The following is a 70923-nucleotide window of genomic DNA, read 5'->3' as shown; positions in this document are numbered from 1 at the left end:
ACAAAGTTAGTTGCTACAATAACAGGAAAAAGGCCCAAGATTACAATTCCCTAGCCAATCCTAGGCTTCGATTGGTGTCCACAGAGTAGGAAGCATTCCGGCAGCGAGGGTCGGAGGCCATGACACGACGATGACGACTTATCAATTGCGGAGGTTGACGACTTAGCTCCTGCTTGATCAGCTGCTATGAGGGTCTTCACCTTGCCTGGAGCAGCTCTCTGTAGCCGAAGTAGTCATGGTAGCACAAGCAGTCGTTCTAGCAGTTGTGGTCGCTGGACATAGATAAACGTGGGAGTTGCCACCAAAAGCCGGTCGATGATGATGCATCTGTCGAGGTGAACATGGATGGAGTAGTTGTTGTAGCTGGCGGGGGTTGCCTCCTCTAGCTCATGAGCAGCGGGCAAGACATGTCTTCTGGGTTGAATTGATCCCCCAATGCACCCCCTTAGCCCCTCTTGGTTGGTGCTTATGAGCAGGCGGGGGCTTCGTGCCTAGTTGTCGATGGTGTTGACAATGGACTTTGGGTGAGGTTCTTCACTTTGGTCGAGGGTGACAGCGGAGCAAAGCTGAAGTCATCGTTGAAAATAGTTGATGCTGATGATAATGGTGAACCCTTGGTCCAGAGGTAGCCTAGCGGAGCTGAAGTTGATGTCATAGCCGATGAACGAGGTGATGGTGATGTAGATGGTGCCGATGGTATCGGTGATGGGTGTGGATCTTCAACCCAAATGTGAGGCCGAGGCACTGATGAAGTGTTGGCGAGGGTGTGGTCGATATCATCGAGGTCGAAGGCAAGCCCCTTGCCGAAGTGTTGGTACCGCCGAGGTCAAATGACGAGCCCCTTGCCAAAGTGTTGGCGAGGGTGCGGTTGATGCCGCCGAGGTCGATGGTGAGCCCTTGTCGAAGTGCTAGCAAAGGTGCAGTAGATGTCGCCGAGGTCGGTAGCGAGCCCCTTGCTGAAGTATTGGCACTGCCGAGGTCGATGGCGAGCCCCTTGCTGGAGTGTTGGTGAGGGTGCGGTTGGTGCCGAGCCCGTTGTCGATGTATTGGTGAAGGTGCAGTAGATGTCACCGACGTCGATAGTGAGCCGCTTGCCAAAGTATTGGCACCACCGAGGTCGATGGCGAGCCCCTTTCAGAGTGTTGGCGCCGCCAAGGTCGATGGCGAGTCCCTTGCCAGAGTGTTGGCACTATTGAGGTCGATGGCGAAGGTACCTTCTCCAAAATGTTGGAGAAGGTATCATTTATTTTGCCCATGTTGATGACGAAGGTACCTTCTCCGAGATGTTGGAGGTGTCGTTGTTATTGCTGATGTTGATGGCAAAGCTACCTTCTCTAGGACGTTGGAGAAGGTATGTTGATGTTGAAGTCGCTAACATTGATGATGAAAGTATCTTCTCCAGAATGTTGGAGAAGGTACGTTAGTGTTGTCAGAGTCGATGATGGAGGTACCTTCTCCGGACTATTGGAGAAGGTATGTTGATGTCGATGACGAAGCTACCTTCTCCAGATTGATTGGAGAAGGTATCATTGATGTCGATGATGAAGGTACCTTCTCCAGAATGTTGGAGAAGGTGTGTTGATGTCGATGACGAAGGTACCTTCTCTAGACTATTGGAGAAGGTATGTTGATGTCCATGACGAAGGTACCTTCTCCAGACTATTGGAGAAGGTACGTTGATGTCATCAGAGTCGATGACGAAGGTACCTTCTCCAGACTGTTGGAGAAGGTTATGTTGATGTGGTTGAATCTCATGTTTTCTTTTCTTTTCATTTGGCCGAGGAGGAGTTTCCCTTGTAGGCATGGTGGAGACGTACAAGGGAATCCCATAAATATTGAGAAGTCAATAAGATTTTCGAAGAAACATTCGACTTGCTTTGCTACAGTTGAGCACAAACGAGCAGCTCTACAAAATAAAGTTATTTTGGAATATCGATTTCATCGAGGAATCTTAAGTTGTGGTGAGCCCGTCACGTGGTTGTTTGTGAGGGTACTGAATTTGTGACCTCCCTCTTCATCCTCCTTTGCCTTTTCTGAGGATGAAGTGAGGTTTGGTTGTGGTGAGCCCCTCGTGTGCTTGTTTGCGAGGGTGCTCGGTTTGTGACCTCCCTCATCATCCTCCATTGTCTTTCAGAGGGTGAAGTGAGGTTTGGTATGCAATATGCTCATGTAATGTGATGGTATGATGAATGAGTATGCTTGATGCGTTTATGACCAATACTTGCACAAAATAAGTGCAAAGGTAAGCCGAGTATTTTCGTAGCGAAAATGTGATATTTAAGGCACATATATGTGTTTGTGAGTCAAAACGGACAATTTGATCCCTGCAAAGTCAATTAAATATGAGAGGAGCTTCGCATATTAGAGGTTATCCTGTATAGATGTTTCAATAATTTGTAACCACATAAGAATTTTGAAGTATTGCCAAAAGTGCAATCCTGCAAGACAGTTTGTAATATGAGACCGTCGCACATGGGACATAAGAAGTCAAAGTCCTCGACAAATAAGATATAACGTCAAGTTTGCTAGTTCAAAGTGGTGGAAATTCATTACCTTAGGTGAGGCATAGAGACCTGCAATTTAGACGCATTGTCCTTCAAGGCAAGGATTAGCACAACTACTTGTTTGTTTTAAAATTTTCATGTGAAGGGATAGAGTGGCGGTCACTCGTGAAGGTGATCGAGATAAGTGCGAAGGTTTTGCGATATATGCGAGAGAATGTTACCTCATGAAAAGTGGAAACCTGCAATCAAGCACAGAGGTGGTTCTAGCAAGGGGTTAGTTTGAGTGGGGGAGAATATACTCACAGTGTTGATAACCTGCATGCATATTAGGACGATGCAATTTTTAATTTTATTGACACTCGAAAATTTGCTTCCCAGGCATATTATGAGTGATGTACAAAATTCCTAATAAGTGCGGAGGTGTCCCCTTTTGGTATACAATTGGTGCCAATGTGTCGAGGGTTAATTGTTTTGACAGTTTGGACTAATTTGCCAAACTTTAGAACAAGGTTGGAAGCTCATAGGAATTGGTTTTTTTTGGTGCACTTTTGGTGCAAATAAATGTGTCGACGTGTAATGTTTTGATAGTTTTGGAATTCTTTTGCTAGCGGTGTGTGGATGCATGAAACGTACCCTCGATGGACTGTGTTGTTGTTGTTGCACAAACTGAGGCGGCCTGCTTTTCTTAGTGCCTTTTTTTGCTTGGTGTTATCCTTGCTGAGTATTGCCGAGGATATGAAATCTGGGAGGCAACTTAGATTAAGAAAGGTTCGACACTTGTGACACGAGGAATCCAAGGCATAACACAAAAAAGGGTATGATCTTTTCAATAAGTAAGATATGATGTTGAGCCAGTGTAATAAGTTTTCCCGTGGTAGAAGAATCATTACCTTGAGTGAAGTGTAGAGGCCTGCAAAAAAGTAGGTACTACCCTTCAAGACGAAGGTCAGCGTGAGAACTAGATTTTCTTTTTAGACTTGCACTAGAGGGTTTTTAGACTTGCACGAGTGGTCGTTACTCGCGAATTTGACAATGATTGGTGTAAAGGTTTTGAGATGAAGTGTGTGTCCAAGAGAGATTTTACCTTATGAGGGATGAAAAACCTGCAATCGAACCCAGAGGCCATTCCGATAAAAGGGTTATTTTGGATGGGAAAGAATATACTCACAGTGCTGACGACCTGCATGTTAGCATGATATAGTTTTAATATTTATGACACTTGGAAATTTCCCTTTAGGGACTAAAAATTTGAACATGATGCGAGGGTATTGAAAAACCACATTTAGTGAACATTGGTCAAGTTACGAAGGTTAGGCACACGAGTGAAGGGTTATAAAAATGTGAGTGAATGAGAGAACTCCCTAGGGAGGGTAAGAGCCTGGAACAACATGATTACTATGGGCTCGCAAGCAATTCACGATCGATGCAAGCAAAGGTGTTGATGCATAAATCTAGCAATAATCTTTAGCAGGTGACTTGTGTGACACTGATAGGTTAGATATCAAGATAAGCCCGCGGCAAACATTTATTATAGGTTCGCAACCAAAAAAGGTTAGCACACACATTGCAAGATAAAGTATTTGGGCAGGCCACTAATGGTTTATGAATGTGTGAGATATTCCTGAAGTGAGGTGAGATCTTGTAAAAGATAACTGCTTGGCTGGGTCAAAACATTTTGTAGTTAGTGCAAGTGAGTTGTACATACGGGAGTACTTCAACTGTTCATCTCATCAAATCCCCATCAGTACATACTTTTGCACTAATTTAGAATAAGGGTGGACGGATCGCTTATCTGTTTGGGTTGCTGTGTTGTCTGGAGACAGGCCTGGCCGTTGTTGCAGATGGGGTTGCCTGATCGGGTACTCGGGAGTGGGCATTCGACGAAGGTCCCTAGGAGCCGAATGTAGATGAAGGTGCCCACGGGGCGGGTGACGACAATGACAGCTTGCTACTGAGGGAGCTTCGAGGGGACATCACCGAGGGTCCGGGCTTCAAGCAACGCGGAGCTTTGGCACCCGGGTGAAGCTTTGGCTTGGGGTACCTTTAGGACTTCAGGAGCGAGCCCCGACCGGACAATGCAAGAGAGGATCTTCTGGAGCTGAAGCTGCAGAGGATTATTTGGAGAGGCGCAGGTGACCCTCGCGGTCTTGGTGCAGAAGCTTATTAGGCGGCGTGTTCCTTAGTACCTGCCAAAATCTTTGAGCGCTTCGACTCATGGTCGAAGGTTAGTTGAAAAATGACGTGATCAATAGGAGTTAGCACAGAGTATTTGAATTTTGGTGATGACATGTTTTTGTGCGCAGGTGGTACAAACGTTCCAATGGTTAAAGTTTTGGCAGCTTTAGGAAATTGCGACCGTTTACTGCCTGGCGTTATTCTGCCAATATATTTGTGAAGCTTTAATATATATATATATATATATACTTTTCATGAAGCAGGTTGCACGTGGGGAAAAGACCTTGCCGCACTAGTAGAGAAACGACCTTTGATCCCACCTCGAAATTTGGCTTTAGTCCCGATATTTTTCGTGCCCGGGAGTAGACAGACCTTTAGTCCCGGTTTGTAGCTCCAACCGGGACTAAAGGTCCCTGCCCAACGGCTACTGCGGCAGGCTTTTGCTGCATGGGACCTTTAGTCCCGGTTGGAACTACCAACCGGGACTAAAGGTTAACTTTTACTCCCGGTTTGTACCTCCAACCGGGAGTAAAAGTCTACTCCCGGCTGGAGGCTCCGTCCGGGACTAGAAAGGGACATTTAGTCCCGGTTTCTGCATACAACCGGGACTACAGTTCCCCTCCTATATATCCCTTGTTCCTTCCCGAGCCCGAGCCACTTCGAGCTCAGTGTTCTTGCTTCATCGCCGGCCTCTCTTCTTCCTCATCACCGGTGATCACAAGATTTCTTCCATTCCTCCATCGATTCTTCGGTTCTAAAGGTTACCAACTTTATATTCTCATGTTTCATCAGTAGCTTATTTCATTTTGTGAACTAGATATATGTGGGGTTTTTTATGGTAGATTTTTTTTATTTGTAAGCCATTTAAGCTCAAAATGACTTTAAAGTTTGCATATTTGGATGAAGGAAGGTTAAAGTAGTTATTCAAAACTAGTATTGAGCTTTTATTTCTAGCATGCATAGCCCACTTCATGCTTTAGAGATATAGAGAATTTTAGAATTTTTTTAATTTTATTTGTTTATAAAATGAGAAATTTATATTATATTAAAAATGAGTATAGAGAATAGATGGCAACTGCTTCGGGTCCTCGGCCTCTCATCGGGTTACAAAGCGACTGAGGCCGGACCTCCCTCTCATTGCAAGCGGCAAGTGTGAGGAGAAGATTGTGATGGAGTATCGGGTGAGGAAGGAGTGTTCCAACAAGGGCCGTATCTTCTACAAGTGTTCGGATCGCAATGTGAGTTATTTTATCGCATTTGATGATTATGGTTAATTTATACTTATTTTCATGATGATTGTTATTAAAGTTCTAATTTTTTGTTTTAATTTCAGTGGAATGGCACTGGATGTTCAGGCTGGTACTAGGAGGAAGAGTATGTTGAACACGTGCAAAACTCTCTTGCACAGGTGGTTACGGCGGCTGATGAGGCAGTGATCCTATGGAAGAAACACATAGATGTTGAACAAACGCATGATCTATCTGTTTTAGTTGGGATTGGTCGCGAAATCCTTATGTTGCTGAAGTACATTTTAGCTTTAGTTTTTTTAGTGATAGTTGGGATTGTCTACATTGTAGCGAGACTTTCATAAATTAATACCTTGTGTGGTGGCATGCATGTCGTATAATTAACTAATTATGTTCTAGATTTTAATATGGTATGTATGTCATGTAATGCAGATGAGACGGTATTGGATGTACAATGCTGATCGCCGCTCCCAAGAGTTCATTGAGGGCGTGCATTCTTTCTTATGTGTGGCCGAGGCAAACAAACACGATGGTTTCATGTGCTGCCCATGTGTCATATGTAAGAATTTGAAGAAATATGCTAGCTAAAGGAGTCTTCATTCACACTTGTTGAAGTCAGGTTTCACGTCAAACTATATTTGTTGGATGAAGCACGGAGAAACCAGAGTTGTAATGGAAGAAGGTGAAGAAGAACAATGGGACGATGATGACATTATTGCTGAATATGGGGCCTTCAATGATACTGCAATGGGGGAAGCTGAAGAAGAGGTAGGGGCAGAAGATGAGCCCGCTGATGATCTTGGTCAGGCCATTCGTGACGCACAAAGAGAATGCGAAAGTGAAAAAGAGAAGATCAAGTTCGAGCGCATGCTAGAGGATCACAAGAAATTGCTATACCCAACTTGTGATGCGGGACATAAAAAGTTGGATACCACACTGGAATTGCTGCAATGGAAGGACCATCTGCTCCGAAAGTGGATCCTTGGAAGAAATTTGAACATGGAAAGAGTCTATGCAACCCTGAGGCCTTAGGTGATCTGGGTACGCAAATGTACCTGCTAAACAAGTGGTACATGGCGGCGTGTGAACGGAGAGAGGCATTTGTTCCTGTCAGAGTTAGAAACCAACATTACTTCCGTGGCGATGACATTATATATGCCGAGTTTATAGAATTACACCAACTATGCCACCTAGACTCTCTCGACAAAAGTCTCATTAGCTGCTATTGTCTATAAGTGTGATTATTTTCTACTATTAAAGTGTATATATATAAAGCTACATGTATATATAAATTATATATCCTCACACTATATTTTTATATACGAAGATATGAGATGACAGAACTCAGAAAGAGAAAGGATAATGATGTTGGTTTCATTGATCCAAATATCGTATTCAAACACCATAACCCCATGCCTCAATGGAAAGCTGAACTCGAGAAAAATCTCATGAGGTTTTTAGTGAGCCAACAAAACAAGAACATACTCTTCCCCTACAACTTCAAGTGAGTGTTAAATAATTAATGTCGATCATATGGACATTTGTTCAATTATTTGTTTACTAGCTAAGCTATCTCCCATATATATATATATATATATATATATATATATATATATATATATATATATATATATATATATATATATATATATATATGTTGACTCTAGTTAATGTCGATCATATTTTTGTATAAAAACATATGCAACAATCACTGGATATTGATGGTCATCAATATGGCCAATAGTCGCTTGAGCATCTTAGACTCGTTAAGAAAAGAGCAAACAGAGTACCAAGACATGATAGATATTATCCAAGGGTAATTTGATCTCTCTAACAACTATATATACCCCGATCTCTTAACTGCAACAATTATTAAAGGCCAAATTATTTTTTTATTTTATTGGGCACAGTGTTTGGAAAAGTTTCATTGAGGAACACCACATGAAACATTGCAAAGCGCCACTGGATATAATTGCACACAAAGTAAGTACTAGCTTTTAATCCACCATGTATGCTTTTAATCCACCGGATCTTTTTTCTCGTAAAAGTGGGTTCTAAGGCAAGAACAGAAGAACAACTACTGCGGATACTATGTTTGCGAGTTCATCATGGCGTACGCAAAAAGAACTCTTGAAGAGATCCTCAAAGTACGTTATATAAATATATTCATATATTCACAATTTCTTTTGTTGCTCATATATATAAGTAATCACATGACCAACATATATATATATATATATATATACTTTTCCTTTAACTTTTATTGAAGACTCTATGGTTGAAGGAAAAAGTCATACGACGTGACCAACTGAAAGCAATTCAAGAGACCATAGCAGGATTTCTTAATGACCAGGTCCTCAACCCCGCCGGCGAGTTCTACAATGACGTCAACAAAACATGGAAGCCAAACCAGATGGATATATATATATATATATATATATATATATATATATATATATATATATATATATATATATATATATATATAATGTACATAAAATAACGTACAATATGTGTATATGCATGTAATATATACGTTAGTTTCATACTTTAGTTTGTACAAAATGTTCGAACATTATAAACGTGTACAATACGTATATTACTAGCAGCGTAGAATGCGTATTCGAAAACCAAAATGAATCATCAATTGAAAATAGAAACAAAAAGAAAAAAAAACCTTTAATTTTGGTTGGTATTGCCGCTCCACGTGGCCAGGCCGAGAGACCTCTTTAGTCCCGGTTGGTCTTACCAACCGGGACTAAAGGTGCACCTTTAGTACCTTTAGTCCCGGGCGAGAAGCCGGGACTAAAGGATTGGCCCTTTAGTCCCGGATTCATGTTCCCAGTTGGGAAACCAAGACTAAAGAGGTTTTCCAACTGGGAGTAAAGCCCATTTCTGTACTAGTGCTGTCTACCATGCGCACCGCAAGCGAAGGTGTTAAAACACATGTAACATCGAGAAGGTGAAGCTAGCCTGTTGTGTGCTACACACAGGCTATGAAACCGAGTGGCCGAGGGTAAGCCTTTGGCCGCAGGTATTTGCAGGCTGTAGGTGATAGATGTTGTCATAGGCTCGGTGTTCGAGACAGAGGTAGTTCTGCGGACAGGTGGTCCTTTGGATGTTTCGCCTTTGCAACGACAGCCTTCTCGCGGGGGTCGGGAGCTTCGCTTGAAGTCTTCGTGGTGCATAGTTTGTGCCTGAGAGAAGGATGGCAGCTTGACCTGCGGCACACAAGATCGAGGTTGTCCGCAAGCTTGGTACCAAGGGGCCGGATCATATGATAAGTTCATAAGTATGCACCCACACAAATCATCTAAGCCATAGTCAGTCCAAAGTAATAGACATGCATAGACTTACAAGCTGACTTGCGACAGCGGCGTTATTATAGATTCACAAGCAAGAGTGTTAGAGCAACTCCAGCAGTAGCACCCAAATCAGGGTCTCTATTTCTGATTTGGGTGCTGCCCCTACTTTTGTTGGCCTAAAATTTTGCTTCTACTCCAGCAGCACCACCGAAACAAAGGCCCCCAAACCCATATCAGCAGGCAATGACAAGAGGGACCCACTCGTCATTGGGTCAATCCTTCCTTCCCGTCTCCTTCACACACAGGCACGCGCGGGGAGGAGCGCACGGAGAAGCGCATGGCCTGGCTGAGCACTGGGAGGAGCGCGTGGCCAAGGCATCAAGGCTGCGACCACCGGACGAGAGAGGGAGTGCGCGGCAGCCGGCGGGAAACCACCGCCGCGAACGCTGGGGTTGATGCCGCGGGCGACAGGGTGGAGGCCGCACGCGGAGGAGCTCCGGGACGACGAGGTGGAGCAAGATCTCGTGGAGGAGCTCGGACGGGAGGAGGAGCAGCGGGCCTAAGGCCGTGGCGACTGAGCTTGCCGACAAAGGTGGTGCTCGCCAACCGGAGGGAGGGAGGGAGGAACCGGATCTCGCGACCTTGAGGACCAGATCTCGACGACGAGAGGGAGGGAGGGAGGAAAGAGCAGGCCCAGGGCCATGGCGGCTGAGTTCGCTGGTGAAGGGTGGTGCTCACCGGCTAGAGGGAGAGAGGGAGGAGCCGGAGGGAGCGGCCTCGATGAGTCGGATCTCGCCCGCGCGGTTCCGTACGGCCACGGGGAGGAAACGGACGGATGGGGGCCGGAGGGATGAGCCAACGAGAATGGGGTTTGGAGGGGGAATTTGGGTGCCCAACCAAATTTCGGGGTCTGAGTAGGGGCCCTGCTAGAGCACTTTTTTTGACCTGAGCCCCCATATTTAGCTATGGGGGCTCAAGTAGGGGCCCTGTTGGAGTTGCTCTTAGTGAATGGATGAATATATCAAAATGAATTTTTCTTGGGCGGAGGTACCCAAGCTGGTATTGTGTGGGTCGACGAGGGTGGTTTGAGCCCGGATGACGGTGCTGATCGGGCTGGAGGCTCCTCTAGGCCAAAGGTAATCGACATTGGCGACAGTGTTTCGGCCCTTACGAAGGCGCTGCTCCAAGTCGAGGCTGATTTCCGCGAAGGTAGTTGCATGTTGTACTGTTGTTTACCTTTGGCGAGGAAGGCTGGGAGTTGGGTCGACTGAAGGTGAAGATTGTTGGCGGATGGAGACGAAGGTGTGTCGGCCCAACATAGCTAATGTGGGTGTTACTGCTTAAATAACTTGCTAAACTATGTCATGGGCATCATGTTTTTGTGATAATGCATGTGATAAAGTGTGTAGATCAATTTCCGTAACTCAAAATGATCAATAAAATGCTAAACGAAAGTTGATTCGATAGTTCATGCATATCAAGTAGGGTTTGAAACTAATTTTTATTGAACAAAAATACTATAGAACATGTATGTGACACTTAAATAAAGTTTGAAGTGCAAACTTTGTAGAATACAATGAAATACTTGCTGTAGAAAAATAATGTTACTAGCTGGTATTTCTAATAGTCTAGAAACGGAACTTGAAAACAAATCCAGCTCAAAAACAAAGAAATTTTCAAGTCTGCCAACAGCTAGATATTGCTATGTTTAGCAAATTATTGTGAGAGATTGGGTTAAAGGGTGGTGTAGTGTTATAGCTCGATTTGGTAGTCTCATATGCCATCTTGAGCATGGTGAAGCTGGTTTGGCTCCTGGAGCAACTGTTTGGTCATGTTGAGCGCTTTAAAATTCGTGTGCGTCACATGTCTTGGGCTGGTTGGCCGCGTGGCCACGATCACCGTGCTCGGGCGTTCGGCGTCGCCGCGTTCGTCGCAAGTGTGTGCGCTACCGCGCGTGGCCGACCGTGGCTACCTCTGGCCTGGCTATGGCTCGGCTGCCACTGGATCCCGCCGCGCCTTGACAAAGCCACTACCAACGCTATCACCTCGCCGTCGTGTCTATCACTGCTGCCTCGTCGCACTGCCGACCCGCCTCGCGATGCAACGCTGCCACTGCCGTCGCATCCATGCCTGTCCGCTGCATCTCTGCGCTGTTGCCGACCCAGTGTGTGTCGCCTCTGTCGCGCGCACGTGGTCGGGCTCATCGTTGTCTTGTCATTAATGACACTACAGCCGCGCGGGCCACGCCGGTCAAGCGCGCGTGCGCTTGTCGGCTAGCGTTGGCGCGTGGGTCTCCCGATCTCGCCGCTCGCATCCTGCCAAGGTGAGGACGAGCCAAGACCACCTACCGCGCCCCATCTCTCTCTTTCTTTCTTCCTCTGCTTTTCGCCGCCGTCGGGTCGCAGTCACGGCGAGTCAGAGAACGAGCACCTCTCATCAATTCCTCGTGCCCGCGTCTCTGCCTTTACGTTCTCTTGTCGACCGCCCCCACCCCGCCTTGATTACGGTCAGACCAAGCTCCAATTTTGGAGCTTTGCTCCTACCGCCACGATATTAAGGCCCAGCCCGCCTCATCGTGGCCAGCTCCAACCTTGCCATCTCACGTCGAATTGACCGCACCACTAGCCTCGCCTAGAACCCCTCTTGGTCGTGCACGCGCTAGTCATAGCCCTAGTGCCGCCTCCACACCGCTGTCATGGTCGTGTCGTTGAGGTTCGCTGTCGAGCTCACCGCGCGCACGCGACCAGACTTGCTCGGGCCATCTCCGGCCAGGACACCGCCACGAGTAGGATCGTGGTGCTTCACTGATGCTTACCCGTCACCTCTATTATCTGTTGTACATTGTGGCTCACGAGAACACGGTTGCCGCCACTACAGGTCACCATCGCCGGGGAGAGCCCACTCTGTTTCACCCCGTTCATGCAACCACCGCCCATCATCGCGTGTAGGCCCATAGGTGAGCATCGGCCCCCTAGCTAGGTCTACAAGGGTCTCGGGTGGCCAGCATACTGCCTAGTGCCACCGCCCACCGCACCGGCGAGCGCGGGGCGTCTCGGGGACCTCTCCGGTGCCAAAGGTGAAAAGATACGAGGGCTCCGTTGCAAAGTCGTTGTCTATAGAAGTAGTACGTGTAGTGTTCGCGCTATTGTCTGATAATGCGAGGGCATTTTACAAGAGTGCCAGTGCGCGCGCGGGCTCCCTGCCATGGGCCGCCTCCGCGCGTGGGCCGCGCCCCGCATGGGCCGCGTTGTGCCGAAATCGGTTTATCTTTTTTTATGGAAAATAGAAATAGCTTTTTATTTTAAATCCGAGCTGAACTTTGGTAATTAATATAAAGTAATATAGATATCCAAAAATTATGAAACAAATTTTGTTAAGTTTCTAAAATTATGCTCTATCTGTTAGTGTATTTAGTTCATATATGTGCTAGTTGATACTAGAAGCTATTAAATCACTTGAGAGTGCTCAATATTATTAAGTTAATTATTGTAGAAATTTTTGTGGTAGATTGGTAATAGCAAAAAACTCAAAATTTTTATAGTAGCTTCATTGTATTATTATGTGCTCACTGTAATTTTTGTAGCCCTAAAATAGACTATTTAATATGGTAGCTAAATACCCATTAAGGCTAAATGAATAATGGCAAGATATTGGTTTATAAAAATTAAGCACTTGTAGGGTGAGCTTGGAATCTATTTGGTAGAGATAATGATTAGCTTAGTATCTTAGTCATTAGAGCTAGCTTAGTAGCTTAGCAAGTGTATTCTTATTTTAAGAGTTGTTGTTGCCAAAATACTAAGTGTTGCATCATCGTTGCATGCATGTAGAGAACGAGTTGGTGTAGTTCGTGACTGCCAGAGAGCAGGAGTACAAGGAGGTGATCTAGGAGTACGAGGAGGAGGTCCTTATACAGGAGGAGATCCTGGAGCCATCACTGACTAATTTAGCTGACAATCCGTCTGTCCCAGACAAGCCCCGGTGCATAACCCTTATTTTGAATAATCACTAGATATATATGTGTGAAGTGCATTTACGTTATAGGATTTATATTGAAACTACATGCATAGATAAACCTACCTATAAGTCCTACTAGCATAGGTCGAGTAGCTGCTATGCTTGGACTATCGGTAGCATGAGTAACCTGTCATTACTCACAATAGGTGGTTATTATTATTACTTTCATGATAAAATAGTGAAAGGAAATGAAGATCGGATAGGGATATGGTATGGGTATTGGTGGGTGTAATAGGTTGTGTCCCGTGGCCAACGGGACATAGCTTGGTTACACTGTTTTCCCTGTCCGTGTTAGTTAAGGACCGTCCATTGCTGTGGATTCTAGTCAGGTCACAGGCTTATTATCCTGAGCACATACTTGCTTATGGGAGCGGGAAGACTCGTTGCTCTCTTATTGTAGGTTCCGGCTCTTTTTGGACCGACTGATTGGAGGCGAGGATGGTGGAGGTCTAAGCACCACACTGAGTCCGGGACTCAGGTGTGGGGGCTTGGAGTCCAAGTTTGGACGGGGACCTAGACCCCTTGATAGGAGAGTGATGGGTTGGTCTTGCTTGTGCCTGGGGTACAAGCGGGGCATGTGTTTCGGGATACCCAGCTGGGATACATTGGTTCACGAATCGTCGTGTGATACAGTATGGCTTGGCTATGATCTAGCACCGTAGTAAGAACTGGAAGATGAAAGGGAGTGAATGGATCTGATTGTTCAACTCTTACTTAAAAGTAGAACATGTGCTTACATAGAATGGTTAGCTAATGAACTAATTATGACTGCTAATAAAACACATACATAAGGATTCACTACTAGTAATGCTTTTCGCAAACAAAAAGGAAACCCAACAAACCATAAAGCTTATCATATCCTTTGGAGTCAGAAAATTATTCCCACTAGTCTGGTAAGTCTTGCGAGTACATTGTGTACTCATGGTTTATTTACCCCTGTTGCAAGTGTAGCTTGAGTAGTGGCTGTTGTGTGGAGGATTCTTCTGATGGGCACAAACGGATCCTTGTATCTTATCGTTAGATGTTTATTTCAATTCCGCTGTTTAAATTCCACACTCTGAACTTAATATTGTAATAATGTATTTTTGAGAACTCTTGTTGTATGAAATAGACTAAGTATTGTAAACTCATTCTCATTATTAGATCCTGGATAAAAAACGTGGATTGTTTGAGTTCTTCCTTGGAGTGTGCTCGACAGGACCGTTCGATGTAGCTTACTTTTGGGGTGCTTAGCGTCTAGTGGAAGACGAGCGCCTCCGGAAGCGTGCTATTTCGGGCGATTCTGCCATAGCTAAGGTCACGCGTGCAAACACATGGCTTCGGCAAACCGACGATGGTAGCTATGCATGGCCGTCATAAGGGTTACTTAGTCTGGCCACGATGAGGGTTACTCAGTCTAGCCACGATGAGGGTTGCTCAGCCTGGCCATGACAAGGGTTGCTCAGCTTGGCCATGATGAGGGTTCCTCTGCCTGGCCACGACGAGGGTTCCTCAGTCTGGCTATGACGAGGGTTGCTCCGCCTGGCCACTGTAGTGCGATGAGGGTAGCCTTTTTTGGTTTTTTAATGGTGTGGTGCGACGATGTCCCCACGGATGGGTCCATTGTGGGGCTATTGCTCTTCGCTCGTACCCTCACCAACCAGGACAAAGGTTCCTTCGTCTGGGGCGAGGGTGAAGCTCGGGAACTAGTCTCGCACATGAAAGAGAGTAAGTGCTCCAATAATAGGATTTGGGGAAAGTCATGAGCCCCTTTGCCCTTGCCCCTTGGGTTCTATTTATAAGGGAGGTGGGAGGAGGAGGCAATCTTCCTCCTGACCCCCTTTGGTTCATAAATTTACATACAGGTCCTCAAACTAAATAGGCGTTGGCCCTTTTTATATGGAGGGGGGATAAGCATAGTTGTCCCTACCCCCAACAATCGTGTCACTGCTTCATATCCTTATATCACCGCCACATGGTCCCCAGCCACTAATTAACCCGATGACACGCTCCTCGCGTCGCCACACGGGCGCTTCATCTTCTCGTGGTCATCACGCCCCGTGGATGGCCATCGACCCATCGTCCTCTCCCCTCCGTTGGATCGGAGTGAGTGAGGTAGGCGACAAGGTGAGCATAGTGAACCCCTATGATTGCGACCACCTGATCTTGCCAGGGTGCACACATGGAGGCGGCGGTGCTTGGCGTAGCAGGTGATGAGAGTAGGCACTACTACAAAAAGGATTTGTAGCAACACCCCCAGTTTTTTAAGGGCGGCTCTATATGGAGCCACCCTACAAATGGTGCCCAAATAAGCCGTGATTTGTAGGATCAGCCACCCCTATAAATGGCTCTAATTGTAGAGGCGGCTCTATATCCAGTCGCTCCTACAAATCGGATTTGTAGGGCTACAAATAGATGCCGAATAGTAAAAATTAAGCACTAAAATTCGAATTTTTTCAAACAACCTCAGATGGAGAAATGACTACAATAAAAGTTGTAGATTTCAAAAAGTTATCAAACTTTGTTGTTTACAACTTTTTCATTTGAAATCATTTAGTGCTTCAAACTGCTATTTGAAATTCAATTTTGAAATTGTCGAACAACTCTTACTTCTATTTTTAATCTCTGGCTAAAAATTATAACCCGTCTTTCTCCCTCATACTAACTACAAATTTGATGATTTTTTTCTAAAATTTTCTAAAATCATGCTCTATCAGTTTATTGTGTTGTTACAGCTATTATTTGGTCCATCTTTTCATATGACTGTGTTTTATCTATTTGAATTTTGAATTTCAAAAAATGACAAATTCAAACATCATTTTTAAATATTAAATGATTTCAGCTGAAAAGTCATGAATATAAAAATTGTATAACTCATCAAGATTTACAACTTTTATTTTGGTCATTTCCTCATCTGATGAAGTGGTAGTAATATTGTTCACAAAATTGATATATTTCTCTTATAGTTTCATAAACTATAAGAGAGATATGTGAAATTTGTGAACAATGTTACTACCACTCTATCGGATGAATAAATGATTAAATGACCAAAATAAAAGTTGTAGATCTCAAAAAGTTATGAAACTTTATAGTTGACAATTTTTTTTATTTGAAATCATCTTGTCAAGAAAAACTACGTTTTAATTTCTCAAATTTGAAATTTAGATTTTTCAAATGACCTCGAATGGAGAGACAACCAAAACAAAAGTTGTGGATATCAAAAAGTTATGAAACTTTGTTGTTGACAACTTTTTCATTTGAAATCATCTCGTCAATAGAAACTACGTTTGAATTTCCAAAAATTTAAAATTAGAATTTTTTAAACAACCTCGGATGGATAAACAACAAAAACGAAAGTTGTAGATCTCGTAAAGTTATGAAACTTTGTAGTTGACAACTTTTTAATTTGAAATCATCTTGTCAAGAAAAACTATGTTTGAATTTTTTAAATTTGGAATTCAAATTTTATAAACGACGTCGGATGGATAAACTATCAAAATGAATGTTGTAGATCTCGAAAAGTTATGAAACTTTGTAGTTTACAGCTTTTTTATTTGAATTCGTTTAGGGCCACAAACAATCAATTTAAACTCGATTTAGGATAATATGTGGGGAATCAAAATTCAATATAGACACAAGTGAGTGTGAGGTGCAGTGATAGAGGATGCTACACGCGAGGGGGAGGTCGCGGGTTCGAAGCGCGTGATTTTCGCATGAAAAATGCCGCGACTTGTGACTTCGACAGAGCGGGCGAGTGGCTGACCAGTGGGGGCCTCTCAGGTTTAAAAAAATTGTTATTTTTTGGGACCGATTTTGTGAACTTTCAGAAATTGATTTAGTCATCTCTACAAATTATCAGCCATCCCTAAAAAACCGTTTTGTAAGGACGGTTGACCAACCACCCTACAGATTAGCGATTTATAGCCACCCCTTCCAGGAGCGGCCGGTAAAAAAGGTCACCAGCCGCACCTAAAGATCATGGCTGGCGTAGTGAGGAAGGCGCTAGAGGTCACGTACATGCATGCATGTTCTTGGCTGCATCAACTTGATTACTCGAACTCAGCGAGTTCAGGCTGTCCAGCAACATAGCTGACACGATTTTTTCGTCAAGAGAGAAGAAAAGCCGCCGTAGATGTCGTGTGTCTTCATGGTCACCGGTCACTGTCATCGGCGCTGGATGCCATGAAGCAGGCATGCAGTCATGACGAGACTGTTGGCGGGGGGACGACGTCCGTTGCAAAAATACCGTGCGTGTGCGTGCAGTTGCAGCTCGCACAACACTCCTAACGAGATTGCAAGGACGACGTGACGAACCAAGCCAACGAGATTGCAAGAGAGATTCATCTAAAACCACTATAATCGGACTATTCAAGAAATACTTAGGCCTCGTTTGGCGTCACGTGGGTTGTATCCTCGTGAAACCTCACCCACAAGTGTATTTGGTCGATCCACGCTGATCACCCAAACCACTTTGGATTTTCTGTTACATGTGGGGGGAAATCACGTTTCTAATTTGTTCGTTTGGAATGAGTGAGTTTACCAAGTGATTTCCCTTCTTCAGAATAGCGTATAGGAAACCAAGTCAAAACGAAGTGCAATATATGACAAAAATAGTAAACTAGAAAAAATCCAAAAAAACTTTAAAAAATTCAATAAAATATATATAACTCAAAAACCCTAATACCTAGAGAAATAAAAATCATTAATAACCTAGAACATGCATGTGCATACATGAATACATAACAGCAAGTGACGCATTTTGACTGTCTTCAATTTGACAAACTACTATGCATGATCTGGACCTGACGACAGAGAATGCTATAGATAAAGAATAAGGACTTGTCTTTGTCTCCAATTTAACAAATCATTTACACAAAGTTGCGGAGTTACATCCTCATGCAAAATAAACATCTATGTTGTTTGTGGGGCTTGACATCAACACAACCAGATTGCAGATAAAAAGAATTGATTCGGAGAAAGTGTGGAGAAAGAAAACACAACCAGTCTATGGTTGTAGATAAAAAGAAGTGCATTACACTTAAATTTCATACACAAACATTTTAAATTTTGACAAACCAAATCAATACAACAACAACAACAACATAGCCTTTCAGTCCCAAACAAGTTAGGGTAGGCTAGAGTTGAAACCCACCAAGAGCCCCAAGTCACGGTTCAGGCACTTCAATAGCTGCTTTTACAAGCACTCCTATTCAAACATAGAACAATAGGTATATCCTAAGCTTTCAAATCTCTTTATATTGTCTCCCCCATGTCAATTTCGATCTTCCTATATCTCTCCTCATATTATTAGCTTGGCTTAGGACTCCACAATGCACCGGTGCCTCTGGAGGTCTCCTTTTAGCTTTTGTGGTACCCTCTTGTCACAGAGAATGCCAAAGCTTGTCGCCACTTGATCCACCCTGCTTTGATTCTATAGCTAACGTCCGCATCAATATCCCCATCCCTCTGTAGCATCGATTCTAGATACCAAAAGGTATTCTTCTTAGGCACTACTTGACCTTCTAAACTCACATCTCCCTCCTCCTGTATAACTCCACTAAAGTCGCATCTCATGTATTCGATTTTAGTTTTGCTCAATCTAAAACCTTTAGACTCAAAGGGTCTGCCGTCATAACTCTAGTTTTCTATTTACTCCCGCCTGGCTTTCGTCCACTAACACTACATCCTCAGCGAACAACATACACCAAGGGATATCCCCTTGTATGTTCCTGGTAACCTCATCCATTATCAAGGCAAAGAGATACAGGCTTAAGGCTGACCCTTGATGAAGTCCAATTTTAATCGGGAAATAATTTATATTACCATCGTTTGTTCGAACACTAGTCATAACATTGTTGTATATGTCCTTGATGAGGGTCACGTACTTTGATGAGACTTTATGTTTGTCCAAAGACCACCATATAACATTCCTTGGTATCTTGTCATAAGCCTTCTCCAAGTCAATGAAAACCAAGTGGACGTCCTTCTTCTGCTCTCTAAACCGCTCCATAACATGTCTTATTAAGAAGATTGCTTCTGTGGTTGACCTTTCGGGCATGAAACTAAATTGGTTTGTTGATATCTTGTCGTTCCTCGCAGGCGCTGCTCGATGACTCTCCCATAACTTCATAGTGTGGCTCATCAACTTAATTCTCTGATAATTAGTACAACTTTGGATATCTCCCATGTTCTTGTAGATTGGTACCAATATGCTTCTTCTCCACACCTCAGGCATCTTGTTCGATCGAAAGATATTTTTGAACATCTTGGTTCGCCATACTATAGCTATATCCCCAAGATATCTCCACACCTTGATTGGGATACCATCAGAGCCCATCGCTTTGCCCCCTTTCATCCTTTTCAAGGCCTCTTTGACCTCCAATTCTTGAATCATCCGCACAAAGCGCCTGTTAGTGTCATCAAACGAGTCGTCCAACTAAACGGTGGTGTTCTCGTTCTCACCATTGAACAATTTATCAAAATACTCTTGCCATCTATGTCTGATCTCATCCTCCTTCACCAAGAGCTGCTCCCTCTCATCCTTTATGCGCTTGACTTGGTTGAAGTCCCTTGTCTTCCTATCATGAGCCCTAGCCATCCTATAAATGTCCTTCTCTTCTTCCTTCATACTCAAATGTCGGTAAAGGACCTCATAGGCCCGCCCCTTTGCCTCACTCACCGCTCGTTTTGCAGTCTTCTTTGTCACCTTATACTTCTCAATGTTGTTTGCACACCTGTCATGATACAAGCACTTATAGCACTCCTTCTTTTCCATAATAACCTTTTGCACATCTTCATTCCACCACAAAGTGTCTTTTGAGTCACATCCACTCCCTTTGGTCACTCCAAGCACCTTTGAAGTAATCTTTCGAACGCATGTTGCCATCTTCTCCCATATGTTGTTTGCATCGCCTTCATCATTCCAAGGGCCCTCTTCAATGACCTTTTCCTTAAAGACCTTTGATGCCCCCTTCTAATTTCCACCACTTCGTTCTAGCAACCCTAGCTTGTTTGTTCCCACGAGCTTGCACCAGAAAGCGGAAGTCAACCACCACCAGCTTGTGTTGAGCGACCACACATTCTCCAGGTATCACCTTACAGTCCACGCACGTTCGTTTATCCCTCCTTCTTGTAAGGACAAAGTTGATTTGACTAGAGTACTGGTCGCTACTAGAGGTCACTAAATGGGACTGTCTCTTATGGAAGAAAGTGTTAGCTATCATCTGATCAAAATCTATGGCGAAGTCTAAGACTTTCTCTCCCTTCTGGTTCCTACTACCATATCCGAAACCCCCATGAACCGCCTCGAAACCTACACTTGATGTACGTACATGGCCATTAAGATCACCTCCTATAAAGAGCTTCTCGCTACTAGGGACAGCTCTAACCAAGCGATCTAAGTCTTTTCAGAAAAGCCGCTTAGCACTCTCATCATGGCCTACTTGGGGGCATACGCACTAATTACGTTTAAGACCATATTACTAATGACAAGTTTAACTAAGATGATCTTATCCTCTTGCCTTCTCACCTCCACCACACCATCCTTGAAGCTCTTATCAATCAAAACTCCTACTCCATTTTTATTTGAAGTTGTCTTTGGGTACTAGAGCTTGAAGCCGGTATTGTCCACATCCTTCGCCTTCTGCCCCTTCTATTTAGTCTCTTCGACGCATAAGATATTTACACGTCTTCTAACCGCTGTGTCCACTAACTCTCTTAACTTACCTGTAAGGGACCCTACATTCCAGCTACCTAAACGGATCCTAGTTGGCTCGACTAGCTTCCTTACCCTTTACACCCGCCGAGGTAGGTGTGAAGACCCTTACTCATTTTGCACCACACCCAGGCACCGATGTGGCGCGCCATTAAGGATGCGACGACCCGATCCTTGCTCACTTGACACCGTGTCCAAATCGCGACACGGTGCGTTACGGGGGTGACGACGCGGCCCTTGCTCATTTAACACCATACCCGGGTTCCGACATGGCGTGTCACTAAGAGAGTTACGCCCCAACGGGATTCTTTTGGTTTTCATCTCCATTAAAGTGGCTAAGTTTTTTACATTGGCTCGCCGCGCCTAACACAACCCTCCTCCTTTACCAGGGCTTGGGACCTGCTATGCTAGGACACCAAAGGCACCCCACCATAGGCGGAGTTGACAAACCAAATCAATAATAATCTCAAAGCCTGATGAATCATCCAATCCAACAGTTGCTCCATCCAACAGCTCAAACCTTCCAGTGTAGTTCTCAAGCAAGATCCATCAAACAGGTTCATAATGATACAATTTAATTTAAGAACCTGAGCTCCTCTACTTAAAGAAAGGATAGTTTATAGTGAAGCTGAACAACTAGAGACATACCACCAGCGTAGGACCATTTGTGCTAATTATAATTAAAGTACTCTCTTTCCTTCTCCTTAGCCACAAACTCATTCTCCCACAAGCATGAAAACAAGAAAACAACACAAGCTTTCGGCGCTTTCAAAGCATCCTCCTCCTGGATCACCAGTAAAGTTCAAGAATAGAGGTTTAATGAAAGCTAGAAGTCTAACCTGAATGCTAGACATGTAAATGGACCAAACAAAATGCAAACCAATCTGCAACAAGTCACTGGTATGTGTTGTGAAATAATGATGATATAGATGCTCTAGAAATTGGGTTCCATACTATGCACAAGCACTTCATTGTTCTCATTCCATTCAGAGTCAAGGTCACAACTATGCAATAGAATATTGAAACAAGGCAGCAAGACTCAGTTTCAGATAAATATGGACTGGTCTGGACAGAGGCATCCATCCATCTAGCAGCCTCCAGGGAGGTGAAAAAGAAACTACTACACCACACACACTCCCATGCATGCTGCTCTCATGAATAGAAGATTCTCCTCTCCCACAACAGTGCAGTGCCGGGAAAGATGGATAGATAAATATAGTAGGTAATAGATATGTTTGGACTTCCAACAGTTTAGAAACACAGGACCTGATTGAGGTTCACATGAAAATAGATATCTCAGCTACTGAATTCAGTAGACTATGTCTTTAAAATGTGCAGGATCCAGATGACACGGTTTAAAAGCACATTGCTCAATTCCTGCAGGCCCAACAGCATACTGCAGCCACCTAAGACCGAAGCATCAACAACAGCTTTGCTTCATCTATGAGCTATTCATCAATTTCATAGAACTAATTAACGTATTCAATAGTTTTTTCAGAGCAGTAATAACACGAAAAAGGAGCAATACTCCTACCAAACAGCAAAAATTTAGTCCACACCATCCATCAGTCACTAATAAAAAAGGAAAATATACAAATTCGAACCTGATACTTGGTCAGGCGGCACAATCCAGTTTTCTTGGGGTAGAGGTCGACGAGCAGCTTCTCCTTCTTGCACCTTCTTTCTTCTAACCTGGAAAGTTCAAAAACAGAGTTTTTATCAAAGCTGGGCATATATACATCAAGTACTTTAGGGAAAAAAATTGAGTTGCAGCCTGTCTATCTTAGAAATAGGGTAATTATTCAAAAAATTGAGAAATACTAAGTTGTGCTCCACCAGTCAACTTTGCCCAATGAATTAGACTCATGTATACTCCCTCCAGTCAACTTTGAATGACGTTTCTGACAGCCATTTTGGTTTGGTTGCAGTTCTACTACTCTGCTGTCCAAAACGTCATATAAAGATGACCGGAGGTCGGAGCAGTTTTTTTTTTTTTTTTTTTTTTGATGACGCTTGTTTTCTCTGTCATATGAGTTATCAACACTGAAACTCAAACTTGTTGGGAAATTCGGAAAGTGTAGCTAGTAATTGGCTAAAGCGTTAAAGCAGTTTAAAGACACTCTGCAAGTCTTCACTGCAAACTCTAGCGCCATCCAAGATCTTCCAGTGCTAAGGTCGATTGGGGGAAAGATATATTGAAGTGAAAACGAGGTCGGTAGTGTATCATGCATGTAGCAGGCAGAAACTATGACTATGAGCTATATTATATGCTGCTCAAACAAAATTCAAGACAAAACTCACACAATCCTTCGTAATACTGAGTCACAAAACTTTTTTTTTTTAGAAAGCGTGCCTAGCACGTGCTTCATTAAGGGAAGTTAGAGAAATAGATACACGACCCGAAGGCCACGACGGCGAGTTGCCGTTGGCGTACAACGGGTTGAACACAGACACAAATCACCGGCTCCAACCGTGCCCTGAGTCGCAAAACTCGCAACCACAAATGAGTGAATGACCTCGGCTCGCTGTAATTGCGAGCTTACCAATTAACATGTTGGCATTCAGTAAGACTAAACTGACTAGAACATATGTACACCAAAATGTTTCGATAGGAGAACACATCAAGATCGAAACATTTAGGGGTGGAAGGTGGAGGAGGAGAGATGCACCTGGAAGAAGGCGACTGAGGCCGGCGTGGGAGCAGCAGCCGCCGCCGGCGTGGAACACTAGCAACAAAAAATGGATGAGGAGAAGGGGAAGGGAAATGAGATGACGTCGAGGAGGAGATGGAGGAGGGGACTTGCCAGCTGGATCGACCGAGGAGCTGCACGACGGCGAGAGGCGGCGGTGCGAGGAGGACCACTCGAGGCGAGGTCCGGGTGGAGATTTTTCTCTCACCCGGCGTGGATCGGGCTGTGTTGTTACTGCTCTGGAAAAACTAATGAATACGTACGTTAATTAGTTCTATGAAATTTTTTCTCTGTTGAGTTTTTTCTTTGATGATGAAGTGCTGGGCCTCGCTGTCGGAGTTACAGGCGTAGTGGAGCTGGAGGTAGGCGATTCAAACGACGTTGCTGATGCAGTTGTAGAGTCAGGCTTGCTTGAGAACTGTACCAATGTATTAATCCATTGTCTCTGTGAAACTGATAAATAATAGTATATTAATCCATTGTCTTCTTGTAGCAAGTGTTTTGTCTATTTAATCCCTTGTCTTCTTGTAGCAATGTGCTTTTAAACTGTGTCTTGACCCTGCACATTTTAAAGACAGTCTACTGAATTCAGTAGCTGAGATATCTTTTTTTTTCTTTTTTCTTTTTTCTTTTTTTTTTGACAAGTTCACCTGCATTTCCATTGCTTAGTGCCAAACTGGCATGAATATTTAAGATTACATCATTTGTTCACGGCGTGATCATAATAGGAGGAAGGAAGGGAAGAAACTTTCTCAGAGCGTTTACAGAGCAATTACATAGCATTCGTAAAAACACCAACCCATAGGTCTGCAATATCCCTATCTTTCTTTGGGGGCAATCTCAGCTAGTCAGTTTCCAGAGCACTGCGTCGGAAACACAGGATGCTAACATTTGGCGATGTCCAGCCATTTCTGATCTGAAAACCACCCCATTTCTGCGTTTCCGAAGCTGCCGACAACAGAGAGCTATGAATATCGCGAAATGTTTTCGAGGAATGTTGTGCGGACATTGGACTCCATGGATGTTAGCCCTTGTTTAGTTGGACCTCAAAATCCAAAAAGTTGCTACAGTACCTATCACATCGAATGTTTGCGGCCCGTGCATGGAGCATTAAATATAGACGAAAAGAAAAACTAATTGCACAGTTTGGTGGAAAATTACGAGACGAACGTTTTAAGCCTAATTAGTCAATGTTTGGACACTATTTACCAAATAAAAACGAATGTGTTACAGTAGCCCCAAAATCCAAATTTCGTAAACTAAACAAGGGCTTACTTATCGCCCCGGAACTGAGAGAAGGCAAGGGCAGGCCGATTTTATCCCAGAATTCACATGCAAACGGGCACCCAAGGATCACATGATCTGCTGTCTCCTCAGCTTACTGACATACTTCACAGATCGCAACATGCTTTTTCAGGAGATTGGACCTGCTCGGGATCCTGCCTTGGACCCAACAGCCAACACATGAAGAACTGAACACGTCTTGGGGCATGAGTTTCCCGGACGAATTTTGCAGCCGGCAAGGGCGTGCCATCCCACGATTTCAAAAGCCTATAGAGAGAGAGAGAGAGAGATGATGCTCGGTACGAGCAAGAAAAGCGGAGCATAAGGTACATTCGTATTTGCGGGGCGTAAAAATCAGCAATCCTAGGATTAAGGATACAGAACCATAACAATTTAGAAAAGTATCCAGGCGCTAATTGAGATAAACATCATTGCTTAAGCACTAACCAAACTGGCACGCTGAAACCATGCATTTTACCAACACGGTTCTATTCCCCAAAGACAGCCGGCATCAGACAACCAATAATTTACTGCTATCACTGCTATATATAAGCACTGACCAAACCAGTTTTAGACCGCCTCAGATGGTTTCCAAATAGCTAGTCTAGGAAAAAAATTTATTGGCTATCAAGGAGAGAAATCAAACCAAATAGCTAGTGTAGCACGATCTTCTAGAAACAATTCTCTCACAGCTCATATAACCCTGCATTAAAGTGTTCATTTTTTATTATTTCTAAGTCTCATCTAGCTAGCTATTTATAAATTATCATTGAGAACGCCCTCGTGGAACAGTGAGAGTCTTCCTCGATACGATGGCAGCACCCGTCAGGAAAGCCAATAAGTGGAAGGCAACACAAAAAAAAACTAATTAACTCAATGGGTGCTGCCTAAACCATCTTTCCTTTTTTGATGATCTCACTGCAGTTAAGGTATGCAGACTAAAATGCAGATGAAACTGAGCATGATGATTAATTGAATGGGTAGCCTGCATAAACTCTCTCTCTCTTTTGATGATCTATCTCGCTGCAGCGCTAAGGGATACAAATTAAAATGTAGATTAAAAAACTATTGGACGGAGCCTGATGGCATGGGAGGGAGGACGCTGCAGCATATAGCAGCTCGGTGTGGTTCTGTCAATTGCAGCTGGAATCAAATAGATCGTCCTGCTTGTGTGGAAGCAGCAAAAACATTTGGTTGTAAAAAAGTTAGAAAAATATCACAATGTACTGGCACACACAGAATGATGAAGGAGGAGCCTTGCCCAAATCGTCATGCGCATCTTATCAGCGCGCCTTTGTCCCTGTCGTCACATTAAAAACTTTAACACGTCCATCAGCCGTCCAGGCGAGCTAGCTGAGGACGACGAGTGCAAGCGGAGTCCAAATTTAGTTTAACCGACGTACGCCTCATGCATGGGTCTATAAATAACACACAGAGGAACCGAGCACGCCGGGGACGGCGACGGGGAGGGAGAGAGAGGAGAGGATGGAGAGGAGAGGATGGCGGCGGCGGAGCCAGCAGCGATTCAAATGCAACACACGCTCCCACCACAGTCGCACTGTAGACATTGTGATTATCATTGCTGCAGGATTCGCCGCTGTCGCCTTCGCAGCAGCTGCCTTGGTGTGCGTTTCCTGACGCCGCCGCGTCATCATCCCCAGTCGACAACTCCCGCAAGCAGTACTCTATCTAGTTAAATAAAGGGAAAATTGGTTCTGTAGCATCGAAAGATCGCGACTTCCATAAAATACCATTGAAAGACATCGGTCCCGTAAAATACCACTGAAAGGTGCACACGTGAACTGAAAGTACCATTCTGTTAGATTTGAGCATTAGGTCTGTTAACTGAGACCAAAATACCCCCAAACCGGTAAGCTCTAAAAACATACGAATCAAGGCCCAAACTGGTACAGGAGCTCTAAAAACATAAGAATAAAGTACATGGCATGAACTCACAGCATTTTAACACATACAAGTCACCATATGCACTAAATATTAACCAAGCACATGAAAAATATTCTGGTTCAACACATGGACTAATATTGACCAACACATCTTGCAAGCACATGGCCAAATAGGTTCACAGTACAGGAACCATATTGGTCTGATCCAACACATGCAGAACAATACATGCCCAAAATAGGTTCAGTACATGACTTTTTCATACAGCAACAGTTCAATAAAATGATTCAGGATCACACTAGCCTAGTTTATGATGACCCTCCTAGCAATGCCTCCTGGTGATGTATCCAGTTGTGCTGCCATTCGTCTTGTTATTGGCCCTGGACTCACTGGTGTGCTTGGTGGTCTTGTTGGTGTAGAAACAGAAGTTGCCATCCTTCTTGTTGTTGGTCCTAGACTAACTGGTGCTTGGATGGCTAAGGAAGTAGAGGGGCTAGCTGTAGTTGTACCAGGTGATTGAGTGACTAAAGAAGTAGAGGTTATTCCTGTATCATTCTTTGAAGTACCACCTCCTCCCTTTCTTTTCCTACATAACAGCAATGTAATCAAGTCATTTTGCATGTAGGGTAATTCAGCTAGAACATGAAACTTGAAGTTCAACTTACCTAGGTTCAACAGCAAGTTTAGTAGGGGGCTCAGAAGAAGTAGAGGTTCCTGTAGCATTCTTCTTGGACTTTTTGGAAGCATTCTTGCATTTTGAAGTACCACATCCTCCCTTTCTTTTACTACAGAACAGTAATGTAATCAAATCATTTTGCATGTGGGAAAAAAAAGAAATCGATTCTGTGGTACATCTTCTATCATGGGCAGTCAGCTAGGCTTATGGTCCCAGACGCCACTATGTCAGATCAGATCCGACCTGCCATACTGCTGCCTTGGCTGACCGGCCCGTAACCAACAGACTGCCCATGACATCTTCCAGTGATAGTCTAGTTTATAACCAACTATATATATATATATATATATATATTCTGGAAATATGGACTGAACACATTTTTAACAGGTTAGCATTCTCCTATCTATTTTTTAGTTAGCATTGAATACCTTGACTTATAATCACAGAGACAAGTTCCTTAAACTTGATGCAACTGCTCATGAAGCACTACAGATTTTTCAAGTAGATAAACACCCTAGTTACATGGGAATTGGAAGGGCTAAAGAAGGGTAAGAAACTGCAGGTTCTCAGTTTTTGGCATGCTCAACAAGGTAAAAAACCTCTTTCTTTATTTACTTCTTTTCTGAAAAGCACTGACTGCGTGCACTTGAACAAAGTTGGCACTCTAGAATGCTAGTGCTTTGTGGAACTGTTACTACTAGTCACAAATAATTGTGGTCTGGACACTAACAGGAATCTAGTTGGCTTCAACCTGCAGAACATACAGTGATATACTCTGCAGTATGGCAGATTTTCCTAAGCAACCACATGAACTAAAACTTGTATCCTACTGCAAGTTTGAAGAAGTAGAGGTTCAACTTACCTAGGTGCAACAGCAAGTTCAGTAGGGACCTCAGAAGAAGTAGAGGTTCCTGTAGCATTCTTCTTGGACTTTTTGGAAGCATTCTTGCAGTTTGAAGTACTTGGTTTTTCTTTCCTTTTCCTACATAATAGCAAGGTAATCAACAATTATACTCAAAAGGAATTGGTATTGTACTAAGTGATAGGAGCATAAAATTAATTTACCTAGATTTAGTAGGTATGGGTTGTGGTAATTCAACACCAAGTTCAGTAGGGGGCTCACGACAACCCTTCTCTATGTGCCCAAAGTTGAAGCATCTTTTGCATTGGTAAGGACCCCTTTTTCCTGGCTCACCCTTACTCTTCAGCCTTTTCACTCTTGGCCTACCCGCGGACCTTTCTAGCTTTGGAGGCAACATTTGAAACCCGGGATCAACAATAGGCCACTGTGACTTGCCAACCATTGGGTTCACCTCAAACTGATAAGTAGCCTTGAAACGATGAACTGAGTAGTAGTCATGCACATAGTCATCAAGTTTTATTTGTCTCAAGGAACCTATAAAGGCAATAACATGTGTGCAAGGTTTACCGGAAATATGCCACTGCCCACATGAACATGTCTTGCTTTCAAGATCCACAGCATGCCTCCAAGGATAGTTGTCCTTAGTCAATCCAGATACCTCAGCCTTGAGACCACCACTCCCCTTAATTGTGTACTTCAAGTTTCTACTCTTCATTTTTAGCTCATTTATAATACTAGGGAGAATGGACCCTTCAAGTTTGTTAGCTATATGCTGCCTCATAGCTATCTTTTCCATGATCATACCCCTAATTGTGTCCACGAGGACATCCACAGGGAACCCTTTGGTCTCTTTAATCCAGTTGTTGAAGGACTCTGATATGTTGTTATTCACATAATCAACCTTGCATTCCCCTGAGAACTTAGCTCGAGACCAAATTTGTTTGTGCTCTGCTTGCAAGTAAGGAATTGCTGCTGGACAATTCTCTCCAATTTTGTCCCAAAGCCAGTGATGCCTCCTAGGAGTACATGCCCAAGCACAAGGCCACATGTACTTTAGCACATCTCCATCGAAGTGCTTTCTAAAATTCTGCATGAGGTGCCTAAAACACTCTCTATGCTCAACGTCACCTTGGAAGACGTCGTGGACTGCTATCTCTAAGCCTTTGCAAGCATCTGTGTGTATTGTGAGTCCATGTGGAGTTCCAATTGCTCTCTTCAATTGCTTCAGAAACCATGTCCAATTAGCTTTTGTCTCCTTGTAAAAAATTCCATATGCCACCGGGTACATCCAATTATGTCCATCAATTGCTGTTGCTGCAGCTAGCTGTCCATTATATTTACCTGTGAGGTGAGTAGAATCAACCCCTAGGTATGGCCTGCAACCAGCGAGAAATCCATTCACACATGCTTTGATGGCCACAAACATCCTACAGAAATAGACTTGACCATCCTTTTTGTTCTTCCTGCAATCAATCTCTACTATGCTTCCAGGACATGTACCTTCTAACTCGGCTTTGAAACTCCACAGCATTCTAAAACTTTCGTCCCAAGTGCCATGTAGGCCTTTTAGTGCAAGTTGCCTTCCTTCCCACACCTTATTATATGACATTTTGATCGGGAACTGTCTTTCAAGCTCAACTTGCAATTTCTTTGCTCCTAGGTCTGGAGTAGACTTGAGTATATCTGTTGCTCTGTCAGCAATCCAGGCTTTGCTAGCCTCCTTACCCCTCACTTGGCTGGTGCTAGCACAGGTATGGCTAGAACCTATTGACACAACCTGAAAATAATAGAAGATATGGGATCTGAATTTAGTGTTTAAATATGTAGAGAACATAAAAAATAAAACATTCTGTACATTCTAAAAATTATGGGTAGAACATGAAAACAACAATTAGTATACCATGAAAGTGGGGCAACCAAGAAACAAAGCATGGTCACTGATCAGGAATAGCTAGTGAAATCAGATACTTCTATTCTGCTACAAAGATTTTTGGGGCTGCAAATGCCCCTCTCATGGCAAACAAGTAAGGAGAATAAAACCAAGGCATAAGGAAAAGCGCTGCAAATGCCCCTCTCATGGCCCCAAATGTTGCGAAGTATTTTTGGGGCTCCCATGCACAGACACCCCCTCTGGGCACCTGTTCGGGCCTTCAATAACAGCAGAAGAGCCCCGGTGAAACAGCACACCGAATGTTACAGATCATTATACATCAAACTTAGTTTTGGAATGCACTACATTTTCAGATTCTCATACTACGTTTCAGCTACATGTTGGTCCATCCAATGTCCTTAAATCATCTAGGACCACCCCGTGTTGTTGTTAAGTCTCACTGTATAGCATCATGATCATCAATAATGGAGAAAATAGTGTGATGAAATCTTAAATAAATTGCTACAAATACGGTTCTTCAGTGTAACAACCAAATTGTTATCATAATATCATCATTACCATGATGCAGGCATCTTGCTTTAAATATGTAGAGAACATGAAAAATAAAACATTCTGTACATTCTAAAAATTATGGGTAGAACATGAAAACAACAATTAGTATACCATGAAAGTGGGGCAACCAAGAAGTTTCTTTGCATGAACTTTCCATTCACACTCTGAATCTGCACATCTTGCCCTATATCTTGATTTATCACTATGCTCTACAAATGTTTGAAACTCCCTTTTTATGGCATATTGCTTAATCATCAGTATGAAGGCCTTTTTGTCAGTAAATGTCGAACCTTCCTTTATATCAGGGTTGTCTCTGTCATATGTAGTGAGTGCAACATATGGAGTATCTTGCATCATGGTGGCTTCATCACTTGGCACTGCCTCAGGATCTGTAGCTTCAGTTACATCCTTGCTGCTCTCTATTTTCTTCTTTTCTTGCTGCACTTTCTCATTGCTTCCTACTTCAGGTACCTTCCTAAAATACCTCCACTCTTCATCAACTCCAACTGGATCATCTCCCTCATGGTCAACACCCGGCTCCATATATTGGTCACCTTCCTCCTCCTCTTCTATTCTAGAAGGACCAGCAGCTGTAACACCAAGTTGAGGTTCCATGGCCCATTCTAGACCATCCAATTCTGCACTCACATGCATCTCCTTGAATTTTTCTGTGACCTCAAGTTGTAAGTCATTCTCTTCATCGGTCACTTGTCTTTCAATCTCAATTAAAGCCATATCAACATGCTCACATCTATCTACGGTCATGATAAACTCCACCATTTTTGAGGCTCGCAGCAAAGTTAGAAGCTCTTGGTCCGTACCAAGGCGAATTGTTAGATTACTCTCACCCACAAACCAAAAGTTTGCCTCCTGATAACTAGCCCAACTAAAGTGCTTGAACACATCATTTTCCATATCAATGATGGAGTACTCTTCTGCATCCACCCACCAGTCCAAGCATCTACCCTTTTTGTACACAGATCGACCATCCTCAACAGTTGAGTAGGAAGAAACATCAATCACTACTCGACATGCATTGTTTGGATCGATCCTGAAATAGTAGCAGTGCAAAAAAAATTAACATTGCTTCCAGATGCCCTTTCTCATCGGTGACCATCCTCACACCACGTGAAATCGTACACACAAATCGGACTTCGTAACTAATTTCAGTTGTACTATGAACCATGAAGTAGATAGCTAGGGTTTCATTCTTACCCGTCGAGGATCTCAGATCGATGCATTGTTCCACCGCATGCGCACTGGAGGAGGATGAGTCACGACCGGCGCAACACGCAGTCGAGGAGGAGGAGGTGGTGGACGGTGCAGGCGGCGCGGCCTCCGCGTGACGGGCGGCCCGCGACGGACGGCGTGGCCTCCACACGGGGAGCGGCCTGCGTGCGAAGAGGAAGCCGCGGCAGCCGGCGTAGGAGGCCCTCGGAGCTCCCAGGCGGACGGCGGACGGACGGAGGCGGCGCGGCCTCCGCACGACGAGCGGCCCGCGGCGGACAACGCAGGCGGCGCGGCCTCTGCGCGAGTACCAGCCCGCGGCGGACGGCACGGCCTCCACACGGGGAGCGACCTGCGCGGGAGAGGAAGCCGCGGCGGCTGGCGCAGGAGGCCCTCGGAGCTCCCAGCGGCCTGCGGACGCGCGGAGGCGGCGCTCCCAGGCGGAACCGAGCGCGGCGCGGCTCTCCCAGCCGTTTCGGCGCAGCTCACTTTCCCGTATGTGGACAGGGATGAGGATAAGGCAAGGGCAAAAATGTCACTTAATTTTTGGAGTTTAGGTCAAATGAACGCACCTGAGCGTAAAACCTGACGGAGTGCTAATTTTAGTTCACGGTGACAACTTTCAGTGCTATTTTATGGGGCCAAACTTTTTCAGTGGTATTTTACGGAGGTCGCAACCTTTCGATGCTACAGAACCAATTTTCCCTTAAATAAATAATAAAGTTAAATATAGTCGGCAACAACAGCAGTACGGCTAAAGGCGGACCCAGTACAAGGAGCGGGGCACGTGCCCCCACTCAAATTCTAGGTGTGATACATAATTTTTCTAGAAATATTTAAGGATGGCAGAGTGATACATAATTTATGTGACACAAAATTGGTGTTAATAGGCTCGTATTAAGGGGGTGTTTAGTTACCCAAAATCCAAACTTTGGCAATATGCAAAAAGAAGATTATCCGTCACATCAAACTTACAGTACATGCATGAAGTACTAAATGTTGACGAAATCAAAAACTAATTGCATAGTTTGGTTGTACTTTGCGAGACGAACGTTTTGAGCCTAATTAGTCAACGATTGGACAATTATTATCAAATACAAACGAAATGCTACAGTGCACTACAGTCACTACAGTGAATTTGCCACTGCCGCAACTAAACGAGGGCTAAGAAAATACTTGCATATGACTATACTTTTGGATCACATATCATGTAAATGAAATGTTAATAGACGAATCATATATATTTGCCCTAACTAAATAAAATACGGTCAGAAAAGAAAAATGGATGCAGTATTTACTACTCATATTAACAAGCTAGGAACACTATATTCTAATTAGCACTAATCAAATTTTTCATTCCAATTTGCCTCTATTCATAAGTTTGGTATCCCACAACCATGATTTTCTCGAGCACTAAGAGATCTAGCTGGCTAGGGTGATAAATATAGTTGTCAATATAGCGAGTGATCACGTGTAGTACAGTGCATGCTCCTCTATAATAGCACACTGCTTTCTCAGAGCTAAGCTAGGAGGCGAGCACGAGCACACGCCGAGGAGAGGGAGAGGATGAGGGAGATTGATGCACCGGCTCCGGCGGCATCTATGCATATGCAAGATCAAGATAGTACCAGCGCAGCATTCACGAAGGAAGATAAAGTCGTCACCATAGTCGGAGCTGCAGTCGCCGTCGTCGCAGTGCTCGTCGTCGTCGGTACCAGCTGGAGGTGGAGCTCGGTGGCCTCCGCGCCCATAGTCGGAGCTGCAGTCGCCGTCGTCGCAGTGCTCGTCGTCGTCGGTACCAGCTGGAGGTGGAGCTCGGTGGCCTCCGCGCTGCTAGCAACAGCGGCGACAGCCCCGCCCACAGCGATGACAGTATGCGCACGTTCATCATGCACTAGCCGAGCGCGGAGTCGTCGCCGTCGTCGTCGTCAGCAGGAGCGGGGGCATGTGCCCCCACTCAAATTCTAGTTTTTTAAAGAAAGAATATGCCCTCATTCGTGTAGATGTAGAGGTCCATAAGTAAAACACCTCCTTCCTATGATCCATCCCTCTCACCTCCTATAGTCCTCCATCCCCGTCCGGCGATGGTGTCCCTCAAATCTCCCTGGCTGTCCGGCCTCTGATCCGCCGCACAGCAGATGAACGGTATAGCCACCAAGAACCAGGTGGCGGTGTTGCTCCCCTGTTTCATCTTCCTGACTATACGTGATCGTCTCCGCCGAGGTGTGTATGTTGCATTGGTGATCCCTCTCCAATCTCCATCAAGTACTGATTGGCTTGTGGTTCCGTCCGTCCGTCTCTTACATGCATTTTACATGCTAGTCTCTCTCTACTTGCATTGCTCTGCTCTACACTGCATGCACCGATCTTAATAACTCTGAAGATCATCGCCGGGAATAGGGTCTACTTTTCATTATAACCTAGTTGTTTGTGTCAAATGCCCATATGTCGGCCCGTTTATATTTGAGTTCTTGCTCATTTAGAGCGAGGCTCAATTTTGGTTGGTTGTGCTTAGCCACGGTTTAGGCGCCACTGTGATTCTTCCTCTCGACGGCCTTTTAGCCCAAATCTAATTAGCTACGCTTAGCCTATATGGTTTGACCATGGTGTCTTCATCTACAAACCTATTTTCAAGGCCAATAGTGACATACAGCGATAAAAAAAAACATAGTTGTGGCTTGTCCTCATGGATTTGTAGTTTCAAACTCCAAGTAATAAATATCTATTCAGGCTAGCAACTGTCACAACAAAATCGAATGTTAATTACAAGTATGTCAGGATATGTTTACTTATATTGTATCTTGTCAGTTATTCGTTATAGTGCTTACTACAAAATCGACATCTTTATTGCAAAATGATCCGAGAGTTTAAAGCAAAATTGCATAATGTCCTAATAAGAAGCAACTAGTTTCTTGAATTTGTACACATCAAGCTGTTATAGGAGCTTGGACATGAAGTAAGAAAGAATTTGGGAGAAAACTATGTTAAAATTCAGAAGAAAACACGGGCATGGTTGCCTAAATTTCATTGAAATTGGATAAATATAAATACTCTAGGATCACAAATTTTAGTAAAAGTTACTAAGAATTATCGTGAACGAAAAAAAACACAAATCCCAAATGTAATACATTTAGATTCTGATATGCTAGTCGACCATCAATGTAGATCTAGTTCTGGTGTCGTCATATCACCAGTTCCAGGTTGTTATAACAGAGCTCACTCTAGTGCCATGCGCGCCACTTCGCCACTCCTACACGCACACAAACACTGTCCTCTGTATATTAAAAAGGTAGTGTAAAAAACTCTAGTCATAAATATTTTGTGCCCTTAAGTCGTTTGAAGTTAGTGGTTTTAAAAACCTTGCTGCTACTTTGACTCTAATATACGTCTATGTATCTATAAAATATAACATAGTCATATTTTTCATAAACTACATTGTCCAAAAACAAATTGGAACTTAAACACATAAAAACACAACTTATAGGGCATGTTTGTTTGACTTCCAGTTCTTGCCCAACTAAAAAAATAATAATGGCAAGCCCAACTAAAAACAAATGATTTTGGTAGTCAATGCTAGCTTTCGAGCTGTTGGCTTCGCACAATTTCAAACGAAGAAATTACATCCGATATCTATGCATAGCCAGTGCACCCTAGCGTCCAGGTCGTTGTAGTATAGTGGTGAGTATTCCCGCCTGTCACGCGGGTGACCCGGGTTCGATCCCCGGCAACGGCGTTTACTTTTTAAATTTTATTTTTTGTCGCCGTCTGTAGCTTCTCAGCCCAGGCCCAAGCTTTATTATTAGTTAGTGAGCAGGCAGGCCATACCTTCATCTTGGCCCATTCAATCAATCAAAGAAAGAAAAACGCATTGTGGTGCTGCTTCGCTTCTAGACACTTCCACAGCGGCCGAGGCTGCTAAACCCTGGCGCGGTGTGTTATTTAACACCTCATCCCTTCCGCCTCTACCCCGCCCCTCGCAACACGCAGCTGCGACCCCAGCCCCAACCCGAGACCCTCCCGAGGCCGCCAGCCTTATCCTCTCCTCCGCCTCCGCAATCCCCCGGCTCCAATCCATCCGCAAGCGCGGCCGGCAAGGTGAGTCCCCAGCCCGAGCTACCGTGCTCCTTCCCCGCCCCCTCTAATTCGAGGCCCCTCCGCGCTCTCGGCGGGGTTTAGCTGCCGTGGTCTGATGATTCGGTGGAGCTGGAACTGGATTCCCGCGCAGCTCCAGTTCGGTGGGTCATGGGTTTCGTCGCGAGGTGGTTCGTGTTCGTCCGTGTAGATAGATAGATTGGATTGGTGGCGAGTAGGTTTGGGATGGGGATGGAGGTGTTGCTGTCTAGAGCTAGTTTCACCCGAATGCTGTGGGCAGTTGGGGGCTTGGGGCTCGTGAATCTCGCGGGGTCTGTACTCGTGCGACGTGCTGCTGTTGTTAGCTTGATGGAATTGGCACATTGGTTTCAATTCTAAAACATGGCGTTTTAGAGGTTTCTACGGTTCATGCTCAATCAGTGGATTGACTGTTGGTGGGGTGGATTGGGATTCACCTGTTCCATTTGTCTGACACTGTATATGTACATGCTTTGTGCATTGCCACTTGGGTAGCATAAAAACGAAAATTCCAGCAATTGTATGTATGTATGTTAGGCTACCATTAAATTGTTACACAAGTTGGGCAAAATTGCTGGAGTGTGTGAATAGCATCTGAATTTGAAGTTCTGTGGTCATGTGCGTCAGTGTGTATGTGTGTGTGTCCTTTCCATTTGCATCAGAGGTAGCGTCTGTCCGCAGCAGTGTGTAATCCGCCATGCAATTTGGTTAGGTATTGATACCTCATTACATGCAGTGAAGGCAAAGGATGCTGCGTTCTATTGTTCAGTAAATAAAAAAAAAATGTGCTTCTGTTAGTTCATGCTTGCGACATGGTCAGGTTATGGATTATATGTTTGCTTCAATTGTTTTCTCATGCTAATGTGACTCCTGCTGCACATGTAGACATGGCTTCGACATTCGGTGCCACTTCTACAGTTGGCCTTATGGCTGCTCCAACAGGGAAGAATGTGCGCCTTCAGAGGAGGACTAACTTCAGAGTAAAAGCAGCCAAGGAGCTGTACTTCAACAAGGATGGCTCAGCTATCAAGAAGCTCCAGGTGAGCTTCACATTTATCATCTGCCGCTCTTTTTATTTATGATATGACAATGTGCTGTTGACCCTTAACCAGGCGCTAATCGGTTTTCTCTATATTTCAGACTGGAGTCAATAAGCTTGCAGACCTAGTTGGAGTTACACTCGGACCAAAGGGAAGGAATGTCGTTTTGGAGAGCAAGTATGGCTCTCCTAGGATTGTTAACGATGGTGTTACAGTTGCAAGAGAGGTACAGTGCAATGTTATCATGGTTGCACCTAGAATTTTCTTGCTAGCTGGTAAATTACATAACGCTGTCAATTTTTTTCATTCTTGTCATATGTGTTTTGCAGGTCATATTCTTATGACCCATTTAATGCATAAACTTTAGAAGATCAACAGAAACATATACTTGTTAAATGTTGTATATACAATATTGATGATGCACCATTTAATTTTTACCATAATGTCATAATGATTGTTGCAAAAATATTGATTTTTGTTAATGAATTGAGTCTGTTCTGAAGGTTTATGGGTCATCATGCTAGTAGTATCATTTTTTTTAAGTTCATGTTGCACTTAAGTAATAATTGTTATTCTGTAGGTTGAGCTGGAGGACCCTGTGGAAAACATTGGAGCTAAATTGGTCAGGCAAGCTGCAGCTAAGACCAATGATCTAGCTGGAGATGGGACAACCACCTCCGTGGTCCTTGCTCAGGGACTGATTGCTGAGGGTGTTAAGGTGTGCCACTAGCTGAAATTTGTTGCTACTTGTATTGAATGTTGAATTATTGTTTTCGAAGCTAAATACTCTCTTTTCCAGGTTGTGGCAGCTGGTGCTAATCCTGTCCAGATTACTCGTGGTATCGAGAAAACAGCGAAAGCACTAGTTGAAGAACTACGTAAGTTGTCTAAGGATGTTGAAGGTAGCGAGCTTGCAGATGTTGCTGCAGTTAGTGCTGGCAACAACTATGAAATCGGTAACATGATAGCAGAGGCCATGAGCAAGGTTGGTCGGAAGGGTGTGGTTACCCTTGAAGAGGGGAGGAGTTCTGAGAACTTTCTCTATGTTGTGGAGGGAATGCAGTTTGACCGTGGTTATATCTCTCCGTACTTTGTAACAGACAGTGAGAAAATGTCTGCCGAGTACGAGAACTGCAAGGTAACATGGGAAATCTGAGATATCAATTTGATTTTTTTGCCGTTTATTGCTTTCCTGTTTCAGACTATTAATGCTACTGTCTTTCATCTTCATTGTTCAGCTGCTTTTGGTTGACAAGAAGATCACCAACGCAAGGGATCTTATCAACGTTTTGGAAGAAGCCATCAGAGGTGCATACCCAATCCTGATAATTGCTGAGGATATTGAGCAGGAGGCTCTTGCTACCCTTGTTGTCAACAAGCTTAGAGGATCTTTGAAGATTGCTGCCATCAAAGCTCCTGGTTTTGGAGAGCGCAAGACTCAGTACTTGGATGATATTGCCATCCTTACTGGAGGTAAGCTAAACTTCTGTTCTAGAGCATCCTTATGATCATCTATGCTCCTTATTTATAAGCATTCTTCGTGTCTGCAGCAACTGTAATCAGAGATGAAGTTGGGCTGTCACTTGACAAGGCTGACAAATCAGTCCTTGGAACAGCTGCAAAGGTTGTTCTTACCAAAGAGTCGACAACAATTGTTGGTGACGGCAGCACCCAGGAAGAAGTGACTAAAAGGGTTGCGCAGATTAAAAATCTGATTGAGGTCTGACCTTTTCCTGTTCTCTTTGCTCATTTGACTTACTGCTCAGGTGAAAGTCTGAAACTCTGTTTTTATCAACCTAATTTGCAGGCAGCAGAACAAGAATACGAAAAGGAAAAACTCAATGAGAGGATAGCAAAGCTTGCTGGTGGTGTTGCTGTCATTCAGGTATTATCAAGTACATGGATCGCAAAGTTTGTGTTATTTGTTCAACGTTATTATCATCGATTCAGTGTTGTAAGTATGGTGGATAGCTGTAATTCATGTCTGGTGTTGCCTGACAGGTGGGAGCACAAACAGAAACTGAACTAAAAGAGAAGAAGTTGAGAGTTGAGGATGCGCTAAATGCAACTAAGGTAAGTTGTCAGAGTTATTAACCATTTTGTGCTGCCAGATTTGTATTTGTTTCATGAGGAATACTTCCTCTGATCTAGGTTTGTTCTAAGTCCAACCTTTGTAACTTTGACAGGCAAAATGTATAATAATATATAATCTTGAATTGAAAAAAAAAACATACATTGAAAAAGTAGTTTTCACAATAGACGAATTTTGTTGTCAATCTATGTAAATTTTTTTATATTATATGGACCATGGTTAATGTTTAGATAGTTTACTTACAAAAGACCTAGATGGGCTTATATTTGTGATTGGAGGAAGTAAGAATTAGTCCATATTCTTTCCTGAAGCATTCTGCATTTTCTGCCGATTTTTCTTTTGGTTACATATCACTAAAATTGCTTCTTTCTCTTCACAGGCTGCCGTCGAGGAAGGTATTGTTGTTGGTGGAGGGTGCACTCTTTTGCGGCTTGCAGCTAAAGTCGATGCCATCAAGGATACACTGGAGAACGATGAGCAGAAGGTGAAAACATAATCAGTAATCCCTTAATTCATTTGAAGGAGGAGGCTACAGAGCACAGCCTTGCTATACTTGAACCATTGGGCATTCCGAACTGACATGCTGAACTGTCATTAGGTTGGAGCTGAAATAGTAAGGAGGGCCCTGAGCTACCCACTTAAATTGATTGCTAAAAACGCTGGTGTCAATGGCAGTGTTGTCACTGAGAAGGTACAGTTTGTTTGCCGAAAATCTCACGCATGAGTTCACGGCATGGATCTGAATCTTATGTAAAATGTTTGCTGCACCAGGTCCTTTCTAACGATAACTTCAAGTATGGTTACAATGCTGCTACTGGACAGTACGAGGACTTGATGGCTGCTGGTATCATTGACCCCACCAAGGTTTGTGGCCCTAGCCCTATGGCTTTCCTATCTGTCTGCTGGAATACTAGTAGTTGGTTGATCTTGCAACTTCAGTCATCAATGCTTGTTCCCTACCATTGTGCTTCATTGTCATAACCAATTTGTCGAGTTCATTACCTTTAGCTCATAGCACAATTCTTTAATGTAACCTAACCTCAAATGGATCTAAAAGAACTTGAGAACTGCCAAAGGTAAAGTAGCAGCAATAGCCGGTAAAACTGAAAACAGCAGTCCTTGCACGATGTTGGCGCTATGATTGTTACATCTCTTTTCCCAACCGGTCTTTGGTAACTTCTTTTAGAGGAATAAAACCTCAAACCGCCATGAACTGTCGCAGGTGGTGAGATGCTGCTTGGAGCACGCCGCGTCGGTAGCCAAGACCTTCCTGACATCAGATGTCGTGGTCGTCGACATCAAGGAGCCGGAGGCCGCGCCCCTCGCTAACCCAATGGACAACTCTGGTAACTGACACTGCCATTGATGCTAGTTCTTTCCACATCCGTTGCATGTTCTAACCGTTTGCTGTGTCTGCCATGCCCAGGCTATGGATACTGATGAGATGATATGTCCAAGCCGCAGTTGCCCCATGGGACGAAGGTGATCACCATTATTTTTTGGTAGGCGAGAAGTCGGGTCGAGGTAGTTTTCAGATAAAAAAAATAGTGAGTTGTACGAACCAAAAGGCGAAAATAAGTGGAGGATCTGTAGCCCAAATTTGTGATGTAGACTGGAGACAAACTGCAGCCAGATCAAGCAGAAATTGCTGAGAGATTTTGTAACTGATTGCTGTTATGTTGAATGCAGTTTGCACACGACTAAAACACGAATTTAAAATGTGTCTGGCAATACATGAGTTTGTGCTGCATCGAAAGTTTCGAAACTGATCTTGAAACTGGTATCCTGGAGCCGTCTCGGGGAGCATTACATATTTTCCAAGCTTTTAGATTTGATGAACAACTCCGTCTGTTTGTTTTTAAAAGATGGATTAGGATCTGAAAAGTCTGTTTTTAAAAGACAGTATTAGTATTGGGAAAAGTCAATATAGAAGTATTTATTTTGTGACCATAAATTACACTTTTTATAATATGTCAGTACCGATTTACGATACATCACCAATTGCTATCGGATCAGTTTTGTAAAAAAAAAAAAAACTGTGGAAAAACATGTATAAATTTGAAATGGGATCAGTTTTGTACAAAAAAAAACTGAGGCAAAACATGTATCAATTTGAAATACTTTTTTTATAGGATAAATTAGAAAAATCTGTGGCAAAACATGTATAAATTTGAAATATTTTTTCTATAGGATAAATTTGAAATAAGTGCTAGTCACGCGTCCTATATTTTGAATTTGAAACAGAGAGCCTTCAAAACTTGTTGACAAACAAGAGGAATCGAGAGGGCCCACACATTTGAGAGCGTTCGAACGTGAACGTCCCTCTTTTGTCAGTCGTGGCGCGAGGTTCTCCGGGTCCACTTGTCAGTGAAAAAATGGGGAAGCCGTCGTCCTTGTCGCGGAAGGAAAGGAGGAACCCCGCGAAAACTCCCGCCGCGTCTTCCTTCCATTCTCCCTTGCCTCCTCACCCCCCCGCGCTTGCAAACCCTAGTTCGTCCGTCCCTGCTTCATCGCGGGCGGGCGCAGGTACCCCCTCTCCCTCCTTAACACCCTGTGACTCTCGTGAATTTCCGTTCCATCGAGTTGTGGTCTCGCATGCAGTTGCGATTCGAATCGGATGCACGAGTCGCCCGCGAGTACGCGGCCGATCGGTTCGTTGTGGGCTTGTGGCTATTTGGTAAGCGCAGCTCATTCTAGCGCGTGAGATTTGGTGAAGGTTTTTTCAGGGGATTTTGGAGGTCCAAGCGGCATCGTTTGATTGGAGGGTGCATATGCATTCCCGCCGCTGTACTGCTACCGCGCGATTCTTCATTAGCTTCACTAAGTTGGGTTTACATACCTGGTGTTGGAATGGATGCGCTGGATTGTCCCGTCCTTGTTGATTCGCTGGCTGACCCATGTAGCAGAGAAATGCCATGGCGGTTACTGTATGAGTTGGTGTCCGTGTGCTTCTGAACATGATTTAACTGTGGATCATTCACCTGCATATCCCTTGTGTTGTCGCCAGTAACCACTGAGATGTTTAAGTTTAGGCATTTAGATGCACGCTTCATATTTTCGGGCAAGCCAAGTGTGGATCCTAACCTTTTCTTCTGGAACAAATATGTGCTGTCAAATTTGAATCTGCAATGGCGTTTCACTGATACTATCTGCAACAGTCCGACAGTTATGAATTGGCCTTTGGCTTTGCTGCCTTGCCCCCTCGTGCGGCCTTACTAAGACAGGTAGCGTGGCTAATTTAAATAATTGCGTCTCAACAAGGAAATGCCGGCTATCAAGAAGCTACTAGTGATCGTTCTCATATTGGTAGAGTGAGTCTAGCGTTACAGTTTACTATGCTGATTGGCTTGCTCTTTTTTAGAAGAAATGCTGATTGGCTTGCCTTTATGTGATGCTTGTGTGAATTTTCTTGCTGTACTTGTTGGATTCACTCTTGGATCGTAACTAAGGGTGCCATGTTATACTTGAGAGAAAGTTGGATTCACTCTTGGATCGGAAACCTGCCACAGCTACCGTGTATCTACAATTTTTGTGATCCCACAAATAAAATCAATTTCTGTGATCCCACAAATAAAATCAATGTAGAAGTTGAGGATAGATCAATGCTATTGGCAAATGATCAAAATAACCATACAAAAAGTGGATGGAAATTCAGATGGTTGGTTTGGTTGGACCAGAGTGTACTTAGGTGGGACCTGCATGTTAGGCTATAGTGTCTTTCTTTTTGGAACAAAATTTGGAGTATTATTGACTTATACTGGTACTACCTCATTAGCAGGTCCAGTAGCTGAGATGACTGTTCTTGGTTAGAGTGAGGCAATGCAGCAAAGTTTGCTTACATTTTTGTCAAATTGTTCACTTGCCCTGAAATTCGATTATGTAGCTTGGTTTTATTCTCTTCTTTCTCAATACATTTGCATGCCCAAATACATTTTGGAAGAGTATTCTCCCCGTGATCACTGAATTTTTAAGTTTAACCATTGAGATAAGTGCTTTCATTTATTGCAAGTATCAAATCCTTTCTTCAGCTGCTACTGTAGGCCATCCCAATGCAGCTCCCTGACTTTTCTCCTACATGCTGTTGAATCTGCAGCTATTAATTGGCATTATCTGCAATAGGGCAAGAATCATTAGTTTTAACCTTTGCCCTGGTTATTACAAGTGCTCTTAGTCAATGCTGATAAGGAATAGCATTTCAACACGGATGGGTTAGCTGTCAAGAAGCTGCCTGTGAGTTAACCAACCTGATGTTTCTTATAATGGCATACTAATTCATCAGATGACTACAGCACTTTGGTTTGCTATGCTGAAATTGAATGGTTTGTTTTGATGTTAGACTGGTGGCGATAAGCTTGCAGACCTAAGGCTCCGTTCGCTGATATAAAACTTGGCTGAAACTGACTGGTTGTTGTGAGAGAGATACTGTAGCGGCTGAAACTGGCTGGTTGATGTGAGGAGGACAAGCCGGTTGGTCTGGTAAACCAGACCAGCGAACGCGTGCAATGGTTACCTAAGGTTGTTGATGATGGTTACCGTAACAAAAGAGGTATTTAGATCATGCTGAAAAGCATGTTGTGCTTAGCAGTTAGCTAGTTAGCCCTCTCAAAGTAAAGTGTAAAAAAAAAAAAGTTATGCGCTCTTCTGATAGGACACGCTGTACATAGGGTGGTATGCCTTCCACAATAGCTAAATATTACCGCAACTTCTGGGCATGTTGCTATATTATGTTTAATTTACTACTCACTAGAGCATTGGTCGGTTACTGGGTTGTTCAATTGTAGAGATGACCATCCAGGGTGAGACAATGTACATGAATTCTTCATTTTTTTTCATACAATTGAATTGTTCTTGAGTCTTGACACTGAGATTGCATTATACCACAACCAATCTGTAGCGTCGGACAATGGTTGCTAAAACGTAGTATTAACGTCCAACAATCGGTCGCTATAAATTTATAACAAATCATCGGTCGCTATTTTTATTTATTTCGACGGAACATAGCCATTTACGTCAAACCATGGGTCACTAAAAACATAGACCATCGGTTAGTATAGCCCATTTTCATTTTGGCGCGCTCGGCCTGGCCCACTCGCGCACAGTGAAATTGGCGCAACCCACCAGTCAGCGTGTCACCCAAAAGGCCAAAACCCTATCTCCGGCCACTCCCACCACCCAGCAGCCGCCACTATCACCAGCAGCGCGCCGCATCTCGTCTCCACACGCCGCACGGTCGACCTCGTCACCACCGCCACGGCCGAGCTCGTCTCCACCGCCAGCGCGCGAGCTCTCGTGGGGCCTTCCCTGCCACGGCCGCCGTCCTCGCAGTCGCGGCTGCCTACCCCAGCGCCGCGGCCGCCGTCCTCGCCGTCGCGGCCGCCGTCCCCGGCGCCGCTGCCATCGTCCGGGCCGCCATCCTGCTGCGCGCTCGTCGGTGTCGCTGTACTCGCCTGAGCCGCCGCAGCCGTCGTCCCCACCCCCGTCGTCGCAGCCGTCGTCCCCTGTACCGCCGTCCACGAGCTCGAATACAGGAGCGTCCCCGAGCATGTACTCGTTCTCTTCCCTTCCATCCCCATCCGCTGCTCCCTTCCCTTCCATCCTGAGTACATATGGCTGCCCTGCTCTCCATCTCCAGTCTCAACTCTCAAATCAAATCCGCAATGCCCCAATCCGATCGATCCTGCTGGCTACTGGAGTGGTGACCGGTGAATCCATGATTGCTAAATCGAATCCAGTACTCCAGTTTTGAGCTTTGCTTGACTGCTTCCCAATTTTCGATTACTAAATACTAAATGGAGTAGGTCCAGGCGTCCAGCATCACTAGGATGGTATAGCTGAAGAAATTAAGATGTTTTTTCACTAGCATTGTTATCCCAATTTCACTAGGATTGTTATCCCAATTTTTTCTGATTCGTATGTTTTTTTTTTCTAATTTTACATATAAAAAACCTTGGTGCATTTTTAGGTGAAATGGTTAAACAAGAACCAAGCTTTCATCAATTATATTATGACTTATATGGGACTGGGCTGGACATGATCTTTCTAATATATATGCACCGGGCTGACCTCACCGTATTGTAATTGCAGCTGCTCCACGTGTGGTTGGACACTTTGGGAAGACATTTGAACGTGCTCTTGGCAGCAGCTCTACTTGTTTAAATCGGTAGGTTTATGTTTCCCTAGCTGTTGCTCTCTTTTTTTCATGTTGTGGAAGTATGCGACTATTTCAATGGTTGTGATATGTTTTTTATTTCATATCAAAATCTGCTTGATGTCTTGCGTGAAGGTTGAACATGGATAAAACATGGATTGATGATAATAATAGGTAAAAACCAATACAACAACAACGTAGCCTTTCAGTCCCAGAGTTGAAATCCACCAAGAGCCCCAAGTCATGGTTCAGGCACTTCAATAGCCGCTTTCCAAGTACTCCTAATCTCCTATTCAAACATATATATCTAGGTATATCCCAAGCTTTCAAATATCTTTTTATTGTCTCTCCCTATGTCAATTTCGGTCTTTCTCTATCTCTCCTTATATTATTAGCTTGGCTTAGGACTTCATAATACACTGGTGCCTCTGGAGGTTTCCTTTAGACATGGCCAAACCACCTCAACTGATGTTGGACAAGCTTTTATTCAATTAGTGCTACCTCTAGGCGATCACGTATATCATCGTTCCGAATTCGGTCCATTCTTGTGTGACTGCAAATTCATCGCAACATACGCATTTCTGTAACACTCAGTTGTTGAACATGTCTAATCTTTGTAGGTCAACATTCTGCTCCATACAACATAGCCGATCTAATCGCTCTTCTATAAAACTTGCCTTTTTAGTTTTTGTGGTACCCTCTTGTCACAGAGAATGCCAGAAGCTTGTCGCCACTTGATCCACCCTGCTTTGATTCTATGGCTAACGTCCGCATCAATATCTCTATCTCTCTATAGCATTGATCCTAGATACTGAAAGGTATCCTTCTTAGACACTACTTGACCTTCCAAACTCACATCTTCCTCCTCCTGTACAACTCTGCCAAAGTTGTATCTCATGTATTCGGTTTTAGTTCTTCTCAATCTAAAACCTTTAGACTCAAGGGTCTGCCGTCATAACTCTAGTTTTCTATTTATTCCCGCCTGGCTTTTGTCCACTAACACTATATCATCAGCGAACAACATACACCAAGGGATATCCCCTTATATGTTCCTGGTAACCTCATTCATTACCAAGGCAAAGAGATACATGCTTAAGGCTGACCCTTGATGAAGTCCAATTTTAATCAGGAAGTAATCTGTGTTATCATCGTTTGTTTGAACACTAGTCACAATATTGTTGTACATGTCCTTGATGAGGGTCACGTACTTTGATGGGACTTTATGTTTGTCCAAAGACCACCATATAACATTTCTTGGTATCTTGTCATAAAAGTGGAGGTCATTCTTCTGCTCTCTAAACCGCTCCGTAACCTGTCTTATTAAGAAGATTGCTTCTGTGGTTGACCTTCCGGGCACGAAACCAAATTGGTTTGTTGATATCTGCGTCATTCCTCGCAGGCGCTGCTCGATGACTCTCTCCCATAACTTCATAGTGTGGCTTATCAACTTAATTCCTCGATAATTAGTACTATTTTGGATATCTCCCTTGTTCATGTAGATTGGGACCAATATGCTTCTTCTCCACTCCTCAGGCATCTTGTTCGATAGAAATATATTGTTGAACATCTTGGTTAGCCATACTATAGCTATATCCCCGAGACATCTCCGCACCTTGATTGGGATACCATCAGGGCCCATCGCTTTGCCCCCTTTCATTCTTTTCAAGGCTTTTCTAACCTCCGATTCTTGAATCCTCCGCACAAAGCGCCTATTAGTGTCATCAAACGAGTCGTCCAGCTGAACGGTGGTGTTCTCGTTCTCACCATTGACCAATTTATTAAAATACTCTTGCCATCTATGTCTAATCTCATCCTCCTCCACCAAGAGCTGCTCCCTCTCATCCTTTATGCACTTGACTTGGTTGAAGTCCCTTGTCTTCCTATCGCGAGCCCTAGCCATCCTATAAATATTCTTCTCTCCTTCCTTCGTACTCAAACGTCGGTAAAGGTCCTCATAGGCCCGCCCCTTTGCCTCACTCACCGCTCGTTTTGCATTCTTCTTTGCCACCTTGTACTTATCTATGTTGTTTGCACACCTGTCATGATACAAGCGCTTATAGCACTCCTTTTCCTTAATAGCCTTTTGCACATCTTTGTTCCACCACCAAGTGTCTTTCGAGTCGCATCCGCTCCCTTTGGTCACTCCAAGCACCTCTGAAGCAACCTTCCGAACGCATGTTGCCATTTTCTCCCACATGCTGTTTGCATCGCCTTCATCATTCCAAGGGCCCTCTTTAATGACCTTTTTCTTAAAGACCTTTGATGCCTCCCCTTCTAATTTCCACCACTTCGTTCTAGCAACTGTAGCTTGTTTGTTCCTACGAGCTTGCACCAGAAAGCGAAAGTCAGCCACCACCAACTTGTGTTGAGCGACCACACATTCTCTAGGTATCACCTTACAGTCCACGCATGTTCGTTTATCCCTCCTTCTTGTAAGGACAAAGTCGATTTGACTAGAGTACTGGCCGCTACTAAAGGTCATTAAATGAGACTGTCTCTTATGGAAGAAAGTGTTAGCTATCATCAGATCAAAAGCTATGGCGAAGTCTAAGACTTCCTCTCCTTCCTGGTTCTTACTATCATATCCGAAACCCCCATGAACCGCCTCGAAACCTGCACTTGATGTACCTACACGGCCATTAAGATAACCTCCTATAAAGAGCTCGCTACTAGGGACAGCTCTAACCAAGCGATCTAAGTCTTCTCAGAAAAGTCACTTAGCACTCTCATCATGGCCTACTTGGGGACATACGCACTAATTACGTTTAAGACTATATCACTAATGACAAGTTTAACTAAGATGATCATATCCCCTTGCCTTCTACCTCCACCGCACCATCCTTGAGTCTCTTGTCAATCAAAACTCCTACTCCATTTTTATTTGAAGTTGTCCCTGTGTACCAGAGCTTGAAGCCGGTATTGTCCACCTCCTTCGCCGTCTACCCCTTCCATTTAGTCTCTTGGACGCATAAGATATTTACACGCCTCCTAACCGCTGTGTCCACTAACTCTCTTAACTTACCTATAAGGGACCCTATATTCTAGCTACCTAAACGGATCCTAGTTGGCTCGACTAGCTTCCTTACCTTTCGTACCCGCCGAGGTAGGTAAAAACCAATAACTTCACAAATATTGAAAGTTCTATATACATGTCAAATGGTATTTAACCTAAACTTTCACATAGGCACACCAAGACATATTTGCAAGGAGTGAATGGTTTCTTAGCTTTTGCTTTTAGTAATTCTGCAGTAGGCAGCAAGATATTATGCCATTGTAGAAAGTGTGTAAACTCATTTTGGAAAGAGGCAAGTGAAGTCCGTGAGCACTTGATATGTGATGGGTTTCTAAAAGAGTATAGAACATGGAACTTACATGGAGAAGCTAGTTCTTCTGTGAATCATGGGAATTGTGATGCTGCTGAGGTCATAGAGGATTCTAGTGAGGATGATGAAATATCTGATTTGCTTAGAGACTTAGCTGCCGGTCTAGATGATAGAGGAGATTTTGAAGACAATAGTTCAACTTTGGAGACTTGTCCTGAACTAGTTGCCCTTCAAAAGTTGGTAGCAGAAAATAGCAAAGAGCTATACCCAAATTGCAAGAAATATACACAGCTAAGGTTCCTAATTAGATTGCTCCACATCAAACTCCTCGGAGGATGGTCTGATAGATCTATGAACCTACTACTAGATCTACTTAATGATGCACTCCCTGAGGGTTCAAATCTACCTAGAAACTTTCATGAAGCTAAGAAATTGGTGAAATCCGTTGGAGTTGGTTACAACAGTATTCATGCTTGTCCAAATGACTGTGTTCTCTACTGGAAAGAGAATGTGGATTTAAATGAGTGTCCAAAATGTGAGGTTTCTCGATGGAAATCAGATAGGAAGAGTCTAGATGGGAGACATGTGTATAAGGTTCCTAAGAAGGTTCTCCGCTACTTTCCTATAAAGAAAACACTCCAAAGGTTATTTTTGTCCTCTAAAACAGCAAGTCTAACAAGATAGCATGATGAAGACCGAAAAAAGGATGGTCTGCTAAGGCATCTTGTAGATTCACCTCTATGGCAGGACTTTGATGAGAGGCATCCAGAATTTTCTGCAGATAGTGTTAGAGTAACTAGGAATAGTACCACATTGTCTAACCACGTAAGGTGTTAGTCCTATGTACTCTATATAATCAGCCCATGAGGCCTAATGCAATATAACACAATCTCCACCAATTATATTCTCCTTCATGGTATCGTCGCCTAGGTTTAGATCCTAACCCTAGCCGCCGCCGCTTCCGCACCGCGCGCCCCCGGGGAGAAATCGATCTCCGCCGGGGGCAGTGCCACCTCTTTAGGCGCCGGATCCTATTGATCCCGCGCCCTCTTCGTCGTCGTCAAGCAGCAGATCGGGTCTTCTCGCGGCGCGCTCGACGTGGAGGATGCTGGGTGTCACCCCATCCCGCGCCGCCGTGGTGGTGGCCTGGGCAGATCGACCCCAACACCACGCTGCCATGGTGGCGGCCGGCCAATCTGCGTCATCCTCGTGCGACCTCGCGTGACCGCGACCCGCCGTGCGCCCCGCCCCGTCCGACTCCGACAGCTCGTGTCGCGAGCCGGGACGAGCCGCGCTGAGGTGCATTGTTGCCGGGGTACACCTGATCCGTTGCTGCTGTATCTTTTTGGTTTGCCCGATCACTGATCGGGATTGAGTCACCCATCGCCAGTCGACCTCGCGTATACCTACTCCGGCATCGGCATCGACTACAATGACATCTACATCTTCGACTGTGTGGCCTGACCGGGGCAGGCGATGCCGAGGGGACGCCTTCCCGCGTCGCTTCTCGGTCATTCAGTCCGCATGTCTACATCGTCAGTACGTCATCACCACCACAGATCGGGACGCCTCCGCCGGCTTCTTCCATCGTCGCTCCACCTCGCGCGTACTCGGTCCGTACAACTGATTATGTGCGATCCACCTGGCTCCCGTGACGTCCATCGCCGAGTTCTATGCGCATCTTCTCCGTGTCGCCTCGTCGGGCTGCAGCACCGCCGCCCGTGTGTCCGCTTCGCCGTTGCATCTACATCACCGTCCCATGTGCATCGACGACTACTGCGCACTCTTTGCTGCGCCATCCGTCTGCATAAGGTCTTCGTCCTGCTGATTGGGTCTTCGTCATCGAGCTGCCGCTACCCGCGCCGTCGCTGAGCCATGCTCGTCGGTCGCACCCCTCGCATCGTCGCTGAGCCCTGCTCGCCGATGCGTCTGCTCTCGCACTCTCGCACTGCTTCTTCTTCGTCCAGCACAACCACGTCGACAACATCACCGTGGTTGGGGCCCTCTACCTTGTACGCCCGGTATTGGCAACACCGACGCGTGCTTTCGTCCCCGATGCGTTGCTGGGACTGGCAAACCCAGCCTACGCCTCGGCGCACAGGTGGCTTGACTGCATCGACTTCGGCATCGACCCTCTTGTTCCTACCCCCTCTGCCTCGTCTGCGTCGTCACCTTTCTTCTACGTCTACGACGGCCTTGACTGCGTTGACTTCGGCATCGCCCCCTTCCACGACGACTGCCTCGACGCGTCTCCGTCATCATCATGGCGCCCCTCGCGCGCCTGCAGCTCCATCGACATGGCAATCCGACCACAACTACGTCGACCTCGGCCATCTTCAGCACGGCTTCTTCGACCACAGCTATTGTGCCCTCACGCTCGGCTACCTCGACATCGGCACAAAGGGCTACCGCCTTGCATGAGGATTCATCGGCTTCTTCTCCGGCCACATCATATGCGCTGCATCGACTGTTATGACTGCAGGGGATGTTAGCTTCAGCTTCTTCTCCAGTCTCACCGTCTGCGGCGCTCCCGCTGTGACTGCGGGGGGATGTTAGAGTAACTAGGAATAGTACCACATTGTCTAACCACGTAAGGTGTTAGTCCTATGTACTCTATATAATCAGCCCATGAGGCCCAATGCAATATAACACAATCTCCACCAATTATATTCTCCTTCAGATAGTCGAAATATCCGTCTAGCATTTGCCACGGATGGGTTTAATCCATTTAGAATGAACAATGTTAGCTATAGTGTTTGGCCTGGTATTTGTATTCCACTCAATTTCCCACCTTCCATGTGCATGAAACAGTCAAATTTCATCCTTTCTTTGCTCAGTCCTGGTAAACGTGGCTCGGGTAGTGATATGGATGTCTTTTTATAGCCACTTATTTATGATTTGTTAGATATGTTTGAAAATGGAGTTAGAACCTATGATGCTTCAAGGGGCGAGTTCTTCAAGTTGAGGGCGGCGGTGTTGTGGACTATTTCAGATTTCCCAGGTTTAGGTTATGTGTCTGGGTCTACCACATCTGGTGAAGCAGGATGTCCTGATTGCCACCAATTTACATGTTCACTTAGACTTCGTAATGGTACGAAGACTTGCTATATGGATCATCGTAGATTCTTGGATGAAAACCACCCATTTAGGTTTGATGTTGATAAATTTGGTGGTAAAACTGAGTTTAGGCCAACACCTACACCACTTTTTGGGGAGCAAATTTTGGACTGCACTAAGGATCTTAGTACAAGTTTTGGCAAGGATCCATCTGGGAAGCAACCAACAAGAAAAAGACGGAAGGAAGAGGAGCCCTTAGTCATTTTCAAAAGGAGATCTATTTGGTTCAAACTTCCATATTATTTGATGCTGCGACATAATTTTGATGTCATGCACATAGGAAAAAATGTGAGTGAAAGCTTAATTAACACATTCCTGGGCACCACTGAAAAGTCCAAGGACAATTTGAATTCTCATCTGGACCTTCAAGCTCTAGGTATTAGAAGTGATCTTCACCCTTTTGAAGTTGATGTTCAATTTTATTTACCACCTGCACCATACACAATGAGTCCCGATGAGAAGAAATTATTTTGTCAGTTACTAAAAGGGGTCAAGTTTCCTGATGGTTTTGCATCTGATATACGACACAACATCCATGTTAATGAGAAAAAAATGTTTGGGCTAAAGAGTCATGAGTGCCACATTATTCTTCAACACTTGTTGCCCCTTGCTGTGAGAAAAATATTGCCTGAAATGGTCAGTGCAGGAGTGATTCGTATAAGTAATTTTTTCAAGAAACTTTGCTCACCTGTCATTCGAAGAAGTGATATGGATAGTCTAGAGGCTGATATAGTTGAAACCTTGAGCCTTCTTGAGGCTATATTCCCTCCATCATTTTTCGATATTATGGTACACTTGATGGTACATCTTCCTGCTCAAGCAAGAATAGCTGGTCCTGTCCATTTTCATAGCATGTGGCCAGTAGAGGTAATTTTCTTGGTCATATAAAATATTGTATGTCCTTACCTTCTTGATGTTTTAGGTTGAGGGAGGCCTTGGAGGTGTACATGATGCTCACTAGGAAGGCACATATGATATTTTGCTTTTGATAAGATGGAGATGAGGCATTTTGTAGTGAATCTAGTTAGATTGTGCAAGCAAACATATGACTTGTGCCTGCCATTTGACCTAGCTAGGTTGTATGTGTGCTTTGCCTTTTGTAATGATGACTTGTCATGGATCAAGATGATAGAACTTGATGTATTCCTAAATGTTGGCTTAAATGAAGACTTGAGAGATACTTTTATCTGGTAATGTGGTTGATGAGTGTTGTGGGCGGCTATGATTTACATATGTATGGGGTTGATGAATATTGTGACATGTTATGGATGTTTATTAGGTTTGAAATCTGGTTAAGATGAAATTAATATTATACATAATTGTGCCAGTTCATTGCGACTGATTATTGATCGCTAAAAAGTTTGATATCCTTGAACCATTGGTCGCTAAAACATGTGACAGATCATCGGTTGGTATAAATATTTGCGTCAAACTATCGGTAGCTATAAATCCTGTCGGTCGCTATAAACTTATAGCTACACCACTTACAGCGACTTATACATCGGTCGCTATAAAGTTATAGCGACCGATGATCGGTCACTATAACGGCTTATAGCAACCGATTTGGAGTCGCTACAGATTGGCTGTGGTATAGCGTTGCATCAGTTACATTTGTAGTTTGGTTTTCTTCTTGGTTTATCTCTCCATAAATTTTCTGCTTATACTGTGTACCCAGTGCAGAGAGCTCCCGCTCTGTGCGGGGTCTGAGGAAGGGTGTCAGTGGCAAGCCTTACCCTCACCTGTGCAATGCGAGGAGACCGCGACTCGAACCCGGGACCTTCCGGTCACAGACGGTAAGACTCTACCACTTGCACCAGGCCCGCCCTTCAAATGAATGTCTGTCTATCTTAAAGAGTGAAGTGGTACTATCATGGCTTGTTGCTACTATAATGATGATTTGAGTTGAACCTCTATACTTCCGATAAACATTAGATCTTTCAGCTAACTGTGATCCCAGTCAGAAGTTTAAAATGGACATTTCCACATTGCAATAGGGTTAACTCGAGAATCAAGTAAAAAGATGTTGGAGCTACAGGCAAGCAGCTGCTGTGATCAGTGATTTCGCTGGGATGAGATGATTGGTTTTGGGGTAAAAGACAATACATTATTTGTATCATCTATAGGTATAAAAGAGAAACAAAGCCTATGTTTTTTCAGGTGGTTTGGTAGTTGCTGTTAGAGGCAATCTGGTGCAGATAGTTATTATAGAGAAAGCTCAAGAGTGTGAACTAAAAAAATATATGTTCTGTATATATATGCTCTGCTCTTAAAGAGATTTCTGCATGCCTATCGTTTGGCTTTGTTTCTGTAGTAATCACTTCAACACCGCAGAACAAGGTTTCTGATTTCAACAGCAGAACAGTATGCTACCTACTCTGACTGGGAACTGTATGATTTTCATTTTATATATAATGTGAAAAGTGCAATGGTGATAATCTCCTAACCTTTAAACTCATTACTTGTACAACCACTGTCATGAGAGCAGAAGTCAGGTTATGCCTAGAATCCTAGATAAAGTGTAGGAACAAACAACTCGCAAGAGTTATCCTTCCCGAATATATAATAAAACAGCAGGTGATGGTAGCAAACATGAAGAAGTGAATAAAAGGGCCATGCAGATCAGGAAATCAATCAATGCATGATTTGCTTGATATTTATCTCGTGACCTGCATGTTGTGGTTTTCCATAGCTCCAGTTTGATATGTTCTACAATGTGAACTTACTAGATTCTTTTTTTTAGCATTGTTGAGACAGAGTTCTGTTTTGAGGGCAAAGACAGAGTTCTGTCATCCAATTCTTTTGGTTGTTTGCCCTTGCTTGAGTGTCTATATCTCATTTTCTGATCCTCTTTGCTGTTTTTTTTTTACGAAGGAATCTTTATTTGAAAATAAAGTTTTGGCCTCTTTGTTGTGTTTGTCTCTAGGATAAGAATGTCTTGGTAAAAAGTTTATGTTAACCTTACTCTTCATGCTGCTGAGGTGGAATATGAGAAACAGTAGTTGAGCAGGACTTGCTGTATTCGGTCATGTCTGGTTCAGGATGCTAGTTTATCACACTATCCTTTTCTGTAGCTATCGATTACAGAAAATGTATTAACTATTTAACTAGGCTGACAGAAAATAGATGGAAGGAAGAAGATACTCTGGATGCCCCCCCCCCCCCCCCCCCCCCCCCCCCCCCCCCCAAAAAAAAAAAAAAAAAAGGCATCTTCAACCACCATACTTGCTGTGCTTTCAGTTTCTGGGGCCTGATGTGCTGTAGCAATGTATTAACTATTTAAGCAGCTTTGTTTGCATATAGTAATTCCTGTTGCTGATTTGCTACTTGCTTTCTTGTTAGGCAGCTGTTGCAGAGGGGATTGACATTGATGATGGCTCTACTATTTTGAGGCTGGCATCAAAAGTTGATGCCATCATAGAATCTCTTGAGAATGATAAGCAGAAGGTAGGAGAAGGGAGTCATCATATCTAAACTCATCAAAGCTATTATTTTACCAATTCATGTTTATCTTTAGGTTTAAGTAATGTTTGCAGCCACCAAATAGTGAAATATTGTAAATGCGTGTTGGTCAGCTAACAAATCATATTTCCTTCTGTAGGTTGGGATTGAGATTTCAAGAGGCTCTGAGCTATCTGCTTAAACTGATTTCAAATAAGATGCTTGCGTTAACGGCAGTTGATGCACTACCAACTTAGCATTGATAAGGTTCGAATACCTTCTCGTTGATGGGTTTTGCAGCTTGTGCATATAAGATCTGAAAAATATCTTTGCAATCAGGGGGTTCTGCCAGTGGCGACTTGAAGTATGGATATAGTGCTGGAAAGTACGAGGACTTGATGGCTGGTGGAATTATTGGCCCCACTATATAATGGAGTTCTGGTTACCGGTACCTATAAATATAGATCATTTCTGTTTTTTAAATTATGGACTAACGCCCATAATAATATTTTTATAAATGTTCTTCTATATGTTACCAATTTTTTCATTTTATTATCCCCCCCCCCCCCCCCCGTGCATATGACATTTACTGTCGGCACCTTTAAACGGATTAACTTTCCTTCCACTTGTATCTGCTTGAAATAAGAAAAGAAAAATGAAATGCACAACACGAAAGACGTTTTGCCCCTGCTTGCTTTCTTCTGTTTGTATTTGTTTTACTCGCTTGTACTCTGTGTTTTATTTTAATATATTTGCAGTTGGAGCCCCTCGCTCCTCCTGATTCCTTAAAAAAAACACGGAAGACGTTTAGCTCCTTGAAATGAGCAACATTAGAGCTAGATACGAAATGGCTTCAAGCTGAATTCCCTGCACAAAATGCGGATGCCTTCAGTTCAGTAAAACGTGTAGCTGTGTTCTTACCTTCGTTTATCTTCTGACCTGTCCAGCTAAACCACCTTACCTTGTTCGGGGAACAAGTGGTCGTTATGGACGCTTGGATTTCTGGGACATGCTGCACCGGTGGCAAAGACACTGTTGGGTTCTGAGTTCTGGCGTGGTTGTTGTCGTTGAGGCCGTGGACGAGAGCCTGAATCCCTGAACACCCGTATGCTGGGTAAGCCAATGGGCCAGCTCTGCACTCTGGTGCCTAGCCTCGGCAAGCCTGATTCCCCCTGCAAGCTTTTTTGACCGTTCCAATGTTCTTTCTTTGCTAGTCACGCTCACCGGTCCTTGGATTCTAACCGGGCAAAAGTGCTCCGGATTTCTTTTCAGTAATGTGCAATCGAAGAGGATGTGCAGTGCAAGTGCAACCCAATATCTGTTCTCGGCTACTCCCGTCTGGGACTCCAGGTATGCATGTCATGTCGCCTCTTTGACACTCACTCTACTTGGCAATGCATGTGGTTCATGAATGCGTCACGCTTAACCTGTTTTAAATAGCAAAAACGCATGCTTTATGTCGTCCTCAAAGACGATTTTCATGTTGTTGGGTTCTGGAAAACGTGGTACGGAAACTACATTAGTTTTCGGTTTCGTTGGATTCCGGATACCCATGATATATTTTGCCTGGACTGGAGTGGAGGAGGCGCAATGGATAGAGCATGACGCCCGGCCGCTCACGCGCGCACATCGGATGCCCCCCGCTCCTGCGTGCGTGGCAGTTTCCCGTGGGGGTCCCCGGCCCTCTTTCAGTCTCGGGTCTCGGCCAGCCTTGACATTTTCACGGAATCACGCCACCGGTGCCGGACGCCAGCCAGCCAGAGCCCAGAGGTACACCAGCAAGCCCCGGACCTGGAAATTCCAAAACCCTCTTGTCATCAGACAGGCCGAGCTTGCATTTCCTTGGGACGACACCTGGGTTGGGACAGGGACATTGCATTCCAGCCGAGGTCGGGCAGAGCGGGGAATACGGTTTGCTCGTCCAATCCAGGCCAAGTCCCCCATCGTACCTTTACTGTGCAAGTGCACGCAGTACCAGTGGCGTTTGCACATCCGATTTTTTTTTAGCCCTTTTTCTGATTTTTTTTTCACAAAAATGCCCCTGAAGGTATGATTTTAAAATCTGGACCCTTAGCTCGACGTCATTGTTGGTGGCACCGAGTTTACACGTCTCGGTGCCATAGATTTTGGCGCCTAGGTCTTGGGCTCGACGCTGACGTGGCGGTGACTTGGCAGGCAGCTTGACGCCGTAGATCTTGGTGCCGAGCTTGGCGCCGTAGATTTGGCACCGAGCTTGGTGCCGTAGATCTTGGCGCCGAACTTAAGCTTGGCGCCGTGGTTATTGGCGCCGAGAACGGCACCAAGATCTATGGCACCGATGTGGCGTTTTAACCCAGCGCCCAACCTTCCTGCCCGAGCCTTCTTCTTCTTCTTTTTCCTCCCTCTCGGGTTTTTTCTCTCCCCACTTCGTTCTACCTCACGAATCGGCATATTGGACCTTGGAAACTTTGATTTGATCCATAGATCTTCGAGAGAAAGGTATCCTCGCTCCCTCCTAGTTTTTTTTACATCAATTCGGTATATATTAGTCGGATTTTTCAACTTAAGAATCGTCATTACTTAGGGTTTCATGTAATTTTGATATTTATATTATACAACCGTAGGATGCCAAGGCGTGGAAAAGCTAGCAAACCAAGGTAACCTCAGGGCATGTTGTCATGTTATGGGTTCATTGTTGTGGATCAAATGGAAAACCCTATGTGTAGGGTTTAATGTTAGTTGATTTTGGTTCTTAGAACGAAAATGACTAAATTGTAGTTATGGCTGGATGACCGAAAATACCTTCGACCCATTGTCTCTGCCTAGTGGTGTTCCAGTGTCCATGTGCTTTTGTGGCGATCCTTACAAGGTAGCCAAGTCCGATGAAGAGGACACGTATAGGCAGAGCTATTGGATGTGTTCCAATTTTGCGTTTGAGCCTACACTTCGTCAGCGCCGCATTAACAAAATGGTGATGAATTGATGTTTGTGTCATATGACATCTTGCATGATTTTTTGTTTTGTAACAATTGCATTTTCTGTAGACTCCTCCACCGCTCCGTCATTTTGAGTAGTGGATCGACACTGAGATCAAGCCTAAAGATAAGGAATGGATGCAGAACTGTTGCGGTGGGAGGCAGAGGACAAGGAGATGATGGAGAAGAGACGCGGAGAGGAGGCTGCAAAAAAGGAGCACAAGGAAGAGGAGGAAAGGAGGCGTGTTGCTGCGTACAGGCAAGAAAGGGAGAAGAAGCTTGAGCGTGCAAGGGGAGCGAAAGCAGCGATGGAGGAGAATCCCGATGTCCTGAGGAAGGGAAAGTGGCCTCGTTGCATTCAGTAGTCTCCATTACTTGCTAGTTCTATGGTTTATTCATGAACATTATTGTCTACTGTTGGACTTTTCATTGTGTTGTCATGTAATGCACTTTAAGTATGGGCATGCATAGGTCATGTACTGCGTTATTTAGTTTGTCGACACGTACTTCTAGTATTATTGTGTTGTTTAATGTGTCATAGTATTGAACTTTTCATTATGTAATTGTTTTTATTATTTGTTGTCATAATATTCAGTTTAATATTGCGGACGTAGTGAAATATGATCACGTGTTGCAAACAAAATCTAACGAAGTAGGGCATTATATAATTCAACACACAAAACACATGAAATAACATGTGAGAACATGTACCGAACTAGGGTACAGAGGTCCTAAACTAAACCTAACATGCCTTAGGTAATTGAAGCGAACAACAAGCACAAGAAATGACATATGAGAATATGTACCAAACAAGGGCACATAGTTCCTTTGACTAAACCTAACATGTCTTAGGTAATTAAACCAAACAACAAATACATGGATATACCATGTGAATAAGATAGGGTCGTCCTAGTAGTGTGGCCACATAACAAATTGTGTTGCACCTTCTCCACAGTAGCCTCCCATTGTTGGTGGTGGTGGTGGGGGGAGACGACGGAGGACTCTTGTTCTTGTGATTAGGGCAGGTGTTATGGATCATTGCAGAGTGCCTCTTGTGAACTTGCACCATTGTTGTTCTCGTCGTCTTCGTCTTCCTTGTACCCGCTGCTAACTTCCCTTTATAGATCGAAGATTTAGTCCTACAGGTAGTAGATGTACTGCTGATACGGATAAATTGGTCGAGGATCAACCCACATAGTGAACCCACAGTTTTCTTTGGACTCGAAAGACTATAATAAATATGTCCTATGAGTTGTAAGGGTGTTCGAGAAACATATTAAACAAACAAAATGTAATAGCAATTACCCATGCTTGTGGGCATTTGAAGAAGTGACGACCTCCATCGATCCTCTCGGTGAACATCTGCACTAAGCAGTCCTCACCATGCATGTATTTTGGCCAATCTTCCTTCCTATTATCGTATCCTCTGAGAGGGCACTCTTTAGTGAAATCACTCTTGCTCTCGGGGAAAAACGGATACACTGGTTCCTCAAAGAAATCAAGCCCAAGAGGCCCCTCCCACACAATGGGAGTTCCCTTCGTCCCCCCCTTTCCTCTCCCACTCCCAAAACCCTTTCCTCTAGATGATCCTCCAGACATTCCTACTCCAACAAAACCGAATACTAGTTTGGTTTTTCTTTTGGTTAGCAATGCATCCTAGAACGCATATATATAGGCGGAGGCAGATTTGCTAGCCGTTGTATTGTGCTGTAAATGCTCCTAGAAAGTCTACCCAGAATCACTGAAAAGCCTATATTGTAGGATACTAGAGAGCCTATATTCCATGACTGAAAAGCCTATTCGATTTTAGACTTCAATCACTATTTCAAAAGACACTGAAAAGTCTATTCGACGGTGACATGACAAATCACTGTAAAGGCTATTTCTCCTAGATTCCATGACTTAAAAGCCTATTAGATTCTAGACTTCAATCACTATTTTGAACTAGAAAAACTGATACCGCTGATTAATACGTACTTTAGGCAGAAAATTTTGCCATAATTTCCCCTATTTTTTTATGTCATCCATACACAAATATGAGATGAATATTTAACATCAATACAACATGTACAAACATACAAATATATGCCACATTCATCTGAAACCATATACATAATAACAAGCATATTAATAGTCCACACAGTCCATAATTATAGTCTATACAGTCCACAATATTTCATAATGAAAGTTCACAAAGTCCATAATACTACATAATAACATCTACTAGAAACCCTCACTGCCTCCTAGTCTTACCCTTACCCTTGTGACCAAGAGCGCTGGTGCCTGGAGTGTAAGGGTCAGGTGGACAACATCGCCTAGTGCCTGAAGGCTGTGTAGGCTGAGTAGAGGGAGCATCCTGGAGCTGAGACGGGCCAAACTCCTCGTGCCTCTGGTCCATCTCGTCGTCGTCCTCGTACGCAATGCCTATGGACCCTATAGGTGCTTGGCTAGATGAACCTAAGCCTCCTCTGCCTGCGGAAGGAACGTGCACGTCTTGCGTCGTGGCTGTCCTGCAACCACAACAACGAGCCGCACGGCGTAGCTGACGTGACAGCCTCTGTTGTACAAAATTATGTTAACTGAAAGAATTTAACGTATTAATAATATGTTTGAAAGATTATTTTGAATCTTACGTCAAGGAAGCTATGCGTGTCGTCGTCCCTAACTCTCAAACGAAAGCGCTCAATGTCTTCAATGGAGCATTTAAGGGTATTGTCCTGCAACAAAGTTCTCAGTAAGATTGTGGTGGTGTGTTGCCTCCTCCATAGCCAAACATAAACATTAAGTAATGAACTAACCACAATCAGGAACTTTTTTCTTCTAGAATTACAAACAAAGCTTGTTTTTTTCTTATAAAATTCCAAACAAAGCTTGTTTTAATAAAGCTAGCTTCTAATTAAAACTCCTACATTTACTTCTCAACAGATAGCAACAAGTTTTGTTTTCTTTTGTAGAAGAAAATTTCACTAAACAACTACTAGGACTAAACCCATCAGAATGTGTACCGTCACCTATAGGTCATCACAATATCCATTTGTTTGGTCATGCATCAAACTTCATCTAGTCCTCTTCTGAAGGCATGATTATGTTGCATGATTAAAATAATTATAAGGATGTTACGACTTGAAGGTGCCACTAACTAAAATAGATACCCCAAACGCATAATGTATTGGTATGCAACTTAACATAGAAAAATAAGGCAATTGACTTACCACTCTGTCCAAGATTGGTCCTGCCTCCACCTGCCTTCCTACACGAGTAGTTTGGTCGTACACCGTGTCTTCATCGTCGGAGGACTCGATGTTGGCATAGTCATCTTCTGTCCATTGTAGCCTCAGCCTGCAACGTGTCGCACGTTGGTACCAAGCTTGGTAGCGCCTGAATTCATGGTTCGTGTGCGGCTTGTTGTTCTCGTCCATGTTGTCGTGCAACAGCTCTCATTATTCAATGTAGTACTGGTGGTGCTTCTCCCAATCAAAAATCTTCCTGTTCTTCTGATGATCCAACATGCACGTCACCATATTAAAAGTGCATGTATGTCATTATTACTTCAATCCATGTACATGTCACCATATTAATGGAAATAGACCATTAAGAGACAATTGAAATAGCAAAACACTTACTTATGTAAGTCAACGCCAGTCGAGAACGAAGCCATTGGCCAAAGCTGTCTCACTCCAAATTGGCGTGCAACTCTATCTGGCAGGTGGAACTCTATAGCATAGAAATAGATTAGAGGGCACCTCATCCTATAGAAGTCGTCATCTCACCAACACATGTTGCTCAACTAAAAAAGGAAGTGCCCCCTCTCCATCGTACGGCTCCCACGACACATGCAACATGTCCAAACAAGATATTAGATGGTACACTAAACCATTTCAAACCAGCATGGGAAATAAAATTTACTTACACTAGATGCCGTGAGCATGTCTAGCTCGTTCGTGAACTCAATGTACGCTCGATGTCACCTCACATGTGGAACCCTAACCTGGTCCCAAAGGTACGCCCACGTCGGCTGCCGATGTGGACGCTGACCTAGAAACCACTCACGACGAGCTAGAACCTCAAGATGGCCAACTGGTAGACGAGCCCACATTCACAACTAGAGTAGGTACACGCATCCACCAAGTGACGCTGAGGACAAAGTCCGACGACATGCCTCGCAAAGCTGTCGGTAAAGAAAACCCAACACTGCAGAGCCCTAGCTGTAATGACCCGCCTAGTCCCGGTCACTAAGGCAGTGGACCCACATCCATGACGCAGTGTCACCCATGGCATCGGGGAAGAGAACGTAGGCAAACAGGTGTAGGATCCATGCCCTGTAGTAGTACCCAACTGTCTCCTCATCTGCCTCCTCGAGGCACTGTGCAAACTCTTGCCGGAGCTAGGCGATTAGAACTCTAGAAGTGCGAGCCCCTTGCTCGCCAAACTCACGCCCAAGGAAGGTCTCTACTTGTGCTCTCCAACCTTTTGACCTGCACTCCCAGTCAATGCATTACCATGAATCCTTAGACCTAGCATCTTCTGACAGTCCTAGAGAGTGACTGTCATCTCTCCGAAAGGCAAGTGAAAGTTATGAGTCTCCGACCGCCACCTATATTTTAGACAAAGCAAGATTACATGTCAAAAAGGCAAGTGCATGAACAAATGGCCATGAATGGAGGCAATGATTGAAGATAATACCTGTCAACCAACGCAGTTATGGTCGTTGAGTTGAACTTGGGCAACCCACGATGAACCTAAAAAGAGATGACATCCAGGCTAGCTCTTTGTAGGAAAGGAGTGTACCTGTTGTCATACTACATGTCCAAGAACCCATTGTGGGTTCTAGGACGAAGGAGCGGAAGGTCCTGCATGGAATAAAACATAGTCTCCCGTTACTTCACGAACACATGTACACTCACAAAGATTTGAACAAAACGTATAGATTATTACCTGCCCCTCCGCTATGAGACGCCCTTGGTGGGTCTCCTCATACGTCGGGTCGAACAGGTGGAATTGCGCCATCCTACAAAAAAGTCAATGAAATAGAAATTCAATATACAATGAAACAAAAAGTTAAAAATGTACAAATAATTGACATAATTACAAGCATAAATCGAGACATGCATAATTAATTGAATGAATACGACAGGTATGAAATAATGAAAACAACCAATAGTCGCACCTCACTAATCTGCCAATGGCAAGTGCGTGAATTGTGGCCCAGTCTACCACACTTGCTGCACTCGTACTGCTCGGGGTCAGTAAGAAATGGGGTTCCTCTCCCACGCCTTGTTCTTCTGGGTATCTGATCCATAACCATCATGTGCCTCGTCCTCTTCCTTGATCCATGCTTGTTCCAACGGTAAGCTGGATCCATAATGTACTTTGGCCCATCATATGGAGGCCACTCTCTAGGGTCCCAGAAAGGCATGAAGTGAGGGCTCCATGTGTGCACAAGCGTGTCGACACTGAACTCGTGAGGTATCCTGCTCTTGATATTATAGTTGTTATGCCTAGCTGCTACCACCAAATGAGAACATAGAAAGTGGTACTGTCTTGGTTTACCACAAGTGCATGTGAAATCTTGGAGGATTACCACATGCATCCTTGACTCTTGGACCTCACCGTCGAACGTTGTACCACCCCTATGCTCGACCTGAAAAGTCCCTGTGGCGTGGTCAAAACATGTAACCTCAAGTGTGCTAGCCCTTTCATTGGCCTTCTCTAGGTGTGCCTTTGGTTTCGGAGCTCATATCTCTCCATCACTCCGCAACTTCAATGCATGGGCGTGTCTATTGTTGAACCAGGCAACAAGCTTGTAGAAGGTGAATTGAACGATTGCATTCACGGGCATACCATGTATCCCCAGTAGCAACTTATTGAATGACTCCGCCATGTTGCTGCACTAAAACTCATACCTCCATCCACCAGCATTGTGAGCTCTTGTCCATTTCTCCAAATCCGTCATCAAACCTATGAACCATTGTCTACCTTCTGCATTTGATGCGGTTATGACCTGCTCTAACTTTTTCTAAATGTACTTGTCCTCAAGCTGTCGAGTAGCCTCCTAGAATAGATCAAAGTTATCCTTCACACCATCTATCGAGGACCAATACTAGGGTACCTGAAAAGGAGGAGCTAATGGTCGTTATATGTTAATCCATCCAGGCGGTCAAAAGTACGACTATAGCTCCAACCGACATCAAGGCTGCGGGCTTCGCCCCGCTCGACCTCTGGCCGCGGGCTCTGCCTTGCCTGACCCCAAGGTCGTGTGATCCACCTCGCCTGACCTCTAGGGGTGGGCTCTACCTCACCCGACCTCTAAGGGCGGGCTTTGCCTCGTCCAACCCCAAGGTTGTGCGATCCACCTCGCACGACCTCTGGGGACGGGCTCCGCCTTGCTCGACACCGAGTTTGTAGGTTCTGCCTCGCCTGACGTCTGAGGGCGGGCTTTGCCTCGCCCGACCACCGAGGCCATGGGCTCTGCCTCGCCCAACCCCAAGGTCATGCGATCCACCTCGCCCGACACCGAGGCCGCAGGCTTCGCCTTGCCTGACATCTGAGGGCTGGCTCTACCTTGCTCGATCCCTCGGGCACAGCTCCTAATGAAAGCTCATGCCCCCGCCAACCACTATAGGCTAGAAAGTACAACCCAAGGTCAAACTTCTGGCATCATGAAGGGAGCGGTCACGTCTCAACATGACCTGTCCCCATGACATGTCATTCTAGGGAACTCACATCACCCATAGTCATGGACGCGTGGTCACTATGCTACCTACTCCCTATATGGCCGCTGATCAGCATGCTGGTTCACCGCGTTGCCCACTGGGATGGAGTGAGACGTCATGACCCGCTGACAATGCCAGGGCATGGCATCATCGGCGGACAAGCACCCAACGTGGAGCTATCCCTATCACCACCTGCATTATCAGCGAGACCCACGTAAAGGAAAAGAAAGGCCCGGCAACCCTGAAGGACTCTCTCCCTCTCTCATTCTCCTCTTTTCTCCTGCTATAACCCATGCTCTCCTTTGGCCTATAAAAGGGAAAGTAGGGCACCCCACTAAGGGGCATCGCACAGCATCGGACATCAGACCAACAATCGCACCGCATCACACCAAAACCACAAGCATCGAACCTCGAACACATAGCTGAGCAACGATCGAGCTCTCGGCACCCATTCATTCTTTCCACCAGAGACTTGGGATCTAACCCTCTCTCAGCCGTTTGTAACCCCTACTACAAACTTTCAATGCTAGTAACACGAGCAGCAACAACGAACTGGACATAGGGACATTCTGCCTAAACAAGTATAAACCTCATGTCCTCTTAGCACACCATCCGGGCTAGACACACAATAATACAAATTTACTCATTGGTGTTTACTCGAAACACCGACAGTTGGTGCACCAGGTAGGGTCCTTTTGCGTGTCTCAACATCCACACCAATCCTCGGATGGCTAATCGCAACGTTAGCTAGGTCCTGGGCGAGCACGTGTGTTTCAGGAACCTGGACTTCGTCATCATGATGGAGGGAGAGTTGGTGCGGCCTCCCACCACCGCACAACCCCTCCTCTTCATCGGCCTTGATGCGATCACCGAGGCACCCAAGGAGTTGTAGCTGCCTACACCGGAGGTCTGCACCCTCGGGAGCAACTAGCTCCTTAGCTTTGACTATGGAAGGTTAGGGCACCAGCTCAGTGCCTTTCTAGGGCCCCGACCATCCTAGGAGGACCTACGCCACCTCACCTTCTCGTTTGCCAACATCATGGCATAGCTTGCCGGGGGAGAACCACTCTGCCTGGAATACCTCATCCGGAGCACCCCGACAGCGCTCCCATTTAGGCCACTGAAAGGTCCTTGTTTGGTTTTGGTAATTGAGTGACAACCTAGGTGGACTAATTGTGTTTATGTGAGATACACAGGTGATTAGTCCACAGGTACATGTGTGTGAGCAACATATGCCATGAAGGTGAAAATGGCTTGGAAATGTTGCAAAGCTCACACATGTGATGATGAAGGAGCTTAAATGCACATGAGACATGACATTGAGTCATGTGATCAAGGTGGAGAAGATCAAGACAAGACTTGGCTTGATGGACCGGTTGCAAGCGTGAAGGGCAAGTCGAAGGCTTTGGAGTGATGGACCGCGTGGCGGTGAAGCTTTGGAGTGATGGACCGGTTGCAAGTGTGAAGAGCAAGTCGAAGACTCGGCGCTTTTGGGAAAATAGAATGCCTATTTTCTATTGCGCCAGATGCAAATTCTTGGTGGTTAGCATATTGGAGCAAGGGTGAAGAAGTTAGAAGTGAAAACGAGTTGATTGTGAAGATGCTGGCGTCGGTCAACTGACCGGACGCTAGATCTGAATGCATCGGACGCTGGCAGGCTACGTCCGGTCAAGCTGACGTACGATGACGCAAAAGCTGGAGTGTGACCGGACGCTGGCTGTGTCCGATCAAGTGTGACCGGACGCGTCCGGTCGAGGTCGATACCTTACTGGAAACGACCGGACGCTGGGGGTTCAGCGTTCGGTCAGTTGAAAGCTGCTGCGTCCGGTCAGGTCAAGTGATCGTTGGAATCGGGACATGTGGTCGTCTATGAGCGACCGGACGCTGAGGTCTAGCGTCCGGTCAACACGATCGGAGCATCCGGTCGGCCCGACCGTTGCCCAGTGAAGGGGTAACGGCTAGTTTAGCCCTTGGGGCTATAAATAGAAGTGGCCCTCGGCCATGGCTGGCAGGGACCACCTTGGGGACTTTGTGTCCATGCTTGAGAGTGCTTAGGAGCCCTCCATCTCACACATACTTGATAGTGATCATTAGATTGTGTGAGTGAGCGATTCTAGTGCGATTGCATCATGAGATTGCATCGAGTGGCACTAGGTGATCGAGTTGCAAGCCGGTGATGCTTGTTACTCTTGGAGGTTGCCACCTCCTAGATGGCTTGGTGGTGGTCTCCGTTGAAGCCCGCAAGAAGCTTGTGCGGCGCTCCGGAGAAGTGCTTGTGAGGGGCATTGTGCTTGCCCCGCGGGAGACGCGAAGAGCAACTCTAGTAAAGCGTGTCATTGAGCTACCCTCACTCATGGGGTAGGTTCTTGCGGTGCCCGACGTGTGGGCTTAGCGGGTGATGCTAATTAGCCGCCGAACCACCAAGTGAGCGGTCGACACAACGGGGACTAGCGTGTTGGCAAACACGTGAACCTCGGGAGAAAAATCATCGTGTCAACCTTGTTCTTCCCGTTGGTTTGCATCCCCATTACACAAGCTTGCAATTACTTTTATACATATTAAGCTTGTGTAGTTGCTCTTGTAATTAGATAGCTTGTGTAGCTTGCTAATTACCTTCTTGCTTGTGTAGCATAGAAGTAGCTCCCTTGCGTGACTAATTTGGTTTTAGTAACCTTGTTAGTCACATTAAGTTTTTGTGCTCTCTAATTAGGCATTGGTTGCCTTGTTATTGAGCATTGCTAGTGAGCTTAGTTAGCTTTGTGCTTTTGCTTACTAGCATGTGTAGGAGCTCCCTTGTAGCTTAAAGTACTAGTGGCATAGGTTTGTGTGACCTTGCTTCTAGAATTGGTTAGGAGAGCTCTAACTAGCCCGACACCTTTGTTGCATAATTGTTATCTTTGCAAGGTGTTAGTGAACATATATAGTGGGGTATAGTCTTGGCTAGACCGATAGTTTTAATTCTGCATTTGTATCGGTTAGCCAATGCAATTAATTTTAGAAAGGACTATTCACCCCCCCTCTAGTCTGCCATCTCGACCCTTCAGCCACGCACCGTGGTTTCGGTGCACGAGCGTCTTAGGCTCCACCACGACCCGCGCGACACCCTTGATGCTCGCAGACGTGACGCGCCCTCAGAACAATCCAAAGAGGATGTACCGGTCCATCAGGCCCAACAAGGCGGTGGGTCGTGCACCACGGTTACGGTGCATGAGCGTCTTGACCTCCACCACGACACCTGTGACACCCTTGACGCTCGCAGGCGTGCCTGCGGCGATGCAAAGGAGAGGACTAGCCACGACTACCATCCATGTTGTGGCAGACGCTATGACAGTGGTGAGGACTGAAGCCCGAGCCCCGACTTGATAGGACCTCAGGCCTTTGGCCAGCACACCCTCAAGGGCAAGGCAAAGCAGGACGGGGACACTAACAAAGGTGCCTCCAACCATCCCAACAAAAGGAAGAACAAGCGGCGGCGTAGGAGCTCACTCGTGGCTAGCGCCGACCAAAAGGGGGCCTGGAAGCCCATGGAGGGTACCTCGGACCACTTTGAGAATCTACTTGAAGGTCCATGCCCTAACCATGCTTTCCCCATCGAGCACCTGTACAAAGACTACGTCCTTTTGAAGCGGTTCTTGTCCAGAAGCTCCAACAAGGGGGAGCATAGGAAGGAGCCCAGCTAGATGAAGCGCGTGACGTCGCCCTCCTTCGCTTGACCAAGTACCAGCAAGCGTTGCGCCAGTACCACAACCATCGAGTGCAGGATTGGGCCTTCAACATCGAGGACCTGGTGCTCCACCTATTCCAGAGTAGTAGGGACCACCACAAACTCTCCCCGCCATAGGAGGGACCGTACGTCATCATGGAGATGCTTCGGCCAGGCACCTACAAGCTCAAGTCCATCAACGGTGAGGCCTTCATCAATGCCTAGAACATCGAGTAGCTACATCGCTTTTACCCTTAATAAACGCATACTTTCTCTTATCAGTTTCGATGTTGAACTCTCCAATCTTTTGTGACACCCGACCCTAGTAACGGCGGGGGGTCGGGCCTCACTCGAGGACTAATAAAGAGCATATCTATCCGGTAGACATCCTCTACGTCTGACCCTTTCTCATGATTAAGACCCAAAAGCGAAGTTTGCGGAAATAAACTCTGAGTAAAACCGGTTCGACTGCAAGAAACCTACGCCTCGGTGGCTATGACGCCTTTGCTCACCAGCATAATCAGAGTTTCTTTTCCACACCCCTGCCTTTTTGGCCTTAACCATGGAAAGAGTCTATACACATTTAAGAGTCTATCGCCTAGCAAACATTCTCTATGCCCGACCCCCTATCATGTTAAGACCTAGGAGCTAGGGTTGCAGGAACAGGCCCTGAGTATAACTGGTCAGACTGCGAGAGACCTACGCCTCGGTGGCTGTGGCGCCTTTGCTCACCAGCATGATCAGAGTTTGCTCACCCGCACCCTAAGCTTTATGACCTTAACAATGAAAAGGGTCAGAACACACTAACCTTTTTATACAAAAATAGGAGAAGGGCTAAAAAGTTGTTTTGCTATAATGAAATTTAAGAGCTTGTCCATTTATTACAAGTTCTCCATTTGGCTTATCTGCCTAACTAAATTCTTGTGTAGGATGTTCTCGTCCTGTATCTCTATAGGTAAGTCTTGTCTCAGTAGGTAACACAAGTCAATCCGATGGCTTGGCCACTGCTGAGAAACGGGTAGGGAGCAGCAGGATACCCCACGCGGGTTATGTCGACCCTGTCATGAACGATGGACCCGGATTCCACTCGATCTATCTAGTAAGCACTCCCTAAACCCATCACTCGTGCCATCGAGGTAATTCCTGGGCCAGCTGGTTACCCTTACTTTATGCGCATTAATTTTGCTATCGAGCCTCCGACCCCAGCAACGGCAGGGGGTCAGACATCACTTGAGGGCTGGCAAGAGTGTCTATTCGGTAGACATTCTTTATGCCTAACCCCTCCTTATGTTAAAAAACTAGAGGCAGGGTGTGCAGAAACAAATTCTGAGTCAAACTGGTCGGGCCACTAGAAACCTACACCCCAGCGGCTACGACGTCTTTGCTCACTAGCATGATCAGAGTCTTTATTCCTGCACCCCGAGCTTTAGCCTCCACCTTCTCAGGAAGGGTTTAGAGGGGCCCACCTATAGAATCTCCATTGAGGAGAGGCCGGTAGGTCACCTAGGTCAGTCAGATGGCTCGGGCCGCTGCCGAGAGATGGGTATAGAAAAGAGGGATGCCCCTTGCAGGTCACGCAGGCTCCATCATGAACATCAGACCTGAACCCCACATAGACATATCCGGTAAGAGCTCCCCGAACCCGTCACTCGAGCCATCAAGGTAACTTTACCGACTCCCACTTTTCTTTTCCATTACATGATCATTCATTCATCCATACATGCATTCATACATTCATTCATTCATTCATTCATTCATCCATTCATCCATACATTCATCTCATACATCCAAGCATTCATTCATCCATTCTCATGCATGCATCCATACATTCATTCATCCATTCACCCATGCATTCATCCCATACATCCAAGCATTCATTAATCCATTCTCATGCATGCATTCATACACTCATTCACACATTCATTTATACATTCATACACCTAAGCATTACATATGCAATTATTGCATCACAACGCTTCGCGTCGTGTCACGAAGCGGTAGTCGTCTCATTCGACATGAGCGACAACCAACCAAGGTTCAAAGGCTGGCTCACGAAGGGCTTGAGGCCACCTTGTGTCAAACAGAGCCAGGGGAGAAAAACCGAGATGAGCCCCAGCGGCCTTGTCCAACCCCGCTCAGAAGTGGACAGGGACATCTCGACCTTTCTCATTCGATTCTAACCTCGAGGCAAGCTCACAGAATCTCCATCGAGGGGAGGCCAGTGGGCCACCTGAATCGGTCTCTAGAGTGACACGGGCATCTA

The 70923-nt window shown here is 44.8% G+C and overlaps 4 protein-coding genes, 1 long non-coding RNA gene, 1 other non-coding gene and 1 pseudogene across 6 annotated transcripts; 6 read left to right on the top strand and 1 right to left on the bottom strand.

Moving 5' to 3' along the window:
- Positions 1-26772: 26772 nt before the first annotated feature.
- Positions 26773-31332, bottom strand: LOC136522719 (uncharacterized). Its single transcript, XM_066516530.1, has 5 exons — positions 30907-31332; positions 28556-30129; positions 28353-28472; positions 27480-27599; positions 26773-27400 (listed from the first exon to the last, which is right to left on the bottom strand). Exons 1-5 carry the CDS (start codon positions 31150-31152, stop codon positions 27118-27120), a joined length of 2343 nt encoding a protein of 780 aa, XP_066372627.1. The 5' UTR covers positions 31153-31332; the 3' UTR covers positions 26773-27117.
- A 4351-nt stretch (positions 31333-35683) lies between these two features.
- On the top strand, positions 35684-35755 carry TRNAD-GUC (transfer RNA aspartic acid (anticodon GUC)). The gene has a single exon. It is a non-coding gene; the product is annotated as a tRNA-Asp (tRNA).
- A 235-nt stretch (positions 35756-35990) lies between these two features.
- On the top strand, positions 35991-40970 carry LOC136520804 (ruBisCO large subunit-binding protein subunit beta, chloroplastic-like). The gene is made up of 14 exons (XM_066514458.1): positions 35991-36117; positions 37018-37172; positions 37273-37398; positions 37753-37890; positions 37972-38310; positions 38411-38645; positions 38723-38892; positions 38980-39057; positions 39174-39245; positions 39644-39748; positions 39863-39955; positions 40036-40128; positions 40487-40610; positions 40691-40970. The coding sequence occupies exons 2-14, from the start codon at positions 37020-37022 to the stop codon at positions 40702-40704; spliced, it is 1740 nt and encodes a 579-aa protein (XP_066370555.1). The 5' UTR covers positions 35991-36117; positions 37018-37019; the 3' UTR covers positions 40705-40970.
- Positions 40971-41670: 700 nt separating this feature from the next.
- Positions 41671-43734, top strand: LOC136521977 (uncharacterized). The gene is made up of 3 exons (XR_010775735.1): positions 41671-41790; positions 43358-43494; positions 43601-43734. It is a non-coding gene; the product is annotated as an uncharacterized lncRNA (long non-coding RNA).
- Positions 43735-44047: 313 nt separating this feature from the next.
- Positions 44048-58756, top strand: LOC136523281 (uncharacterized). Its single transcript, XM_066517014.1, has 10 exons — positions 44048-44060; positions 44386-44808; positions 45349-45424; positions 53528-53645; positions 55192-55296; positions 55451-55557; positions 55630-55738; positions 56238-56404; positions 56543-56640; positions 58314-58756. The coding sequence occupies exons 1-6, from the start codon at positions 44048-44050 to the stop codon at positions 55490-55492; spliced, it is 777 nt and encodes a 258-aa protein (XP_066373111.1). The 3' UTR covers positions 55493-55557; positions 55630-55738; positions 56238-56404; positions 56543-56640; positions 58314-58756.
- On the top strand, positions 48569-49572 carry LOC136522579 (uncharacterized; annotated as a pseudogene).
- On the top strand, positions 50260-52740 carry LOC136521083 (uncharacterized). Its single transcript, XM_066514799.1, has 3 exons — positions 50260-50274; positions 50703-51035; positions 51619-52740. The coding sequence occupies exons 1-3, from the start codon at positions 50260-50262 to the stop codon at positions 52738-52740; spliced, it is 1470 nt and encodes a 489-aa protein (XP_066370896.1).
- Positions 58757-70923: the final 12167 nt, after the last annotated feature.

The sequence above is a fragment of the Miscanthus floridulus genome, chromosome 18 (assembly GCF_019320115.1).
Source record: "Miscanthus floridulus cultivar M001 chromosome 18, ASM1932011v1, whole genome shotgun sequence".
NCBI classification, from domain to species: domain Eukaryota; kingdom Viridiplantae; phylum Streptophyta; class Magnoliopsida; order Poales; family Poaceae; genus Miscanthus; species Miscanthus floridulus.
Note: the sequence above shows the minus strand (reverse complement) of the source record. Positions and strands in the feature narration are given on the sequence as shown.

Excerpts from the sequence above, each read along its gene's own strand:
- LOC136521083 (XM_066514799.1), top strand. Across the intron at positions 51,036-51,618 it reads CCTGCAGCTCCATCGACATG|CCACTTATTTATGATTTGTT; the intron begins GCAATCCGACCA and ends GTCTTTTTATAG.
- LOC136520804 (XM_066514458.1), top strand. The coding sequence starts at position 37,020 with ATGGCTTCGACATTCGGTGCCACTTCTACAGTTGGCCTTATGGCTGCT. Across the intron at positions 39,246-39,643 it reads ATGCGCTAAATGCAACTAAG|GCTGCCGTCGAGGAAGGTAT; the intron begins GTAAGTTGTCAG and ends TTCTCTTCACAG. Across the intron at positions 39,956-40,035 it reads GCAGTGTTGTCACTGAGAAG|GTCCTTTCTAACGATAACTT; the intron begins GTACAGTTTGTT and ends TTGCTGCACCAG.
- LOC136522719 (XM_066516530.1), bottom strand. The coding sequence starts at position 31,152 with ATGATGCAAGATACTCCATATGTTGCACTCACTACATATGACAGAGAC. Across the intron at positions 30,130-30,906 it reads TTGGTTGCCCCACTTTCATG|GTTGTGTCAATAGGTTCTAG; the intron begins GTATACTAATTG and ends TATTATTTTCAG. Across the intron at positions 28,473-28,555 it reads CCCATACCTACTAAATCTAG|GAAAAGGAAAGAAAAACCAA; the intron begins GTAAATTAATTT and ends GCTATTATGTAG.
- LOC136523281 (XM_066517014.1), top strand. Across the intron at positions 53,646-55,191 it reads GGACCTTCCGGTCACAGACG|GCAGCTGTTGCAGAGGGGAT; the intron begins GTAAGACTCTAC and ends CTTTCTTGTTAG. Across the intron at positions 55,297-55,450 it reads TTGAGAATGATAAGCAGAAG|GTTGGGATTGAGATTTCAAG; the intron begins GTAGGAGAAGGG and ends TTCCTTCTGTAG.